The sequence below is a fragment of the Quercus lobata genome, chromosome 4 (assembly GCF_001633185.2).
Source record: "Quercus lobata isolate SW786 chromosome 4, ValleyOak3.0 Primary Assembly, whole genome shotgun sequence".
In the NCBI taxonomy this organism is placed as follows: Eukaryota; Viridiplantae; Streptophyta; class Magnoliopsida; order Fagales; family Fagaceae; genus Quercus; species Quercus lobata.
In genome coordinates, this window is record NC_044907.1 from 24225558 (window position 1) to 24294841 (window position 69284).

The following is a 69284-nucleotide window of genomic DNA, read 5'->3' on the forward strand; positions in this document are numbered from 1 at the left end:
AGCATCCCCCGATCTGCCTCCTTCATCATCTTCCTTGTTATCAACCCAAAAACCAAAAAAAAAAATAATAATAATCCTAAGGCAAACTATTACACAGAAAACCTCCATTTAAAAACATGAAAACTACTCACATATAAGACCACCCACCACAATAACTCCCTCACTATGGACTTAGAAAATCCCAAAATAAATAAATAAATCAAAAGAAACCCCACTCACACATAACTGGTTCTGTCAAGCTAACCATAACAGCAACGACAATAACATTGAGAGAGGTGGTATGCAAAAAAGTAGAAAGATCTAATAAAAAAGAACAGAGATAGAAAAGAAGCAACAAAGTGTAAGTAGGCAATATGAACAAGCAACACAAAGACTAATTCCATCTTCTTTGATCAAGCATGTAACACTAATGAATTCTTTTTCCTTCTCTACAAGTATTGCCATATTCGAATGATACGCTTGTGCACAACGCATCAACACACAGATACACACAAACATGGCACAATATCAACGTCATTTAATTCCATATTAAAACCAAGCCCATGAGTGGTCTAGTTCATCGCCAAAACCCATTTCAGTTTGAAAATTCCCTTTTAGCCCATACATATTAAAACCAAACCAATCTTTGAACCAAACCCACTTGCACCAAACACCTAAACAAAAGCCCATTAATAGTTTAAGACTTTAAGTTGTAAGCCCACTAACTAATGTTTGGACCAAGCCTTAAAGCCAACCCCTACACAAAAGCATATCAACCGTTTAAGTTAGGAGCCTAAGAGCATTCCAACAACTCCGGGCAGAAATTCATGCATATTATAAAAATCTACTTTTTGTTTATTTATTTTATATATTTTCTTTTTTTAAATACCTCACATCAGATTATTTATTTGACTATTTTACTTTACATTTTATTAAAATATTTTTTTTTAATTGGTTCTCTTTCTTCACATACAATCACTATCCACTCCCTTCTTTTATCCTTGGAATACATAAAGAAAAAATAAAACACTAAATACAAAAGTAATAGTGTCAGTATAAATTTACACAATTACTATAACAATCTTATATAACTTTGTATGGCCTAATGTGGATGAATCTTTGGTTTGGCTGGCTAAAATGTAGTATTTTTCTTGACATACAAGTACTTGCATTGATACAAATGCTCTAAAGCCAATCCAAATAAAAATACTCGTCAACCTCCAACTTTTTAAAATTATGCAAAGACCCGTGAAGTTTATTAAAATTATGTAATTTGTTACCTATTTATATTTATTATCAAAGTACCCTAAGCTTAAAAAAAAAAAAAAAAAAAAAAAAAATTAAAACCCCCTAATTCCGCCGAAATTAATGAAAACCCTCCGACTATATAGAACTTACAAAAATAAGCTTTAATTCCATTTATTAAAAAAAAAAAAAAAAAAAAACTACTATACCTACGGCTACGGATGACAAAAATTATGAAAATGCCCTTTAAAACTTCAAATCACAAAAGCATAAGATATACCTTGGATTATAAAACAAAATGGCTAAAATACCTTTGAGACCAAAGAAATACCAAACTAACCCCAAATTATACCAAAATGTCTAAAATATTCTTTAGATGAAAAAAATGACCAAATTAACTCCAAATTTTACCAAAACTTTTAAATACCCTACAACCTCCAGAATCACCAAATGCTAAAACTAGCTACAATCAATTTTTTTAATATATATATATATATATATATATATATATATATTACAAACTCATAAAAAAAAATGTGACTACTGTGACCTTACCAATATAATAGATAATTTTTTAAATAACTTTTTTTTTTAATTTTTTGTTTTGTGATTAAGAATTGAAATATTAATTTGCAAAACTTATATAATATATGGGTTGGATTCAAGTTACACCTGGTATAATTCTAAGCAATGTTACACCACTAAATATTTTTTAATTGGATGCAAATTTTAACAAATCTACCGTTAGATTAAATTATCTTCATATATTCTCCATACTTGCAAAATTTCAAGGTAATCAAAGATTAATAGCCATGTCATCAATTAATTTTTTAAATTCAAGTTTTTGTAATTTAAAATAATGCATAAATAATAAGTTTATAGATCAAATGGCAAATAACATCCAATTGACTTGAAAATTGGCATGATTGTTAGGAACATATAAAACATGTAATTCAACGATGAAATTTTCAAAATATGAATTCTATAACAAGTTATTAGGTGGTGTAATTGTTAGAATTATGTGCCCTCAAAAACAATACTATGCATTTTTTATTTGATGATAAAATTCTATTTTCACATTCATATCTTTTATAGGTATATTTCATCGTTTAAATGTGGCATGTGATGTCACCTCTGTAGGAAAAATCATGTTAATGGTTAAGGAACTAGAGACAGAGAGTAATGATTTTTCATATATTATTAAATTGTTATAGGCTGTGGATATTAATTGAATATTATCATTAAATCCTACACTTGTTGTGCTGCTATATGATAGGATGATTTACTCAATCATTGAAGTAGTGACTTTAAGTAAACAAGTGGCTGTAATGTAACAAGTACATACACTGAATTGGATTCGATCAAGGACACCTTATAGAGTGATCATTGTTAATTAAAAGGTTGTTCTATCACAATTTTTCTATTGTCCTCAAACATGAGGGGTTTTTGTATATTTATTTATTATGCATATAGCTTTGACAATGTCAACTGGTGATGCCAATTTTAAATGCTATATACAGACACGTTGGGTTACGTGTGTAATGAGTAAAATATATAAATGTTCAACAATGAATCCACCAATCTCCAAAGAAGATAGTATATTCAGTTGATTTTCATATTGAAGTTGGACTCAAAACAAAACGGGCCGGTGACATTTTTCAAAAATGTTTTTCATATATATAATATTGTGTATATATATATATATATATATATATATATAGATTTAAAGAGTTTTTTAAAGATATTTTGGAGTCCAATAGAAATTATGAAATCAAGAAATTAAAGGTCACATAAACTAGGGACATGACAATGATATTTATCCAGTCCTAGTGGCTTGTGGGAATATAGTATGGTGGAAGGACATAGATATAAAATTGTATGACATGGGACCTCATTTGTAATTCTCTAATCTTCAGGGGTCAATTGCAATGTGTTGATGGACATTATTGCAATATGTAGAAGTTCAGATATTTTCTTAATATGGTTGAGAAAATTAAGAAATATTTTTGGAAAGTGTTTCAAGATAAGTCAATAACGTTCAAAAAGGTTATTGATAAAATCCTACGGCTGAAGATTAGGATCCCTAAGGATCCCACGTCCAATCTCTCTCTAGGGTTTTAGAAGTCTACCATAAAATAAGATTTTATAATATCATATTTAGTGGTTGGCCATCAGAACTACTGGGTGATACTGCAGTCTTCTGAAAACTCAAAAGAAATAAAGAGAGAGTCGTGAATACCTTGGGAGGCAACATGCTTGGATTGCTAAGAGAGGTACGCAATTTTGTTCTATTTAGAATCCATGGTTGTGTGGTACAACGATCTTTAAATGAAAATATGATTTTTGTTTTATATTGCTTCCGCAAAAGTTATCAGTGGTATCAGAGCAAACCACAATTAATCATGGATTTTAAATTATTATTTAATATCAGTATGTTTGCCGAGATATGTTTCCTATATGCCGTGATTGATACATATGTGATATGTTAAATGTTTTTATTCGGAGAAGTGGAGAACAACAATTAAAATATCTTGCTTTTGTGCGCCGTAGTAGTGTTATAAGCCTACAAATGCTTTATAGATTAGGTTTCATGTGTAGGCTTCATAGATTCTCTTATGCCTTATAGATTGTATATTGCTTTTGTGCGCCATAGTGCTGTAAGCCTATACATGCTTTATAGATTGTCTTTTATGGTTTCATATGTAGGCTTCATAGATTGTCTTTTATGCCTTATAGATTGTCTTTGATAGATTGTCTATTATGAACCTATATACATGTATATGTGCTTATTTGTGTAACCTATATTGATATATATTGGTTCATTGACTCACCTTTTTATGTTGATAAAATCTTGAGTATTACCGAATTGAGGTATTGAATCTCAATTGGTGGGAGTTGTGTCAAATACATAAAGAATGATATTTAGTGCATTGACTCACTTTACGGTTGCATCCCAGTACTGATATATATTAAGTGCTAAATAGGATTATTTTATAGAATAATTCCTATGGCCCTCCATTGTCGGTGAATAAAAGTTCTATTAAATTAAAATTTTGTTAAAGCCAAAAGGATAGACTTGATTTTGGTTTAGTAGTTCCTCTTGTTTACTTTTTGGGAAGACAGGTGTGTATGACTGGTGGGAGTGTGGCTAAAATAGCAAGATAATCATACTAGTACATATATCACACTCAGATAATGGTTTGCACTTATCCAAATAAACATGACCACTAAAGTAGTGTAAAACATGTTTGATTTGGAGGCCAAAAGTAAATCGAGAGTCATAGATAAATTAAATAAAATTAGAAACATGAGATGAAATTATGATGAATAGTATCTATTTGCCTTTATATGGTGTGCACAGTATATTTCAAAAGAAATTATTGGAGCATGCAAGGTAAGGGTTCCTGATGCCCACTTCGAACTATTTATGAATATAATTGTTATATTCTGTTCTGGGAATCTATGATATTTTGTTCTTGTGGGAGGTACCATTAGTTATTCAAAAAACTGAATATGATGGATATATGTATGTGAAAATATTATTTTATATTATTTTGCAGATTCATTATGACCAATTTTAATCCCTTAGCTAAGATTTTGAATGAAAATCGATTGTCTGGACCAAACTATGTAGATTGGAAAAGGAACCTAATCATTGTTCTCACTGCTGATAAGATAACTCATGTCCTTAATACTGAGGCACCAGAACTTGCTTTAGCTGATGCCACTGAGGCACAAAGAGATGCATTTAATAAGTGGCATGAGGTTGATGAAATGGCTAAATGCTACATAATGGCCTCTATGACCAATGTGTTGCAAAAACAATGCCAAGGCCTAGTTACAGCACAAGATATGATGTTGCACCTCAAAGAGATGTTTGGAGAACAAAGCAGAAGTGCACGGCAAACTGCTATGAAAATCTCATGTCCACCAAAATGGTGGAAGGAACTTCAGTTCGGGAACATGTCCTGAAGATGATTTCTTTCATCAATGAAATGGATATGCTTGGTGCAGAAATTGATAGTGAGACCCAAGTTGATGTGATCCTAGCATCTTTACCTGATTTTTTTAATCAATTTATCATGAACTATAACATGAATAAGATGGTAGTGACATTGTCAGAGCTGCTCAATATGTTGAAAGCAGCTGAGGATCTCATCAAGAAAGAAAAGCCTACTGTAATGTTGGCTGAAAAATCTGATTCTTCTCTTAAGTTTAAGCCTAAGGGTAAGAACTTTAAGAGAAAAGGGTCTCTGTCATTCAATAAGGCTCAAGGTGACAAAGTGAATAAGGACACTGAGAAAAAGAAAGTAAAAGGAAATTGTTTCCATTGCGGTAAGCCTGGTCATTGGAAGAGAAACTGTCGCCATTATTTGGCTTCTCTGAAGAATGACAAACCTGCAGAAGGTATGCCTAATTTGCTCGTTATTGAAACAAATTTAATGGATGGTCCATTTGATTCTTGGTGTGTAGATTCTGGTACAATCTCACACATTTGCAATGTGTTGCAGGGGTTCAAGGAGACCCGAAGGCTAAATGAAGGGGAGGTGATCCTAAAAATGGGGACTGGTGCAATTGTTGCAGCCACTGCCATTGGAACATTTTATTTAGAATTATCTTCTAGTAGAACTCTTGTCTTAGAAGATTGCTTATATGTGCCAGAAGTGCGAAGAAATTTAGTTTCAGTTTCAAAACTTGGTTGTTTAGGATATTCATTTCTTTTTACTTCTAAACTTGTTGTTAAGTTTAATAATAAATTTGTAACTTTTGGCATTTTACAAGATGGTCTTTATTTTTTGAGTTCTATTGATAATTCTATTAATTGTGTTGAGAATGATGTTGCTACCAGTGTGTTATCTCTTAAAAGAAAAAGAGATGTTAATCCTACCTATTTGTGGCACTTAAGGCTTGGTCATATCAATATTGACCGAATCAATGAATTGGTAAGGGATGGGCCATTGAATCTTTTGAAGGTAGAGCCTTATCCAATTTGTGAGCCTTGCTTACAAGGGAAAATGACCAAAAGTCCCTTTACAGGAAAGGGAGCTAGAGCCACTAATGTATTATGATTAATACACACTGATGTTTGTGGTCCTATGGACATGGCAAGAGGTGGTTTCTATTACTTCATTACTTTTATTGATGATTATTCTAGGTATGGTTATTTGTACCTAATGAAACATAAATCAGAATCCTTTGAAAAGTTCAAAGAATTTCGTAATGAGGTTGAGAAACAAGCTGGAAAATGCATAAAAGTTCTTCGCTCTAATAGAGGAGGAGAATACCTCTTGGATCAATTTAAGGAATATCTAAAGGAAAATGGGATTATTTCTCAATTGACTCCCCTTGCCACACCTCAACATAATGGTGTAGCTGAAAGAAGAAATAAAACCTTATTAGATATGGTTCGTTCTATGATGAGCATGTCAGAGTTGCCAATTTCATTTTGGGGTTATGCTTTGGAGACTCCTAGCTTATCCATGTTAGAAAGTCTAATATGGATAAGCTAGGACTTAGGAGTGATAGATGTTTATTTGTTGGCTATCCCAAGATGTCTACTGGTTTCTATTTTTACAATCCTAGTGAGCAAAAAGTGTTTGTGAGCAGGAATGCTATTTTTCTTGAGGAAGATTATAGCTTAAATGAAGGTAGAGCAAAAGTTTCTCTTAATGAACAAATTGATAACCCAATGGCTGAGTTGAATGAGAATAATGAAGAGCAAGTAATAGTGCCTACTGAACCAAGCAAAATACAAGAGACTCGACGTAGTAAAAGGACTATCAGGCCTCCAGTTAGACTCACTTTGTTAAATGAGATTTATCTAATGGAGTCAGAGGAGCATGATAATGATCCTTTTACTTATCAAGAGACAATGATTGATAAGGACGTTGAGAATTGGAAAAGGGCCATGGAATCAAAGATGGACTTAATGTATACCAACCAGGTCTGGACCTTAGTAGACAAACCAGAAGGTATTAAGCCTATTGGTTGTAAATGGGTCTACAAAAGGAAGATAGGACCTAATGGTAAGGTGGAGACCTATAAAGCTAGGCTAGTGGCAAAAGGGTATAATCAAAAGGCTGGAATTGATTATGAGGAAACTTTTTCGCTAGTAGCCATGCTAAAGTCCATAAGGATTCTATTGTCAATTGCTACACATTATGATTATGAGATATGGCAAATGGATGTTAAAACATCTTTCTTGAATTGACACATTCGAGAAGAAATTTTTATGGACCAGCCAGAAGGTTTCATATCTCATGGTTAAGAATCAAAAGTGTGCAAGTTGATGAGATCTATATATGGCCTAAAGCAAGCATCACGCAGTTGGAACATTCGTTTTGATGAGGCAATCAAATCGTTTGGTTTCTCATAAAATATGGATGAACCCTGTGTTTACAAAAAGGTTAGTGGGAGCACTATTACATTTTTAGTTCTTTATGTAGATGACATACTACTCATTGGCAATGATGTAGGAGCAATGTCATCTATAAAGATATGGTTATCTAGTCACTTTGCAATGAAAGATCTTGGTGAAGCGTCCTATATACTCGGAATCAAATTGTTTAGAGACCGAAAGAAAAGGTTATTGGGACTTTCACAAGTCAATTATATTGACAAGATATTGGCTAGGTAGGTTTAGCATGCAAGATTCCAAGAAAGGGTTTTCACCTTTTAGACATGGAGTTCATCTCTCTAATCAAATGTGTCCTAAAACACAAGAAGAGAGAGAGAAAATGAGAAATTGTCCTTATGCTTCGGCTATAGGAAGTCTCATGTACACAATGCTTTGCACTAGGCCAGATATTTGTTATGCAGTGAGCATTGTGAGTAGATATCAATCCAATCCAGGTTCAGAGCATTGGACAGCAACGAAACATATCCTCAAATATTTAAATAGGACCAAACATTATTTCTTGGTGTTTGGTGGTGAGAATTTGACTGTCCAAGGGTATACAGATTCTGATTTTCAATCTGATATTGATGATAGAAAATCAATTTCTAGATTTGTGTTCACTCTTGGCAAGGGAGCAATAAGTTGAAGAAGTTGCAAGCAAGATACTACTGCAGACTCTACTACAAAAGCAGAGTATATAGCTGCAAGTGAAGCTGCAAAGGAAGCTGTGTGGATTCGCAAGTTCATTCAAGAACTTGAAGTTGTTCCTTCTATTGAGTCACCCATTACTATCTATTGTGACAATAATGGGGCTATTGCAAATGAAGTAGAACCAAGGGCTCATCAAAGGACAAAACATATTGCACGTAAATATCACTTGATAAGTGAAATTATACAAAGAGGTGATGTAGCAATAACAAAGATTGCCTCTACCAATAATGTTGATGATCCACTCGCAAAGGCATTGTCTCAAAAGGTGTTTGAGAAACATTTGGAAGCAATGGGTATTAAATACATGTATGATTGGTTTTGAGTGCAAGTGGGAGATTGTTAGAATTATGTGCCCTCAAAAACAATACTATGCATTTTTTATTTGATGATAAAATTCTATTTTCACATTCATAACTTTTATAGGTATATTTCATTGTTTAAATGTAGTATGTGATGTTACCTCTGTAGGAAAAATCATGTTAATGGTTAAGGAACCAAAGACAGGGAGTAATGATTTTTCATATATTATTAAATTGTTCTAGGCTGTGGATATTAATTGAATATTACCATTGAAGCCTACACTTGTTGTGCTCCTATATGATAGGATGATTTACTCTATCATTGAAGTAGTGACTTTAAGCAAACAAGTGGGTGCAATGTAACAAGTACATACACTGAATTGGATCCGATCAAGGACACCTTATGGAGTGATCATTGTTAATTAAAAGGTTGTTCTATCACAATTTTTCTATTGTCCTCAAACATGAGGGGTTTGTGTATATTTATTTATTATGCATATAACTTTGACAATGTCAACTAGTGATGCCAATTTTAAAGACTATATACAGACACGTTGGGTTATGTGTGTAATGAGTAAAATATATAAATGCTCAACAATGAATCCACCAGTCTTTAAAGAAGATAGTATATTCAGTTGATTTTCATATTGAAGTTGAACTCAAAACAAAACCTGCCGGTGACATTTTTCAAAAATGTTTTTCATATATATAATATTGTGTGTATATATATATATATATATATATATATATATATATATATTTAAAGAGTTTTTTAAAGATATTTTGGAGTTCAATAGAAATTATGAAATCAAGAAATTAAGGGTCACATAAGCTAGGGACATGACAATGATATTTATCCAGTCCTAGTGGCTTGTGGGAATATAGTATGGTGGAAGAACATAGATATAAAATTGTATGAAATGGGACCTCATTTGTAATTCTCTAATTTTCAGGGGTCAATTGCAATGTGTTGATGGACATTATTGCAATATGTAGAAGTTCAGATATTTTCTTAATATGGTTGAAAAAATTAAGAAATATTTTTGGTAAGTGTTTCAATATAAGTCAATAATGTTCAAAAAGGTTATTGATAAAATCCTACAGCTGAAGATTAGAATCCCTAAGGATCCCACGTCCAATCTCTCTCTAGGGTTTTAGAAGTCTACCATAAAATAAGATTTTATAATATCATATTTAGTGGTTGGCCATCAGAACTACTGGGTGATACTGCAGTCTGCTGAAAACTCAAAAGAAATAGAGAGAGAGACGTGAATACCTTAGGAGGCAACATGCTTTGGTTGTTAAGAGAGGTACGCAATTTTGTTCTATTTAAAATCCATGGTTGTGTGGTACAATGATCTTTAAATGAAAATATGGTTTTTGTTTTATATTGCTTCCGCAAAAGTTATCAGTAACATTGCTTAGAGTTATACCCAAGGTTGTCAAAATCGCGATCCGGATCGTAAAATCGCACGATTTTACGATCCCATCTCACCAAAAAGATTAAAATCGTAGCAGGATCGCAAAAATGTTAGGATCATTTGTAGGATCGTGTAGGATCGTATAGGATCGTAGGATCGTATGGGATCCTACCGATCCTACCATTTGGCTTCTTTTTTTTTTTTTTTTTTTTTTTTAAGTGGGATTCATTTGGGTCATTTGGGTAAGTCCAGTAAAATAATCCCTGGTCCACCTAAAGGTCCAAAACCCATAAGCCGAATGAATTGAAGTCCCAAATTTACCCCTCTCTCAAAATAAAATCTCAAAAAAACCTATACTACTTAAGTTAAGTTTTCAAAAACAAAACCTAAATATTTTAGAAACACTAAGCTCCAGCTCGCAGCAGCTCTGTCCGCGCCTCCACAGTCCCCTGTCAAAAACCCAGCACCTCTCAGCCCTCTCAATGGTGAGCCATCGCTGCGTTCAAGCTTTCTTAAGTATTTAGAAACATTCAGCGCCAGCACCTCAATTCCGTGCCTCCTTAATCCTCTCTCAAAAGCTCCAGCATGCAGCAGCTCTATCCCGCGCCTCCACAGTCCCCTGTCAAAAATCCAGCACCTCTCAGCCCTCTCTCAAAAACCCAGCACCTCTCAGCCCTCTCAATGGTGAGCCATCGCTGCTTTCAAGCTTTCTTAAGTATTTAGATGATTACGATGATTACGCCATGGATGTTGATACTAGGAAGGATATAGATGATGAAATGAGATATGACAATGATAGTGACTAGATTAGAAGAACTTTAGAATGGGAATTCTCTTTTAGATTTCATATTTGTAATTAGATTGAGAATTCTCTTTTTGAATTACATATTGTAAATTTGTAGTTAGCTAGTTTTTATGTGCTAACTAGCCTAACTTATTTTGGATTTGGAACTTAGAATTTGGAAAACATTTTCCATATGTGTAGATAATATTTTGGTACTTAGTTGCTAATTAAACATGTACTGAACTTTTTAGATACATTATGTCAAAAGTTAAATATATTTTGTTTTGTTAGAATAACATAAGAACAATGTAGTGCATGCAAATTACATTTTATGATACAATTTTTTTTTTTTAATGGATGAGTTCATATTTTAAGTGATTATATAACATACAAAGTCACTATCAATAGGATTTTTGCTTAAAATCTGAAAATAGGTAGGATCTTACGATCCACGATTCGATCCTACGATTCACGATCTTACCTACCTCCCACGATCCTATGCAGGATCTCGATTTTGACAACCTTGGTTATACCAGGTATAATTTAAACCCAACCCATAATATATTTTGTAAATAGGTATAATATCACTCCTAAAAGGGTAAAACTTTGCACGACAAAGCATATATCTTAATGTCGACAATGCGGACTATTTGGTGAAGCGGTTTTTAACAAATTTTTTTTTAAACACTTTTCAAAAAATGTATAAATAAGTTTTGCTGAACGGGGATGATAGCATATTATATATATAAATATATATATATATATATATATATATTTATATATTATGTATCTCCCATTTGCAATACACTGTCATATAAAGTTTTTAAAATCTTTTTTTAGCTTCTGAAGAAACAACCTTAATCTTTTCTAAATATTTTTTTGAGAAGAAATCTTTTCAAAATAGGTTTTTTGTCATTGCATCGAATATATTAATACATTAGAAGCAAATATTTCAAAGAGGGAATTTTATTCAAATCAATTGAAATGTATTATCATTGAAAGTATATATTGAGCATACCCATAGGAACTTCTTTCAACTAAACATTGTTGGTGGACATGTCTTGAAACCTAATTTACACAATGATTTTTATTAGTCATAATTGATAAATGATAGGCTATGTTCAATTACATCGCGTACTTACACTATCAGATTTCTATATATTGGCTAATAACTTTGTTGAACTTACTGCTAGCTTAGGTATTTTTTTTCCAATATCCATCTTGGTCATCAAATACCAAGATATAATTTAGCGATTAAAAAAATCATTCCATCTATGAATTATTAATAACTTGTTTTAAATAAGTTTAACCCATGCACTTTTAGATTGAAAAGTAAATGACATTTGAATGATATATAATAATAATATGAAAAATGTGAGAAAAAATGGTGGAATTGACAAAAGAATAATCTAGAATAAAGTTATGGAACTATGTGAGTGTTACTTCAAATCATACAAAGCAAAATACGTATTTGCAACTCCGCCTGAACCCATGCTAAAGGACCATAATTTGTTGCTCTAGTTCATCAAATTAAACCATATCAAGCATTTGGAAACACTAAATGGAGCTTCAAGAGCCATGATATAATATTTAATGTTATTGTATTAAAGTACACAAATGAAACATAATACCTCATGCCAAACTACAAATGACAAATATTAGAATCAAAGTTGCTTATTTTTAATACAAAGAGAAAAATTCATTAAAATTTCACAAAACTAATACTTGGGTGTGTTACAATATTCCTAACATTAAAGCTTGCCGCAATCATATCGTGTATGACCAAGTCGGTCACGGAAAAAGATAATCATTAGCACAATGCATATGATTTTCATCACTAGCGATGAAGACTCAAGCAATGATCCAATAGTATAAACTTTGGTAGACAAGTGCACCAATCTCAGCCTCCTCTCTCTTACATATTGATCCATGGCTGCTTCTATTCTATTCCTGTTTCTTTTTGGATCAGTCGTAGTCCTCACACACATCTCTTTTGCCAAGCACCGAGCAAGAACAACTGCATCTTCTAGTGCAGCAGAGCCACCTTGTCCAAGAAATGGACCCATGACATGCATGGCATCTCCAGCAACTGTTACTGTGCTTTTCCTAAAGCTTTCAAGTAATAAGTCCCATGGGGCACGATATCTTGTGCCTGTTAAAGTCAAGGAAGTAAGTTCACTATTCTTTACCATCTCCACCATTTCATTTGGGAAGTCAGTTATTGACTCCATAGATGAATTTCTCATTAGCTCCGGATCTTTTGAAACTATTGAATCTGTTCAAAAAATATTCCATACATACAAACGTTAGATGATAAATAACTAGGAAGTGAAAGTTTAAGATGGTTTTTGTGTGCATGAGTTTTACACTAAGAATTGACAATTATTGCTAACAGCAATCACCTTCTAGAACTTGTAATTAAGTTCATATTTTTTTTAAACCATATGATAGACCATCTTTGGTAATGTTATATATATACTTTGTAATAGTCATTTTAAAAAATATATAATTCAATAGTTATAATGGAGGAGGGAGGTTTTGTACCTAAACGTCTTAGTTGGAAATTAACATAAGAAGGTGGAGATGAATTACAAATTTCTTGGCTACTTTGTAATAGTCTTAAGGTTATCTTATATTGTTCTCTATTAGATACGAGTGCAGCTGAACTACCTACTGATAATCAAAGCAAATGTTAAGAAAAATATCTCTTATTTAAGAACTGAACAAGGACAATGCTATTAATTTGTATACCTTTTATTTTTCTTATAAAGATAAGAAGAGAATATATATATACAAGGTGTGAAAATAATTTATTCTTCAAAAGGAAAACCATGATAAAAGAGATTAATAATCTTTGGAATAATATTCATATTTTGCATATCTTCTGTGCACATATTCAATACCACCTTCATGTATTGTTTTCCTACAAAGCCTACAAAAAACAACTCAGAAAATAATAGTTAGGATTACCTTGTGGTGTCCTTGGACGAGCTATGAACCAGTAAACCAATTTGTCATTGAGTGGAATTCTTCCTAGAAAAACATGGTCCTTATTTATTGTGACAAATTCAGGACTAAACCCATGTCCACTAGGGTAGTTAGTAAAACCCCTCACATTAGAAGTGGGAGAAACTCTTGGAGGTTTTAACCCCAAAAAATCAGCAACCACTGAATTTACTCCATCACACCCAATCACAACCTGCAGAGTTATAACAAAATAAATAAATAAATAAATAAAATAAAAAACAATGGGGAAATGTGAACCACTAGCTAATTAGTTTGCCATGCATGATTTTCCAGCTATTACTTTTAATTAGTGTAATTAGAATTATACCTTGGCTTTAATAACCCTCCCATCTTGAAGTTGTAGGATAGGATACGAAGTTATTGCATCCAATTTAACAGTGAGTATTCTGCATCCGAAGCATACAGTCCCAATAGGTAGATCATTGGCTAAGGTTTCCATGAGAACACTTCTTTTTAAGCATCGAGCTTCTCCATATCTGTCCAAAACCAAGATGTTAACAAAATCAAAGGAGACGTTTTTGCAATTAAGAAAATGAACATAAATAAGCCATGCAGTCCAACATTGTAGGCCCAATAGGTTTTTGCAAAAACTCATGCAGACGTTTAAAACTTAGAAAATGCTAAAACTAGCTACTATTAGTATAATTTTTTTTTTAACCTACAAAAAATCATAAAATGTTATCAGTATCACATCAATAATATAATAAATAAATTTCTAATTTTTCTTTGTGTTGTATTTAAAAATTAAAATATTAATTTATAAAATTTATATAATAAATTTGTGAATAATTGCAATATCACTCTTAAAACTTTGCACAACTAGCATATAACATAATAAGTTAACAATGTGTATCATTTGGTAAAGTAGTTTCAAATTATACTGTACAACTTTTTAAAACTCTACTTTTTAACTCAAAAAAAAAAAAAAAAAATTGCTCCAAATCGGATGATTGCATTTATTATCCTCACTCTTGTTGAACTTGCAAATTACAATAACTATCATATAGTGGTTTCTTAACTTCTTTTCTACTTTTCAACCTTATTAATCTTCCAAAAGTTTTATTTTTAAGTAGGGAATAATAATCCTCCCAAACTAGGTTGTTTGCCATTCCATCACATATATAGTAAATTAATAGCAAATGATCACTCGGAGAGCTAATTTTATTCAAAACAATTGAAATGTGTTTTCATTGAAAGAAAATAGAGCATACCCGATAGGAACTTCTTTTAGTGAAACATTATTGGCAGACACGTCTAGAAACCTAATATACACAAAGATTCATAGTAGTCATAATTAATAAAAGATAAACTATGTTCAAGTTACGTAATGTATTATTCATAGAAATAAAAAATAAAAATTTACATTGTGTATTCTACTATTCAAGTCAAAAAGTTACATTGTGTAACTTCTAATATAAATATATATATATATATATATATATATTTTGTGTAGATGTTGTTAAACCTAATGGTTCTTGGAATTCATAAAATTGATCCATTCCTCTCTCTTGTAATCCCTATATTATTTAACTATAATAATTGAATTCTATCTTTTAATAAAAATAAAGTAAAACCTATTGCCAGACATAGACAATTGGGCAATGCTTACCCTATAAGAGGAATTGCAGTTTGTCTAAGCTTTGAGCCAACACCAAGTTGGTCAAGTGCACGCCAACCATTTGTCTGAATGCCTATTGCAGCTCCTGTGTCTCGCAAAGTGTCAGCTCTTTCAAGAACCAAGCTGCTGATGCCCTTCCTATACTCATTATCAAACCAATGAAAGCAATCAGCTTCAACAAATCGCATTTGTTGAACAATTCAAATAAGCCCAAAAGAAAATGCACTTTTGTCAAAGTAGCCCAATAAATACTGCTAACTTTATGTTTCAAAGTTTCTACCAGTCATCATCCAAAGGTGTCATACTGACATACTTCACTGTTGAAAATTGTGGAGCTTATTTTGGACCTTGGGATGTTGAAGTCTACACAAGGATAATGCTTATTTGTGGCTATAAAATTGCCTGAAGATTGAAATACTACTTTTTCTTCTTCTTTTTTTTATACCAGAAAAGAGTTTACTTGTAATAGTCATATGGCTAAACAACCTAACCTAAAACTCAAAGAACCATTTTCTTTTTCTTTTTTTTGAAGAAAAAAATTTATTAAAAAACCAAGAGAAACAGAGAGACGACTAAAAAAATCATAAACGAGGGCTAACATAAGCCAATTGAGAAGAATTAATCCATCTACATAACCAGCACAACTGATTGAGGGCCCATTTGGGTAGCTTGTGGACTCAACTCCCACTTAGGATTTTTGTTACACAAGTATTGCATTATTGTCCACTTCAACATCCATTATGCAATTATTGAGAGAAAGCTTTTTTTTTTTTTTTTTTTTTTTGATTCTTATTTTTTTCTTAAAGATGATAATTAATTTTGAATAAGTTGAAACTCAAGTCTTTCTACAATAATTTATAACCCCTTTGTCTCTTCTCACTAGCCTTTGAACCACAAAGTTATGAGTAATGAATTTGTCAGTAATTATTTAAAGAATTTTTTAATGATTAAATCGAAAAAATAAACTAATGAGAAATTAAGTATTTTGAAAATTAGAATACAAAGAAAAAGAACCGGGATTTTCTGTTAAATACAATACCAATCTATTTCCCAAAAAAAAAAAAAATACATTACCAATCTAAAAACACTACAAAAAAAATTGCTATTTGCGACGAAACTTTTTCGACGACTACAAAAAGCTGTTGGAAAAACTAGCTTTTTTGACGGCAAGTCTCTTTCATCTACAATTACTCGTCAAATATTAAAACATTTGTGACGGCAAAATAAGTCTGTAAAAAATGCCTATTATTTTTGTCGAAAATATGATTTTTTTTTTGGAGGGAATTGTTCCCACCTTATTTTATGCAACGGAATAAAAATATTTGTCGCTAATAAAGTATTATTTACAACGACTGAAGAAAAACCATCGGAACTATTAACACTTGTGACGGCTTTCATGCGTTGAAAATACCAAAAATATTTTTTCTATGGTGTTAGTATTTGTGACAAACATTCTTCCATCATAAATATAAAAGAGAATATTAGCGATAGACATAAAGCCATCGAAAGTGGTAAAATATTTTGGAGGGAAAATTCCCTCCTTAGTTTTCATATTTGTGATGACATTTATCCATCACAATTATTATTTTTTTATTTTTCTAATTGAGTTTGTATTTGCGATGAATATGTTGACCGTCGTAAATAGTTAATTTGTTTTAAAAGAAAGAATGTATTAGTAATGGACTTGGATCCCTCGCAATAAATAAGATTTGCAATGGACCTAAGCCGTTGACAATGGTAATTTTTTAACTTTTTTTTTTTTTCCATCACTATATATTGCATTTGTTATTTACAATGAACATGTTGGTTGTCGTTAATAGTTAAAATTTTCTTAAGAAAAGAAAATATTAGTGATGGTAAGGTAAATCCATCCCAGTAAAGGTGATTTCCAACATTCACGGCCATAAAAATTGGTTATTTTCTTTGAATGGTGAATTTTCCTCAATTTTGTCTTAAAGATCTAGATTTTTTTTTTTTTTTTTTTAAATTTTAAAAGCTGTACAAAAACATCTTTCAAGACCCTCTAAGTACTTAAGGGCTATTTTGGTCATTTTGGAGTTAAAAGGTATTTTGATCATCTTAAAGCTTTGAGGGGCACTTTGGTCATTTTGTAGGTTTTGGGTTGTGTTTTGGTTATTTTAGAAGTTTATAGGTATTTCGGTCATCTCCTAGCTTTGATGGCATATTTCAGCCATTTTGGATGGTCGGATTGTGTCAACAGGGTTAATCAAAGTTTCTCATTAGATGGGTACAACAATATGCGTCCATCATGCAACTAGATAGAGATCCAAAATCTGACCGTTCGATTGGAAGAATGTGGTGAAATATTTGATTTTGTAAATTATAGTGACAATCAGACAGTCAGATTGTGAGAACAGAATAATCAAATCTTGCAAAAATTCGTCAAAGTCTATTAAACTTGTTCAATCTTTGGTCAAACTTCAAAGTTGGTTTTAGGACCACTAGATTTGATCAAATTAGGTTGATCAGGGAGGTTTTACGTGGGTTTTGGGTATTAGTCAGTGTTTTAAGGTTTTCTTGTTTTTCATGTTTTTATCAATTTCAAGTTTTAAAATAGCAAAACAAGGTAGTCAAAAGTCACATACAAATCCATTATGGTCATTTTGTAGATTTTGGGTTGTGTTTTTTAGATCATTTTATCAATTCTTAGTAATGTTTATATAGTATATAACTCTCTTGAAAGAGTATTGAATATTTTTAGTGATTGAAGTTTCATGATAGGTGGATACAACAACATGCTTCCATCTTATGCCATAATCAGATTTAAAATTTGACCATTGGATTGAAAGAGTGTGATAAAATATTTGTTTTGATGAACTTTGAGCTTAATCAAACGGCTGGATTGTGAGAACGTGACCAATCAAAATTTCTTGATATGTTGGTACAATGACACATGTCCATATTCTAGACTTAAATCCAAAATCTAACCGTTGGATTTGATGAATGTGGTGATATATTGGTGTTTGTAAAGTATGACAAAAATCAAACGGTCGGATTGTGAAAAATGAGTAGTCAAAGTTTGCAAAATTTGGTCAAATATGGTCAATATTGAAGTTGGGTCTATGACCCATGGGAAAACTGAAAAATTGTGGGTACATAGTAAGTAATCCCCTTCACTACATCCAAATTTTCATTTCTTAAATCATCCACAAGTCACATTCACATTCAAGCTTTGGCCGATGCGAAGAATGTCTCTCATCTCTATTTCCTATTTTAAATTGAGATACTAAATAAATAAATCATCTATCTTCTTTTATCAAAAAAGAAAACTTGATGTGAAAAAAAAAAAAAATTGCAAGAAGTGAGATTTCATAGTGTTTCTATCTTTTATTAATAATAATTAATAAAAAGTGATATTTCAAAGTGATGACCAAAAAAAAAAAAAAAAAAAGTGGTGTGGTTGTCATAAATGAAATACATGGTTTTGTTGTAAAAATAAATAAACAAATAAGGTTACATTGATTTCAAACAAACCCAGCCATGCCTTATTATCATTATTATTTTTTTTATAAAAAAGAAAACCCCACAATATCATTATTATCTTTTAGTAAAAAAAAAGAGGAAAAGACAAAAACCATAGCTCCCAGCACTTTCCTTCTCCCTTTCACTAAAAAACAAACGACCCCACTTTTTAGTTAAAAAAAAAAAGAAGGGGAGGAAAAGACAAAACCCTAGCTCTCACCACTTTCCTTCTCCCTTTTACTAAAAAACAAGCGCCCCCACCCCTTTTTTTTTAATCCTCTTCCCTCCCTTGCCCCCTCACTATATTAACACTCCTATTTCACTACTAAAAAAAAAAAAAAAACCCTTATCTCCTTCTATCGTTCATTTTCTCTCTTTCTCCCAATCATAATCAAACCCAAAAGGTTGGTTTTCTTAGATCCTTATCTTTTGATTTTTTTTTCAATTCTTTTTTTTTTAATTTTGATAATGTATTGTGGTTTTGTAAATGTATTTGCTTGTTTATTTCATTTATCTAAATTTTGGGTTTGGTTTAGATATACCTCTTTCATAATATATCATCTAGTATTATAGGCAAAGTTCTTGATAGTTCAGTACTAGCCCATAGTGTAATGTTTGTGTGTATTGGTGGCCTCAACCAATCTGTTGATTCATGAGAAGCATTTTTCACTTGATAATAGTGGTTTGTTCAATTTGTGTTTTAGCCTTTTAGAGTTTGCCTTGTTTGAGTTTGCCTCTTCTTTGTTAGTAAAGTTCCAAGTAAAGACAAAAGTAGCTTATAGTTATATAATAGAATTGGTGATTATATTATTCTTTTATTATTTATATGCAATATATATTAATAGATCATATTAGACTAACGAATACATGTAGTTCAGACATAAATATATATATATATATATATATAAATATATAAGGCTTATTAACTTTAACAATCTCTAGAGTTATATTATTTTATTTATATTTATATTAAAAATGAAAAATACTAAAGTTCTAAACTTTTTTTCCCAAATTTTCTATAAACTTATGATATGATAAGTGGTTATTGGAGGGAACAATCAGTCAATTGAACGAGATGATAGCTTTTATTATAAAAAATGTTTTGAAATCGATGGGCTTTAATTATATGCAAGCAACTACTACACATATATATTTTCTCAGTATAATCAACATTAAATTTTTTTGCTATTTTATTTAGGTTGTTGAAATAAGTGATAAATTTGCTCATTATAATTTTCAATTAATTGCTATTGTTGGTACATATGTGATTTCATGTGACTTGTTGTGGTGATGGATATATTGTTAAGGGTGATGGAGATGTACTATTAATATGGTTATTGGTGGCAGATGTATTCTTTTAAGTTCTCATTAACTGGAGCACTATAATGTTCTTATATATTTATTCAGTTTAATTTAAAATATTGCAGACCAATGTGAAAGGAGGAGATCACAATGTAAATAATGACACAAGATGACTATGAGGAGGAAGATGACTTTTAGATGGAGGATGACACTAACTCAGATGATAATTGATCTTCCAATATTTATACTTTCAAGTTTAGTAAAGAATATGATATAGCCTTCGTGTTTTATTGAACAACATGCTATTTTGTAGACCTTTTAATATTTTCATTTTTAATGCACTTATTAGTTTTGAACAATTATGGATTTGTGTTTGTTATTTGAATGGAGAAACTTTTATGAACAATTATGGATTTGTGTTTGTAATTTATATATTAATTATTCCATATACAGAAATATTTGATATTATCAAATAAAATATAAATATCATAATTTTTTTTTCGACGGAGCTATTTTTTTTTTTTTTGCAAATAATGTATGAGTGACAAGATAAATGGTTTTTAATAACAACTAAAGTTCGTCAAAAAAAAAAAAGTAATTGGTTGCATTAATGTTATATTTTCGATGAAAAACTAGGTATTTACGATGGCTTTTAGTCGTCGAAAAAATACATTAACGACGGTCATTGTTCATCGCAAAAGGTATTTGGTCGACCAACTTCCTCGTTTGAAGTTCTATTTTTGACGACAAGACAAGTATTTGTGATGACTTTTAGTCGTCGAAAAAAATACATTAATGACAGTCTTTGTTCGTCGCAAACTCTATTTGGTCGTCCAACTTCCTTGCATGAAGTTGAATTTGCGATGGCAATTATTAAGTACTTACGATGGAGTTTTGCTGTCGAAAATAAGTGTTAGCGATGGCCTTGTCGGTAATATAGTATTACCAACAAGGCTTTTGCCGACGGACGTCAACGGCTTTTTGTCGTCAGTAATACGAATTTGCGATGGCTTTTTGGGCTTTTGTGACAAACTTTGACCAACGCAAATAAGCTTATTTTTTGTAGTGAAATATGCGATATTTTCATTTTATGAATAAATAATAGATTATTGATACCTTTAGGCCGGTTTTTAATTAAAGCTTAGGCAAGACTTAGGACCGAGTTTATTTACAATTTATCTATTTTAAATTGAAGCCCAACCTAAACTATCATATCTATTTTTCTTTGAGAGAGAGAGAGAGAATAGGACTAGGTTATAGTCAGATTCAAATCCTATCAATGAGCTTTTCAAAATCATTTGCAAACATGATTACTCATAGCCAACAACCAATGAAAAAAAAAAGAAAAAAGAAATGCATATTTATTATTTATGCACCAACCAAAAAAAGAAAAAAAGAAAACCATGCATAAAGCATATTTTAAAAGTAAGAATATATTAAAAAGAAATATATAACCTGTGAAGGGCAAGTGCAGTGGCTAAGCCACATATCCCACCACCAACAATTACTATCTCCTTATGTTCTGCAACTTCTCTCTCTCTCTCTCTCTCTCTCTCTCTCTCTCTCTCTCTCTCTCTCTCTCTCTCTCTCTCTCTCTTGTAGTACTTGTAGTCTTGTTTGCTTAAGCCACGCACCAGATGGGTTGTCTTTATTTATATATAGAGCAAACGTACTTACATAGTTTAGTTAGAGATGTGCAGCCAATAAATGAAACGCGTAGAAGAAAATTCAGAAGAGAAGAAGATGGGGCCTCTCCTCTTCTACGTCATAGTCACGCGTCAGAATTGGATACTTCATGCATGCTTCTTCTTTATTGCTTCCTATACATCTCGGGTCTTATACGGTTGACAAGTGCTTGGGCAATTCCATCACCGCTGAGATCATCACACAGCTTACTCGTTTTCCCATTCTCCTTTTCTTGCCTTGTGGAGGAAAGCTTCTTTTTTTTGTGTGTGGCTATTATTAAGATGAAAGCTATGTTAAGATTAATGATTATGACCATTTCGAAATGGACGTGGCCTGGCCTTATTCTCCTAGCTAAGTAAATAATGCATTCTTTTAGCTTTGATTGGTGAATGTGTGGCCATTAATTATACATGTTAGTTATGTAATAGTCAAAGAGGTTCAAATATATTGTAGGTGAAGTTATATATATATATATATATATATATATATAGCGGGCCAGTCCAAGGCCCCACAAGAACAAGACGAACAACAACACCAACAAAAAATTCCCCACTAAAAAAAGCCCTATTTCCTTCGTTAAAGGGACAAAATTTTATAAAAATATAATATTTTTTTAATAATTAGTAATTTCTTTTAAGCAATGCTAAAGATATCACAAATTTTATTATAAGTTTAAGTGACATGTTATCAATCATATAAAAAAATAATTCAAACACAAATAAATTAAGTTGTTGAAATTCATCAACTACAGTTATTATCACATTATATTGTGAACATTTTGTAATATCTTTAGTATTTTTTTTTTTTTTTTCATTTCTAACAAGACTTCCAAAATAGTAAACCAATAGATATTTATAGTTTAAAACAATTGAAACCCTAAAATATTTCAAAAATAAAAATGTTGCAAATATGATAGATCATCATTAATGACTAATCTCCTCTAATAGTTTGAGGCTTTAATTTTTGTAAACTAATCTCTTACAAAGTCACACACCAAATAACTAATATCTATCTATCTCTTTCTTCTAAAAAGAATATATAAAATTTAAATTTAAATTACAACTATACTTAACTATGCATAGTCATATATCCAAGTTAAAGTAAGTTTTTTTAAAAAAAATAATTTTTCTTTTTAGTTCTTTTTGTTTAAATTTATGGTTCAACTATGATATTCGATCCTCTATATAAAATTAACCTTAGTTTAGTTAGTATTATTTATCAATTTCTGCATTTATATCAAATTAGTCTTAATTTAATTAGTATTATATAATTTTATTTAATTAATGTTTACATATAAAAGGCCCCATATAAAATTTTCATCTAAGGCCCCAAATTTTGTTGGGCTAGCTCTGTGTGTGTCTATATATATATATATATATATATATATCCTATTTAGAGTTTATTGTATACACAATTCAACAAAATAAAGATGCAGCCATTTAGAGTTTATCCTATAAACATAAGTTGTTAGAATGAACTACATTAACCTTTAATTTGTATTTTCTCTATATGATATTTATTTTTTCTTTCTTTTAGATTTTAAAAATACATACTGAACTTCAAATAAAAAAAGGTTTATTGGTATGTTTAAAAAAAAAAAAAAAGTTGATTGATGTTTTCGGTGGGCTGAGCTCATGTTATGACTCAACTCACATAAGAGAATACTTGTGTTAGGATATTTAGTGTTGGCTAAATTCTGTGTCAAAAAAATTCAGTTGTAATTGCACTTATTTCCTCGTATTTGAAATTTATTCATTTGTAATTATATTGTGTCAAAGATAATCAAATCAAAAGAAAGTGTACACGTAATAGAACAAGATTTTCTCTCAAGTGAAAATTCCATGTCAAGCGAGTTCAATAGAGTTCAAAAAGCCTTGACGATCCGATTTGAACTCATAGAAAAATACCCAACCTGACCTAGGAATTTTTTACTCACTGTAAAAAAAGGGTTGACCTATACCCAACATACTTAACTTCAAGTCAAGTCAGCTTAGCCTGTGACCCGACTCAATCCAACCCATTTTTAATGCTATTTTTTTTCTTCCACGTATCATATTTAGATAGGACAATACATCATATTCATTCTTAACAATTTTACATGAATATTTAGTATATATGGTGATGATATACCATACCTAAAAAAAAAAATTGGTCTATGACATTTAGTGTTTTATTTATTTATATTGGTGATGGTGAACTATAGGGTGTGTAAACTTAAGAATTTATGTATTATTTACTTTTATTTTGGACTAATTAACTTTTATTTTTTTCTGTATTATACTTTTTTTTGCTATGATTTTGCTTTACCCTTGTTGAATTGTAATTGGTTAATTATTCGCTTGAACCTAATTTGATCAGTTTGTTAAAATTGGTATAAAACAGATACTAAGGGTCTAAACTATGAATTTTTCAAACTATTATAAGGTCAAGAACATCAAGTGTTTGATTAAATGTTAGACACATATGTGGGCTAAATGAAAGAGCTCACTCTCATTATCTTGCAATCTAGATAAACTTGATCTTGTTTTCTAGTTATCTTGATCTTGGATTGCTTTATTTGAAGTCTATATATCATTATCCTCGATCTATATATTCCAATACACCCCCACAAATGAGTGAACCTGGAGTTTGTTGGGGAGAAACTGAATACGATGAGAAATCAATGGTTTGGTGAAGAAACCCATACCAAACCTCAAAATCTCACTTTCCAATATCAAACACCTTGCAAAGGTTATCTAATGGAAGTTAACTTTTACGCGCGTTTACTTAGCAACATAAAAGGGAATGAAAAACAAGAACTAGCTAGAGGAGGGAATTAATTCCTTCCTACCATATACTACTTTCCTTCACTAATGAGGAGCTCCTATACTCACTCCCTCTATTTGAGTAAGTCCATAAAAATTTAGATACTCCCAGTTTAGCAGCACCAACCGATCTATTTGAGTAAGTCCATAAAAATTTGGAAATATAGTAATTCGCGAATTACTATATTTCCAAATTTTCAATCCCCTTGTTTGCTCATACCAATGGCGGAGCCAACAAATTAATTTACTTTAGGGGAGCTATTATAATTTCAATCTTTTTGTTTTTTTAGAATCTTTAATTTCAGTCTCATACATAAAAAAAAAAAAAAAAAAAAAAAAAAAAAAAAAAAAAAAAAAAAACCACACACACATATATATATTATGAATTGAATTGAATTATTTTATATTCGAAATATTAAATATAAGAAAAATAACCCACACAGTAATTATTTTCAAAATAAAGTTCATTTAAAAAGAAATCACATTGAACTATGACATATTGCTTCAGTGTAAGATGTTTATAATGAATATTCAAAATTATACAAAACCAATTACAACATTTTTTTTATAGGTAAGTTATACATGCATCTAGTGGATCTTAAATCCACAACCTCACACTCTATGTAAAACTTACAAAGAAAGGAGGTACTAGTTGAGCTTGAGCTCACTAACACCATCATTATCTTTATATTTAAAATAATTTAAAGCATTCATTTTATATTTGATATTCTGAATTTTTTATCCTTTCATAAGCAAAAGAAAATTTTATATATATCACTCAATTGATATATATACTTTAAGAGGATTATGGCTTAATTTGTTTGGGTGTGCTTATATATACATATGGTTATTCTAACGAGGATACTAAAATTTTAATTATTTTAGAGGGTGAAATGCTAGTTTTCTTTATAATTACATTTAAATATAACTATATTTACATATGTAATAAAAAAATTAGATTCAAAAACTTGGGTGGCCTTGGCCACCTTGGTCTCTATGTGACTCCACCACTTGCTCATAAGAAAAATATTATCTACTTAATGTTCATTCTCACCTCTTCTTTACTGTACCTTCACTCATCTACCTCACGTCATCTTCTATGCCTCATTTGATATCTTTCAAGAAACATTAATTTTTGCATTTATAAATTTCTTTATCTTTTTCCATTTTTATGCTTTACTAACATATTACTAAATCTTATAACTTAACTAATATTTCTTAGTGTTTCCAACGAAGATATTCATGATTCAAATCTTTCATCTCTCATTTTATTTCACTTTATTTATTTATTGGTGGATATTTTTTGTTTATATATTGTTACTAAATATATTGATTGACTCTAATCTAGAGTTGAAAACACTTATTTGAACATTGTGAAATATATTTTACCTTATTACTAAATATATTTGTTTGGCCTTGCTAACAAAAAGCTCACATTTTTCATCACCTCTTTACTTTGAAGCCTAATTATTTGAGAAAAGAATACTATTTTCTTATTATTTTTTTTAACTTTCATCACCCATTGAATTATTTTATTGTCTAAACTCTAAAGGAAACACCACGATAACAGTTAAGAGTAACCCATACAACGTGTGATTCAGTAACAAAAGGACCCTAACAGGTATTAAATTAGAGTATGCTTAGTAGTGTAAATGTGTAATCCCATAAGCTTATTTTGGTGATTAATAATTATCATTAGAAGAAAATATGAAGATAATGAAACTGAAATAAAATATTCAAGATAATATTATGGCATTACAAACTTCAGAAACATTTAACAATAAGACAATTAATAAGGGGGAAAAAAAGAACTACATGATTCATTTCTGAAGGAAACAGCAAGAATGGCATACACATTGATGGGTGTATCCATTCATCTGTGGATTTGATGCAGATTAACTTCACAATTGCACAGCCTTACGGCCTTGTTCTTTTATTTAAATCCAAAACGAAGATGAGACAGACCAAGATGGACAAGAAAGCACCATATATACCTAAGGGAAAGGAAAATTCGACCAAAAATTATTGGTGTGAAGTGAGTAGGGTAGCATGTCATCGTTCCTTCCAAAACCCATGTTGTCATTTGATTTCAGCAAATCCATCAGCCACTGTTGATTCTGTGATGAATCCGTAGCCAAATCTGTATTGGTGCTCCTTGCGGCAGCCTCATCATTGAACATGTCCTGCTTGGTAGTCCTACTAGCATGGCTTGTCATGGTTACAACTTGTGGAGCTGGAGCAGCAGCAGCAGCAGGAGGAGGAGGAAGAACCGCTTGTTGTTCAAGCAATGACTTAATTTTCTCATCAATCTCCTTTATGCTTTTGTCGATTACCCAACCCAAGTCGTTCAAATCAACAATATTCAGATTCTGTAGCCCTTCACCAACCAAGCTCCTATACATGACTTGGGTCATTTCCTTCTCTCGGTTATCTCTTTGTTGTTTCTTCAATTGTTCCTCGGATTTGGCAATCCTTTGCCTCAGGAAACTCTCTTGGTTCACCATTTTTTTACTTTGATCCATCTCGGGCATCATCTTAAACTTTGCAATTATGTTTTGGACTTCCATGGGGGATGGCCAGACCTCAGGTTGTGTGTCATAGGGGCTGTAGATTATGGCACAAGTCTTAATATCACAGAGGGTACTAAGCTCACTTACCTTTTTCAAAAGCCCCTTCTTCCTTTTCTTGAAGGTGGCCTTCCTAGAACTATCATTTGTGATGTAAGCAAGCTTAACTTTCTTTCTAGTCATGGCTAGCTAGAGATGATTTCACAAGGAAAATATGGGATAGATGAAGGTTAGGCAGGTTCTTGTGGAAATGTTTCCTCAAAAAGCAGGTATATATAGAGTTCAAAAAGATGCCATAGTTAATGTAGAAAATCACGTGGTTGAATTACCAGAGATATGACTGGTTGGATAATTAATGACCTTTTAAGATTCTAATAATAAGGAACATTCATTTAGGTTTCTGAATTTATTGTAGACATTATGTCTAAACCTGGCTATTAATGAGATTTTATTTATAGTACTCTAATGAGATCTTCTCCATTTAATTTGAATTTGAAATTTTTATTTCATGGTTAAAGTTTAATTTCTAGTACATCCAAATGTCATTAAAAAGAAAAAATTACCTGAAAACCAGCTTGAATGAAAATTAATGATAACTTATCAATGTATATTTTTAGTCAAATTACCTATTTAATGAGTCAAGGGATTTGTTTAAAATATAAATATATATATATATATATATATATATAAATAGTGAATGATTGCATGAATCATCGGCACAATGAATCGGAGGAGATTCTTCTAAACAGGTTTAAAGGAAAACTTCATCCCATTAAATGATAATTGATCATTTTAAATGCCGTACGTACGAACCGAAGTTTACCCATTTGTCTTGACCTAATATACATCGTGATGACTATTGAGCATACAATACAGGTTCAAATCTTATCCTTTGACATAATGAAAAAAAAAATTAACAATATATTAAAAAAGGTACTTGATTTAATTTTTGGGTTAAATTCAAGTTGGCATGAATTCAAGTAGGCATGGAGGTTTTTCTAGGTTAAAATATTTAAATAAGTCATATTTGGTATACTGGAATAGCACTGATCTTTCTCATTTACGTCTCTAACAAGTACATTGTATATGAGATTATCTGTAAAGATCACAAAAGGATTTTGTGCAACTCAATAGAAGAGCTCGATCCACTCTGTGATGAGTCATATAAATTTCTCTTGCGCTTTCAAATAGGTTCAAGGAGCAAAGCTTCTAGAGCAGATAGCACCATATCTGAGAAATTAGAAATTGGCTTTAATTGCCTAATTAGTATTAAAGATCAGAATCTTGAGTGGAGATACTGGCTGAGGCTGTGGTGCCTTTGAGACAATCAATTATTTTAAAATTATTGAAGAATATTTCTAGCAAAAAGAATTGGATTGAAATTAGGTGCAATATCTAAGTGAGAAACAATTTTTTAAGTGAGAATAATAAAAACAATTTGTAAGAGAGATATGGGGTAACTGCACCCGGTGTACGTAATACCCAATATTGTACGGGATCTAAATCCAAAAGAAATTATCGAAAAATATATGTTGTTTATGTAGGACAACTCATCGTGATTAACTGATGGATTCTAAGAATCACAAGTCATAACAGTAGGTGCTGTACTGACTAAGTTTGTAGCTCAATCATAATAAGTTTCATTCTTATTTCCTTTTCTTGGTCACCATAAAATATAAAAGATATTGATATATACAAATTAATTGTTTGGAAGGAGAGTCTTTCCCCAGAAACCTACTATCCCATGCCAACTCAAAGCTTGATAAGAAGATCTCACCGGCGTATTAACATGGTAAACCATATGTACAACTCAATTTGATCCAGTTCCATTTTAACTCAAAGCTGGGAAAAATATTAAAACTCAACTTTTTCTTTTAAATTGTCAATAAGAATATTTGACCCAGAATTGAACCCCATAGAACCGGGCAAATGCCACCGGAAGGTTACTTTTTTTACTTCCCTTCACAAGTGTAATTTTGCTTCTTATTTCACAACATTCTAAAATATTAATTAAAGAACGGATATCATAAGTTTAAATTCTACTCATTAAATTAAAACAGAGATAAAATGATATCAGTAAAATCGTTATAGTAAGAAAAAGAAAATATATAATCTCTTTTTGGAAGAAATTTTGGAAGTAAAATTAATGACTAAATTTTGGATAGTTATGTCCTTCATTATAGAGATAGAAAGGGTGTACATGTATATGCCTCACTGAACTTTAAGTCTCATGAAAAAAGTATCTTTTGAGGATCATTGTTATGTTCTTGTAATGGAAACATAATTACATGATTGTTTTTGTAAGATGAGTTGGAAATTTGGTAATTAAAAGCATAATCACATAATTAATAATCATATTTGGATTTCATTTAATAGTTAATTAAGGTCCATAATCAAGTTCTAGCCACATAAATGTGAATGCTATATATTCATTAAAAAAAATGTGAATGCTCTGTCACAGATTGACTAGTTAACTAAATTTTTACTGGTGAGAATTAATCGTAAGACATCTACTAGAAAACTTTGTTCTATTTTCAATATATATATAACTTTTTTTTAGAGATTTGCATTCTAATAAACTTTTTAATCACATTTGAAAGAAGAAAACTGGTCACAAATGGTAATACATTCCTCCATCTCCTCCCCCCTCCCCCCAGAGAAAAATAAATAAATATGGTTGTGTGTGTAATTCATCAATGTGCTTTATATTTTGTTCCCTCCTTTGTAATTAAAGAAAGAAGGAATCATTTAAAAAAATGAGTAATGTTATTCTCATTATTAATATATCATTCTCGATCATTCTCTAATTTATCTTCATCGTTAATTTTTTTTTTTTTTTTTAAAAAAAAACAAACAAACAAAATAAGAAATTTAGCATAAACTAATAATAGTGAAATTATGAAAAGTGTATAAACAAAATATTTTGTTCCCTTGTTCATTGCTGAATCTTTTTGACTAATATATTTGTCACTTACACATTGAATCAAAATGATTGTCAAGATCAAGATCTTACATAGGATCGTTGAGAGAGTTTTGAAGATTAGATCAAGAATCGTAGAGCTCAACTAAATGTAAAAAATGAAAGAATAAATTTAAGAATTATTAAAGAGAAAAAGGAAAAGAATAGCAACTAAATGTAAAAATGATTGCCAATAAATTGATAAACCAAAACAAGATTGACAGCCTCATTTTACGTATGCTCTACTTCTAAGCTATATTTTATCAAGCTGTCATCTATACTTGGGGCAAAGACAAACACTAATAAAAAAAAAAATAGCTTGGAAAACAACTAGAATGAGTTTTTTTTTTTTTTTTTATTAATATATATGTAATCTCCATACTCGTTAATAATATATGTTCGAAAACATTATTCCTTGAATAGTTAACATAAAAGGTTAAATAGTCATCAAACAAAGTTGATTTTTTTTTTTTTTTTTTTGAAAAACAAACACACACACACATAAGGGAGAAAGAAATGAGTTTTAACACAAAGGCATATCATAACTTCACTTAAAAATCATGATAACTTTTAAGGGATAAACAAAGTTGATTTGATCTATATTTTAACCATCAATAAAAAAAATTAAAATTAAAAGCTCCTAGTAACAACAATAATTCTCGACTTGGCATGCATTTCAAATAAGGAATTTTAGGGCTCCAGTTCATGGCTTTAGCAAAAATAGCAATTGGGAACCGAAGGAAATTATGTTTTCCTTTAAAGTTTTACATCTTTTTTTCTTCAATTTATGGACTTTAGGCTGATTGGAGATTGAATTTTCTCATATTAAATGACCAATAACAAGAAAATGCCATTGAAAATATGTGGTAGAATTGTGTGGAATTAGAGTAGGATCATGATTTTGTTTGATCCTACGATCCACCTCTCAATCATGCTTTGATTCTTCTTTACAAACAATCCTAGTATGATTTGAATTGATCCTATGACGAAAGATCGTATAATTTTATGATCGTACAATCTTAGATTGTAATCTTTATTACCATAGCTATTCCGATTAGAAAGATACATAGAAAATTACGTCCAAATGCATCGTTTTGTCATGCCCTATGATTTTAATTAAAATAAAGCACAAATGCGGATAACAAAATAGAAATGCATGAATTTCATAGCATCATACAAGGAAAACACCATGTTTTAAAGACAAAAATATAGTCATTTCTATTTCAAATAAATCCATTTAATAGTTCAAACTAAGTATTACATATATAGAAGTGTATATAGTGCCATAACATTGAAAATGTTGAATTATGTAGCACAATATACACTATTAAATATAAAAAAAAATAACATTTTAACTGTGAAATTGTTTCTCTCCATTTCACTTTAAATCGACATGAAATTCAATTTAGTATTTGAATGGTTACAATTTAGAAAAGCTTTTTAACTGGGGGAGCTTGGGCATTGTTAGGAGGAGGAGTAATTCCAGCTGTGTTGATAGTAGGTGGAGCCTGATCAGCTGGGCCATGATCGAGGCTCCTATTTCCCGTTGCCATAGTACAATGGTCAGCTGGGTCACGATTGGTGCCACTTGCATTTGGCTTGATAGTTGCATTTTTTGCTGCTTCCCTCTCTACCTTTTGCCCAGCCTTGGCCACATGCAGTTCCATCTCGGCTTCAGCCTCTTTTGCCAGCCTAACCTCATGAGCAACATCCATTCTGGCTTTTGCTATACTCTTTTCAGCCTACATATATCGAGTCCATAATTAGTGAGAAAAGTGATTCACATAATCACATTACATCATACACTAGATACGAACAGCATAAGAGAGAGAGAGAGGAGAGAAAGCTTTTGTCATCAATCGTGTACTCAAGGTGTATTTAATATTGAATTACAAACAAATATTTGGAAAGGGTAAGGTTTGGATTTAGTGCTTGTATACTAGATCCGTTCAGATATTGACACAATAACAATTGTTTGACACGTGTTTATATCTCAATGGTCTCATACACAATTAAGAGTACTGGACTCAAACAAGTTTCAATAAGAAAAAAATCATGTGCAACCCTATTAACAAAAGCTTTTACCCATAAAAACATGTATTACATCTTATAATTATATATTTAAATTAATATTACTTAATATATGTCCTTTAAAATACAAAAGTGAGAAAAGATGGAGGAGAAGAAATTGCTTGAAAGACCCTCAAATGTTATTAATAATTGTTTGTTCCTACCTTCTCTTCAGCCTTTGCCTGGGATTTGACCTTGCGCATCTCACTCATATCATGTAGCTTGTCCTTCACAGCCTGCATTTTTTCCCACTGTTCTAGTCTCCTTCACAATCTCTAAACAATTCACTTATTATCACCTTCTGAAAGCAAAGTAGCAAACACAAATCACAATGCCAAAAAGAACACCATATATGACACATAAATATAGAAATGGATAATGATACTGGTTGACAAATTCTTCTCACACTATCTTTGTTTCTCTCTATGTTATGGCCCTAAAGTTGAAACGTGTAATACATGTAATGCTGCAGACATTCAATACTAAATTGTGGGTGAAATTTTGAGGAGACTCCGTACTCATTCGTCTAAACCGCAAAAAACAATTCAATAATAGAAAAATTATTGAAAAAATGTGGACATCCACGTAGTCCTTCCAACCAATAAAAAGTAGCTATTTTTTTAATCAAAATTGAATTTTATGTGGTCCTCCCAACCAGTAAAAAGTATCTATTTTTTTATCAATATTTAATTTCAAGGAGTTTGCATTTTACATTAGTTTACATATATTGGTTAATAAGATAATGCATATGGATCATTTACACCAGCTCATATAAAAATTCTATTTTAGCATAATTAAGAACTTAATTTTTTTCTATTTTACACTCATTTTTTAAAACAATCCACATCAAATTATCTATTTTACACATGGTTTTAAAAAGCGGACTAGGGGCAAAATCGGATTTGCCTCCAGTTCTCAATTTTGGGCATTTTTACTAAACCGAACTAGTACCCGATTCCCGGTTGAACCAGTCAAACCAGAAAGTCTGATCCGGTTTTTAAAATCATGATTTTACATTACAATTTCATTAACATATCCATTTTTCTTTTTCTTTTTAATTACTTATCTTTCTTTACACATGACAACCACTATCTACTCTTTTTTTTTTATCCTTGAGATACACTAATAAAGAATAAAAAACTAAGTGCAAAATGAATAATGCAAGTGTAAATTTACACAGTTATTGTAGTACTATGGCTTGATGTTGGTGAATTTTGAGCTTGACGGACTAAAATGTGATATTTTTTTCTATTATACGAGTACTGATACACATGCTTCTAAGGAGATGAGTGAATTAATTTTCTCTATAACGAGATCCAAATATTAAGATAAACTAATCAAATATAAAATATGTATCCCTGATCTTCTAACAACCTTATTTGCAAGCAACCATCACAACTCACATTTTTGCCGTTCAAAACTACTATTTTCCTACTTTCAATTATAGTTCACCATGTACTATAACTGGACTGAAGAGAGTAGAGACCTTTTTTTTTTCTTTTTTTTTCTCTGATGAGAGAATAGAGGCCTAATTGGTTGTTCAATGATGAAAAATATCGATTCATCTTTCATTTAGGAGTATATAATCAATAATATATCGGAAGAAATATATACGGTACACAATATGTGCGTGCTTCAGTTCAAGGATCTAAAAAATGTTTTAAAAATTCAGCATAAATATGAGAGTAAAAAGAAAGACTATATTTTAATTTAATAATAATATACTTACGTCAAAATAATTTCATAATATATTATTAAAACCAACTTATTAAGTATATCATATATTTGTTTTAATTTTTAAACAAACTTTAATATATATAAATATATGTATGTATGTATGTATATATATATATATATATGCGCATTTTACTAACTATGTTTAGCAATATGTATATACAAGCAAAACACCTTTAATCGTGAATAGACCAAATCATGAAGCCCGTATTTGTTTTGCTGTGTTGTTCGTGGAATCTTCAAGTGTGCTTATAAACATATAATTTAACTTCATACACATTCAATTCTTAGAGAAAAATCATTAATGCCATCCACCTTAATAGATGACCTTGTGTCATTAGTACGCCATCAAAGAAAAAGAAATAACCGTTCAAGTACATTCAACACATTAAATAACGACTATTACTCATCGGCCTTAAACTCCCATCAGGACATTCTGTTTCATTTGCTAGGGGATGTGTAAAAATATCACAAAATACTAACTACGTCGTCAAAAATGCTTGTCCCATTGAACTTACTTTGCCCTCCTCCATCCCTCCAATTGCTCCAGCTGCGGGTTTTTCTTGTCCCTAAAGACGGGGTGGGGTGGAGATGGATTTTACTCACCCCACTTTGTCTTGGCTCTCCCGTACGTCTCTCTCTCTCTCTCTCTCTCTCTCTCTCTCTCTCTCTCTCTCTCTCTCTCTCTCTACTTTTCCCCTCTTTCTCTTACCTATATCTTGTCAATTGCAACCACTTCATTAGAGGTGGCAAAATACTTCAAACCTTATCCATCCTTGAACTGTCCCGCTACTTCCCCATACAATTTTTTTCCAGCCCCAAAAAGAAAATAGAGTTGGGATGGGACACCCATGATCCGATCCCGCTCTACCCTATTACCATTTGATGACAATATATTGGTGGTGTAAAGGTTGTTTTTACCTCAAGAATTCTATGCAGAATCTCAAGCACATAGAGATGCTAGGCATTGTACTTACTTATTAGCTATAAAATATATACATGGAGTAAAAAAAAATGTTCCACTGTCTTGCACGGTAATATGGGATTTTTCTTTTCGTTGAATCAATCTGTTCACACTTCATACCAAGTCCCATAGCAAATTGGTCCACTCCCCAGGCAAGGTAACTAGCAGGGATTTTTTGTTTTTCAATTGTTCTTTCTCTTAGAGGATCTGTCAGCAAGTTACTTGGATGTGCCTGAGGCAGCATATAGTATGTGAGTGGGATGAAGTTGTCAAATGGGGGAGTGGACTGCTAACTATCAAAAGTTTAGCTGCAAAAGTGGGAAGGATTTTGCTTTTGGCTGCAACTATTTATTATCACAGTTGGAGGCAGAGAAATAACAATAAGCAATCTGGTCTGCAGGTGACAGGGGCAGTTGATCAAACTTGACTGAAGTTAGATGGAGAGCAGGTGCCCATGTTCTTCCAACTAAGCTCTCTGCTAGTAACAAGGATCTATGTGAGTTGGTGTATAGGTAAATAGCTGGTTGGCTTGGTTCCTGATTAGAACTTAGGCAGGGGAGTCTATGTTTCTGGTTTAGCCTGCATATTCCGTATGCTGGGCTTGTTTGCAGCTCTGCTGCTGGCTGTGGTGTATCGATCCTGAATGCTTATTCTTTTGGTCTCAAAAATCATCCAAAAAATAAAAATTCAATCCCTCCACATTGCTTATTCGATAATAATTTGCAAATCATTTAACATCAGAACATTTCAAACTAGGAATTATTTACAGTCGTGGAGTATTCAACCTGAATTTTTAGTCATTTTTTAATATGTAAGCGAACAACAAGGACAATGTGCCATTATACCAGTATTTCATACAAATTTAAAATCTTTGATAGTTGTGGAATATTCGATCTGAATTTTCAGTGATTTTATAATTTAAAGTGAATCGGGGTAAATGAAAACTTGGAAGTGATTTCATTCTTTCACCACATGAAGCAATGTTGTTGTTGTTTTTTTTATTATTTTAAAACAAATAGTATATAATTTAAAACTATGACATCTATTCTATGATGATTTTTCAAATCATGAAGCCATGTAAATTAGCACGACGTAAGTCATGAACATATACATAATACAATGAAAGGTGAGCACAAACCGATCCTATCATTGAAGAAAAACCAGGTACTGAAGCACCTAAGGTTTCTATATAGTATTGCTTTAGAGTGGCATGGATAAACAAAACATCGCATGCTACGGAAGGAATATCTTTTTTGGGTAAGTCTGCTTAGGTAAGATCAGTTTAACCGAAGGAAACAACTGTATCAACCAAAATGGAAAAAGGTATCAATATGGAAAAACACAGACGATTACACTACACCAAAGCAAGTTTAGAAAGGTGAAAGAACCGATCTGCAGTTTGGATAAAGGTCAGATTATCACTAAATGCACTAAACCACGTTGGACCCTCAAATCCTCCCAGACGGAGGAAACTAGCACTGTTCTATATCATCAATTTATATGTCTCACTTGTATATATTCTGCATATTCTCCAGTGACATAGGATACCACAGTACAGCAACAATAATTGATATGTTTTACATGTACATTGGAGACAAGCACCAACATTACAGTAGCAAAGATAGCATATTCAATATCATTATCAAACTCTTTAGAACTTGTTTCATATTCGAACAATGAGTTTTCAAATATTTACTATGTTATTCATTCTAGGAAATTTGTAGCAGGAATACAGCGTATTCATTTGTCAACTGATATACAACAGAGTTCTAGCTTCCACGGTAAGTAGAGAAGGAGAATGGTGAAAGCAGCAGAGGAACGTGAAAATGTTCCCTCTTTTGTGACTCTCTAATTTCAAACACAATAGAAGCATAGGGAAAGAACCCAGATGGGCAGTACTTGCCCGTGTTGAAACTTATCCTGTATATCCCTGGGTCCACTGCATCAACTATGCTTAACAATTGACCACTTCGTCCATCATTATCTGTAGTTGAAGAACCTAGAATTTTCCAACCACTTGTGTATGTCACACCAAATGAGGGACGGGGTTGAGTGCCCTCCCACTTTTCCAAACATACCTCGATACCAGCCGCTGGAGATCCTCGGGAAACATCCAAGACATGGGTTGTAATGGGCGGACGGGTTCGAGTTCGAACTTCAGATGTTCTCCCAGCTGTGTTCTCAGAATTGGCAGTCAAATGGCCTCCAATAATGCTCACACGATCTTCTAGAGGAAAAAAAATAGGAAGACATTGACTAGAACAGTAGTAAGGCATGCGAAGAAAGATAACTGATTTAGGGACTGAGAACTGTAAAAGTTGGGAAGAGGTTGGAAGCAGGGGAAAGGGAAACATATCAGAGACTTCTGAAAGCCAGTAATAGGCAAGAAAAAATAAACAGTGGGATTTTAACCCACAAGCTCACTCCCCACTAATACTTATAGGAGGAAATTGCATTTGAACCCAAATTCATTGGCATAGTGACTAAAAATAAGTTTAGAATGAATTTCAGGAGGGAGAGAACAATTTGGAAAATTTTATCAACAGGTGAAAAAACTATTATTAATTTGGTGATATACTACAGGTTACATAGATCTAGGAAGCAGCCCTGTCCAATTTTGTACCACAAATTGTGCGAATTTTATGTAGTTGATATACAGATCACCAAACTTTACTCTTTTAAAAAAAATATATGCTAAACTTTACTTATTTTATTCCTGTATATCTATTTCCAACTATGGACTTTTCCTCATGCTAGTTGGAGTGGTAGCAAATTCACTACCAAGGTCACTAGTAGCTTCAAGACCAGTTTTGACCTCCCTGAAGCCAAATTTTGAACTCACTTACAAGGTCAGCAAGATATTCTATCAAACATCATAACCAGCGTATGATGAGGAAAAGCAACAATAAACCTAAGAATTAATAATGTGAGCCAACTAAATGTTTGTTTGTGATACTGAGAAAGTTATTTTAGAAGAAAAAAAAAAACAACAGGTACCTTCTACTTTCTTTGCAAAAACTGCGGGATATTGGTCACTTGTTGAAGACACTTTAGCTTTGCCTGTAAAAAGCTTTTTAAGACGTAGTTCTGTTACTTTCATTTGCTCCTGAGCTGCAATCTCAAACTCAACTATAGGCCTATTTGAGTACCGATTCTGCAAAGGAGAAAAAAAAAAAAATACATCAAATGATACCAACAAATTCCAAGGCCTGTCTAATGAAAGTTTCACATGATAGAGAAATAACTCAAGGCGCCATTTAACATCAAGTCAAAGATATGAGAAACAATTCTGCAAAGCTGGTATAATATTGACCTTAAACCAGCAGAATTCTTTTTCTCATTTTATGGATATCTTATGAAAATATAAGAACAAAGACAGATGAATATCTCCCAGTAATATTAAATCTATTCAACAGAGGAAAAGATCAACACATGTACAACCATCCACACCATCTTGGCCTAAAAGATGCTCTTCATCGATTGGTGATACCAGTTAAGGAAATTATTATAGTAGGCTAATCTGGAGTCTGTTGACTGCACTTACATTTGAAGAGGAACTGTTATATGTAAAATCATTTAATTATTTCATGAAACTGAATTAAAAAAAAAGTTCACCCTGAAGATGAATAAAGATTCTAGCACTAAAATGTTGAAAAATGAATTCTAACATGAAATTGTCTTCTTAAAATTATTTATTACCAAAAATTTACTATCATGTCAACGTCAGCTTGAAAAGCAAACTCTAATTGAAATTTTACCTTCAATTCAGCAAGTATTCCATCAGTACTTCTCCCAGATGCACATATAATAAATATGAATCCAAACTTTTGCCTATACCTAGCATTCCATTCAGAGAGTTCCTGCACAGGCCAAGCGGACCATATTGACATTTAAAAATAAATAAATAAATAAAATTTGTGACGAAATATCAAAAACAAAGGTTTGTTTCCACAAACTAATTCAAGAGGATTTCCAGGCTACAAGAAGGTGTAATGTCAAGTTGTAAATAAATTCTTTTGTACAAACTACTCTTCCAGTACTTCTTTCATTTCTCCTCCTCCCCCCACCCAACCCCAAAGAACATGCCAGCAGAGGTAGGCAATTGATATCTTTGATTTTAATTGTTAACAGTTTATAATTGTTGCTGCAGCATACGAACCTGTAAGCTAGAACTAGTAGCAGTTGCTAAAGCGGTTGACTGCTCCCCCTTACTCCACCTACAAAAATATTTCTTCACAAATTACTTAAATTGGCAAGGCACATAAGAAAATAACCAATGCTATGCCACAAAGAGAAGGGAAAAGGGACTGATAATGACATTGATGAACTAGAAAACAAGGATGCTCAATTGCTGCTTGTTCTTCTCCACTTGTACAGGGATGGTAGCAGTTCAACCGTTCAAGGGGCCAGGCTGGTAATTGATGAATTTTGATGGCTCACCCTAAACCGTTCCTAGGAATTAATTGTACAGAAAAAAAAACTCAAATATAACTTGGCTAAACTACTTGAGAGAAAAAAACCTGAGTGATCCATTTGCTTGAAACAATCAAATGAATGCTAAACAAAGAAGAAATATTTGGATGCTACCAGTACATGATGATAACATAAAAGCATAAACCAAGTAGTATTTTTTCTTTATTTTCTTTCTTTCTCTCTCTTTTTATTTTTATTTATATTGGTAAGTTAGATGTGCATCCAATGGATTTTGAACCCAAAACCTTACCCTCCAAACATTCTTATGGGAAGAAGAAGTGCCATGTGGGACAAAGCTCATTGGCAAAAAGAAGCTATCATTTAATAATATTACCAAAAAAATGAGAACTTAATGAAAATTGAAACACAAATCCAGATTCAAGATGAAGGTCAGATAAATGAGTAAAGAAAGTCAGTTTGTGCTAGTTAATAAACAGATATACCCTATATAAATGAAATATAACACTTAATAAAATACATAATACCCCACCCCCCCCCCCCCACCCCCCCAAAAAAAAAAGGAATCTTGAAACAGAATTTGATGAAACAAATGTCCTATTCAAAATTAACAACAAAACATCAAACACTTACTATGTCCTGTTATTTCTTATAACTTGAACTGATTATAAAATATACACCAGATAACATATATCCTATTCGGACACACATGCACACATGAGCACATAGGCAAATGCACACACACGCATGCACACCCAAGTCTCACACCCACACATCCACGCACACCCACACATGTGCGCACACACACAAGCCCATCACTTTTTGTTTTTTTCAATTATTGGCAAGTTACACATTCACATAGTGGGTTTTGAACCCACAACCTCACCCTCCACCCAACACTTGTAAGGGGAGGAGCTGCCAGTTGAGCTAGAATACATTGGTGCAAAAGCCCATCTATAAGACACAGAAATCCTCAATTAGACTATGAATTACATATGGTTCTAAGCAATCGGTTCAAAAGCCCATCTATCAGACACAGCACTCCTTAATTAGAATATGATTACATACAGTTCTAAGCAATAAAAGAAAAGTTGAAAGAATAATCCCAACGCAATTCCTTAGTAGACAACAAAACAAGGCTACTGGATATAAACCCTTCTTAGTCACCTCAGTCTCTGGAAGTTATTTATATACAAAAATGGTATATAAACCTCTCTATTCACACACGCACATTGACATTCTTCTAGTCACTACAATGTACAGTCACCAGTGATTACTGGTTTCTCAGCAAACCATTCAGCATATCACAACCAGGGAAAACCTTCACAAGCATATCACTCGAAGGTATTTTAAATTATTCGTCTTCTGAGTATTCAAAAATCCAAACCACACCCATTTACAAATAGATCACATAATTGATCTTTGTCTCCTCTAGACATGCCTGATGTCCCATCTGAGTACACATAAGCGTTTTGGGTCCTTGTTACTTACACTTATCACAAAATACAAGGATACCACCTATTAGTTCACTACCTATCCACTTGATTATAAGCTACCTGTGAGTTATTACATCATTTGCTATAACATCACTTTCTGGGTGTTCAAATGATACATTGTAATCAAAACTAAGAGGAAAAATTTACCATCTTTACTATACTAAAACTTCATTCACTTTAAACAAAAACTAAAAATTTGATAATGAAATCAACTGGGCACTGGTCAAATTCCAATCTTTAATATAAAAAAACTTCATTCACTCAAAAGTAAAGTGCAATAAGGAAACAAAGACTAAAAAATTGAGAAAAAAACTCAACTGGGCACTGGTTGTTTGATGATGGGATTGAGAAGAAGGGGCAGAATCTCCAATCTGGGGATGAGCAGAAAAGGCCTGAAGCCAAGCACTGACATCAACCTTGTTGAACCAAATGTCTGTGGCCGCGGCAACAGCTTGTTCTAGTGAGGCAAATGGGGCTGCCAAAGCCATTTCTTGGGCGAATTTTGTGCTTCCACAGCATGCTAGAAAGTCCTTCTCATCAAACCCAGATTCCATTTTGCTTTGCTTCTCTCTCTCTCTCTCTCTCTCTGTGTTTGGGGTTTGATCTGATTGCACAGAGAGCTTTGCTGTGTTGGATTGAGTTGGAGATTCTGGCAGAGAGAGAGAGAATTGTGAATAAAGAAAATGTACGAGGGTAAATTGGAAAATAGAAAAATAATAGAGGACAAAATTGGAAAAAAGAAGGTAGGAAAAGAGAAGCATACCCGGTGGGACTCGAACCCACAATCGCCTGATTAGAAGTCAGACGCCTTATCCGTTAGGCCACGGGTACGTTCTTGTATGGTCTGCTACTAATCAAAGTATACATGTACGGAAGTAGATTAATTTCTAGGCAAAAATACATTTTTGATGGTATATTTTTTTAGCAATCAATTTGATCATTGTTTATTTTAAACTTGTAGTCAATTTGGTCCTCTTGTAATCACACCTAGTATGTTCTGTTGGTCAATGTTGTTAATTCCGTACCGTACCGGTCGGTACGGCTGGAATATACCGTACCGGCCAGTAATCCGGTACGCTCGACCCCCCTATTTCGTACCGAAAAAAATACCGGCCGTACCGGCCAATTTCAGGCAATACCGGGCGTACCGGCCGATACAGAAATTTTTTTTTTTTTTTTTTAAGTTTTGTAATTTTTGAATTTTTGTTAGGAAAGAATGGTAACTTATTTGCATTAACTTATTAGTATTATTTGTTTTCTTAGTATGCAATGGTAACTTTTAAGCTTTTTATTTTATTTTTTTATTTTTTTCCCTTTTAATTGATACTAAAGTTTAAAACCTTGAATAATTAGTTTTGAATTGATGAAATGTTTTATAGTAAACTTTTATATTTATTATAATATATATAAATATAAAAAATAGCGGTAAATCCGAAACGGTACACCGGTATTGACCGGTATCCGAAATATATCGTACTGATGGCCAAACCGGTACGGCCTCCGGTACGATATTGACATCCTTGCCGTTGGTAACTTGATTGTAGGGAGCAAATTGATTTCAAGTTGAAAATAATACAAACCAAATTGACTATTAACAAAATATAAAAGTTGAATTTACATTGACCCCAAAATGTTATTTTCGCCTAATTTCTAATTGTTATTTTATATATATATATAAAAAAAAAATAAAAAAAAAATGACTGCTTGCTTATCACTTATGTAAGATATAGTTATACTCATTTAGAAATAGAGAAGGATAGGATGATGAGAAGAATGCTCTATGGTCTTACCAAGATGACAATTTAAACATGATTTCACTCATTTATGTGGGCTTAGTCTAAATAAGCCTAAACCAAGGTTGCAATCTCTTTCAGAGTTTGAGCTTCAAAAATTAAGTAAACAAGGTGAACCCACACAAAAAAAACGATTAGTCCTTTTCAAGAAACTGACTTGGAATCATAAAAACAAGATGATCTTGTTGAAAGGTGTTTTACTTACATTTTTCCAATGCAAACTCTTTATAATAGACTCCTTGAGTTGAGTTTTCTTTATTATGGGAGTACTTAGAGCATTCACATCAGAGAATGTAAAAAAATGCATATTTTACATTCTCAAATACTATTTTATCTATTTTATTAACTCATTTAACAATACACCCAACATCTCAATTTTTATTTTTACATATAACCTAATAAAAATAATATAAACTACCCAATAAAATAAATATAAAACTACCCAATTCTTATTTTTATATCAGATTGCTCTGATTTTATATGTTGGTTGGTTGGGAATCTATAGGCATGGTTTTGGTGCCTATTTTAATATCCTCCCAGGATCTGAATGGTCAGCAATAATGTTAACATATGGTTTCCCTCTCACAATTATTGCAATGGCTCTCAAGGTAAATATTTTTGTGTGTGTGTAATGGGGATTTTCATGATTGGCATTTGTCATTGCTTACTCTAATGTTTCAAATAATGTTGTAAGACTTAATATGGCACATTAGTTGCATTCTTTTCTTTATTTCATTTTTTTTTTCTTTTTTGTTGATAAAACACATTAGTTTCTGTAGAGAGGGAAAATTCCCGACCTATCACAAGCTGACACGTCACATTATCAAGTTCACAAAATACCGCCGATTATAGAACACCATGTATTGCTGTCAGGTTTTGCTATCACTATTCAAAAGCCAATGGAAATTCGCCAAGTGTCATGCAAAAACCAATCACACATCAGCGCACGTGTAAGCGATGACACAAGCAGCTTCGCACGTGTAAGCAATGATACAAGCAACCTCACACGTGTAAGCGATGACTTAAGTGGACCAATCAGGCTGTGACATGTGTCAAGCTCTGCCACGTGTCGCTCACCCACCCCCAAACTCCTATAAATAGAAGCCTTCTTAAGTCATTCGGGAGGACCATAATTCAGAAGTGAAAAAGCTCTATGAAGATCAAGCCTCAAAGCCTTCAAGAACTTCAACCCCAAAATCGGAGAACATTCGAAGCAGAATCATCCAGATCATCTGCCTAGATCCTAAAGTTCGCGGGAATCAAGCCAAAAGTGTCCGAAAACATCAACAAATCACAAATCAGTGAAGCTCAACGGATTTAAGCCTTTAAAGCTCCGAAGAACTTCCACCACAAACCTTCGAAGACGAAAAGCGCACGAAGAACACGAAGAACGCGAAGAACAAAGAATTTCTAAACAAGCTCATAGCCAGAGATTCATTGTAGTTCCATTTCAGTAATCTTCGATCCATCCTTTAACCAAATTGAAGGATATTTTGTGTTCAAGTCAAAACCACATTACCACAAATCTAATCAATAAGTTTTGTAAGGAGATCGAATCAGAGGATCACTCTTTTGTAATTCTAGAGAATTGTAACACACAATCATAAATACAAATTTGCATTTGTGAAATATTTTACTTGTTTGATTTATTTCAAACTAGAAATTTAGTCGCTTACAAATTCTGGCACGCCCAGTGGGACATCTCTGCCTCTCATCTCTTTCTCCTTCAAAAGAAAAGAAATTCGACATCATTTTGCTACTAGCTTCAATGGCCTCTAGCAAGAATGTCCGAAAATCAGTGGTTGATGATTCCAGTGTAATGTGTATGTCAGCCCAATCACTCGCAGTCGATCCAAAGCTCTTGATCGACTCCAACCTCAACCAACCCAACAAAACCAATCTCCTACTGTCATCTCTCTGGACTTTCTTGCAAATAGGAAAGCTACCACTAAAGATTCATCTACCTCGAAAGATTTGGAGATCAATAATGAATCGTCCCCAACAAAGACCTTTTCTATCAACTCTTCACCCATGATGAGAAACTTAAGGAGTGAAGTACCTCTAACTCATCCTGTTTCATCATTTTCTCCATCATCTATAGAGGTCATGCCAGTAATGATGACTAACACCTCTACCATGGAAGAAAAGATGGCTGAAACGGAACAAAGAGTCATCCTTCTCACAAAGGCACTTGAAGAAAATGACGTCAAAATTGCAACTCTAACGAACAAGCTGGAGGTATAAGATTCGGGTGAATCAAGTCTTGGCCCTGAGCACCCACCTGGCTTTACCTTCAAAAGAGAAAACGCCAGGGGTGATAAAGGAAAAGGAGGTGAAGGCACTTCTCAACACGGAAATTCCACCTCAATGGCCTCAATATCTGTCCAAAAACTGCAGGATATGATTACAAATACCATTCGGGCACAATATGGAGGTTCTTCCACAAGTTCTCTCATATATTCCAAACCCTATACAAAGCGTATTGATAACATGAGAATGCCAAATGGGTATCAACCTCCCAAGTTCTTGCAATTTGATGGCAAAGGAAACCCTAAGCAACACATTGCTCACTTTGTAGAAACTTGCGAGAATGCAGGGACTCAAGGAGGCCTCTTTGTAAAGTAGTTTGTCCGTTCACTAAAGGGGAATGCCTTTGATTGGTATACAGACTTAGAGCCCGAGTTAATCGATAGCTAGGAACAACTTGAAAGGGAGTTTCTCAATCGATTCTACAGCACACGGCGCACGGTAAGCATAATGGAGCTTACCAATACTAAACAGTGGAAGGATGAGCCCGTCGTTGATTATATCAATCGGTGGCATTCTTTGAGTCTAGATTGCAAGGATAGACTTACTGAAATATCTGCTATAGAGATGTGCATCCAAGGCATGCATTGGGGACTTCTTTACATCCTTCAAGGAGTAAAGCCCCGAACATTTGAAGAATTGGCAACTCGTGCGCATGACATGGAATTAAGTATTTTCAGCCATGGAAATACGAAACCTCCCGTACCTGAGGAAAGGAAAGAAAGATGGGAAATAAAGAAAAATGACAGGAATACAAAAAGTAACATCAAAGATTCAATGAATGTCAATCCTACCCCAGTCAAAATTTCAACAAAAAATGTGAAGGCCAATGAAAAGAGGCCCGAAGGAGGTCAACAGCGTGAGACACATCACTCATCACTTAAGGAATGGGAACAAATGGTCTATCCTTTCCTAGATGCCAAATGTTACAACAACTGCTCAAGTTGAAATTAATTGAATTGCCAGAATGCAAACGACCGGAAGAGATGAGAAAAGTTGATGACCCGAACTATTATAAGTATCATCGCATCATAAGTCATCCAATCCAAAAATGCTTTGTTCTTAAAGAACTCATCATGAAGCTAGCCAAGGAAAGGAAAATCGACTTGGATTTTGATGATGTTGCTTGGTCAAACCTTGTCACATTTTCTTGTGGGTTACCTAGTTCCCTGTCTCCAACTACTAAGCAAGGAGCAAATACCACGCTCATCCAATTTGGTTCTCTGGAACCAATTCAAGTTGAACCCTCACAAAAAGCACCTCATTATAATTCAAATGATGATAAAAGGTCAACGATGGATGAGGAAGAAAGCTGGACGATGGTTGTTCACAAGAGATGGAAGAAAAAACGAGCATTCCCTCTTCATTTGATAACCCAAGAGTCCAAAAGAGCACAAAACCAGATTCAGCCTTGGGCAAAAAGAATGAGTGATAAAAGGTAGAGGAGACTGGGAACAAAAGTGTATAAAGATTCAGCACAAACCCAAAAATCTCGAAAACTCGTCACATTGGAAGAATTCTTCCCAAGAAAATTCTTTCAAAATGACTTAACCGAGGCCGTTCACACAGTCTCTTGTTGCGAAATTCAGGATGAAAAAGAGGACATTGACCATGGTGATCCAAAAGAGACCTTGTCATCTTTGGAGGAACTCCAATCTCAAGTCGATGAAGTTAAACCCTTGCAATCCTCCACATCACCAAAAGAAGTGCTCACCCAAGCTCTTGAAAAAACAGAGATATATGCCCCTCATACCAATACGCTTCAACAAACACAGGGATGTTACGCATACTCTCCAGACTTAACCTTCACCGATGAGGATCTATTGTTAGGCTCTAAGCCCCACAGTCGCCCACTCTATGTCTCTGGTTATACCCGTGAACAAAGGATCGAGCGTATCCTTATTGATGGAGGTTCAGCCGTTAACATACTTCCAAAAATGACCATGAAACAACTGGGTTTTACTATGGAAGAATTATCACACAGTCGTTTAGTCATCCAAGGTTTTAACCAAGGAGGACAACGTGCAATTGGCCTGATCCACCTAGAATTGATAATTGGAGAATTGACAAGAAACGTCTTGTTCCACGTCATTGATGCTAAGACGACCTATAACATGCTATTAGGACATCCCTGGATCCACGAAAATGGAATAGTGCTGTCAACCTTGCATCAATGCTTCAAATTCTTTCAAAATGGAATAAAAAAGGTCGATGCCGATTTGAAGCCTTTTGCAGAGACCAAAGCTCATTTTGCTAATGCAAAATTTTATGCAAAAGAAGACATTTCTAGTGAGGTTCTTCCAGTTGAGGTCCCATCTATGAAAAGTAAACAGGGTGAAAAGGAGCATGTTAAATTCATCGATAAAAAGGACATTTCTTCCCCAAAGAAAGGTCAAGAATATGAGAATGATCATTCTACTAAATCTACCAATAATTCAGTGAGAGTGGAAATCTCAACGCCTTCCAATAGCCCTCCATTTCTCCGGTATATTCCATTATCACACCACAAGAATAGACAATCACCATTCACGAAATGCCTTCAACCTACAGAAGACGTGGGGAGGCCTCCTGCAAAGTTCACGATGGAGGATGTGGCCATATTGAAAGAAAATCATGTCATGCCTTTAACTTCATCCACAAATCCTTTACCCTCAAAGCCGTTAAAAGGATTCGTGAGATCTTCGCAGAGTCCGATAAAACATGGTATTCTACCAAGTGAACGGACGAAAGAATGGTTCGACCCAAAGGCATATAGGCTGTTAGCCAAAGCAGGTTACGATTTCTCGAAACAAGAGGACTTAGGGAAGCTAATTCCAGAAGCCACTGGAGAAAAAATGCATGGCTTTAGCAAAACACAAAGGAAAATGCGGCTTGAAGGGCATGAAATTCCTATCCCGAAGACCAGATTAGGTTATACTCCTGAACAACCAGCTCAGATATGGATCAAGAAAAGAAGCGATCCTTCGAGTTCCCAATACATAACAGTGGAGGTCGGCGAAAATTCGAATAAAAGAAAAGACCATTCTTCACCCCGTGTCTCAGTGTTTGATCGCATCGAGGCCTCGTCATCACGAATCACAGTGTTTGACAGGTTAAATACAACTTGTTTAACACCAAATCGGGACACTCTTGCTTGTAAATCGGTCTTTGATCGACTGGGGGCAACGAAAAGGTCTATTGCTAGTCATTCTCAAAGTTCAATAAACTTTGACGTTCAAGAGAAGAAGAAAGCTAATGATGAGATCCGTAGTAGCATTCCTTCACGCATGAAACGTAACTTTGCCTTGGAGATCAACACTGAAGGATCGCTCAAAGTCAGAAGACGAACAATTGTACATATAAGTCAGTCACATATCCATGATGAGGAAATTGAAGAGGTATCATCCTCGTTTCATATTACAATAGAAGAGGGTACACTGTCAGATGCTGAAGCAACCAATGAAGAGGTCGATGAAGCTCCTCCAGCCTTGGAAGATAGAGGACAAGCTACAGTTGATGAACTTAAAGAGATCAATTTAGGGACTGCTGAAGAACCCCGGCCAACTTTCATCAGTGCACTTCTCACCCCTGAAGAAGAAGAAGGATACCTCAAGCTCCTAGTAGAGTACAAAGATGTGTTCGCTTGAACTTACAAGGAAATGCCTGGGCTCAATCCGAGTATTGCTCTACACCATTTGGCAGTAAAGAAGGGTGTGCGCCCAGTCAAACAAACTCAAAGACGCTTTCGGCCAGAGCTTATCCCTTAAATAGAAACCGATGTCAATAAGCTCATTGAAGCAGGCTTCATTCGTGAAGTAAAGTACCCAGAATGGATCGCTAATATCGTCCCTGTCAAGAAGAAGAATGGACAAATCTGAGTGTGCGTTGACTTCCGTGATTTGAACAATGCATGTCCCAAGGATGATTTTCCATTACCCATCATTGAGGTCATGGTTGATGCCACTACTGGTCATGAAGCTTTATCTTTCATGGATGGATCATCGGGTTACAACCAAATTCGAATGAATCCTAAGGATGAGCAGCTTACAGCTTTTCGTACCCCTAAGGGAATTTATTGTTACAAAGTGATGCCTTTTGGACTAAAGAATGTTGGTGCTACTTATCAACGGGCCATGCAGAAGATCTTTGATAATATACTTCATAAATACGTGGAGTGTTATGTCGATGATTTGGTGGTTAAAACAAAAAGGAGGGAAGACCATCTAACAGATCTACGATCCGTGTTCACCCTCCTGAGAAAGTATCAGCTTAAGATAAACCCCCACAAATGCACTTTTGGCGTAACATCTGAAAAATTTCTTGGTTTCATTGTGAGGCACCGCGGTATTGAAATTGACCAGTCCAAAATTGAAGCTATCCAGAAAATGCTAGAGCCCAAGAATCTGCGAGAACTTAGAGGCTTGCAGGGAAAACTAGCCTACATACGACGATTTATCTCGAATTTGGCTAGTTGATGTCAACCTTTCAATAGATTAATGAAAAAGGATGTGCACTTTGAATGGGATGAGGCTTGCAGCAATGCTTTTGCGCGCATCAAAAGATACTTACTTAATCCTCCAGTTTTAGGTATTCCTATCCCAGGAAAGCCTTTGATGCTGTATATCGCAGCCCAAGAAAAGTCTTTAGGTGCTCTTATGGTGCAAGAAAATAAAGAGGGGAAAGAAAGAGCCCTTTATTATCTAAGTCGAACTCTCAATGGGGCTGAATTAAATTATCTCCTATTGAAAAGATGTGCCTTGCTCTTTTCTTTGCCATAGATAAATTGGAGCACTACATGCAAGCATATATGGTTCGTTTGATAGCAAATGCAGACCCGATCAAATATGTCCTCTCCAGGCCAGTGGTTTCGGGTCGTATAGCTCGATGGGCAGTCTTGCTTCAACAATATGACCTTACATGCGTTCCACAAAAAGCTGTCAAAGGACAAGTATTGACAGATTTCTTAGCTAATCACCCAGTTCCGTCTGATTGGGAGTTTTCTGATGATTTCCCGGATGAAAATGTGTTTTACATTGAAGTAATGCCACCATGGGTGATGTTTTTCAATGGGGCTGGACGTCAAGAAGGAGCGGGGGCAGGTGTAGTGTTTGTTTCTCCACAATGGCAAATACTTCTTTACTTGTTCTCATTAAGCGAACTCTACTCTAACAACGTAGCCAAATATCAAGCATTGATCATTGGTCTACAGATGGCTATCGAGATGGCCATATCACAACTTGAGATCTTGGGAGACTCCAAATTAGTTATCAACCAAATCTTGGAGCAATATGACATCAAGAAAGAAGACCTCATCCCCTATTGCAAATATGCGAAGAAGTTGCTAGCAAATTTTGAAGCCATCACATTGGAGCATATACCGAGGAAGGAGAATAGACAGGCTGATGCTTTAGCTAATTTGGCTACTGCCTTAGCATTATCCCAAGAAGAGACAACCAAAGTCGTTATTTCCCTAAGGTGGGTGGTACCTCTTATGGTTGAAGAAGAAGAACAAGAGCAAACCAACATCATTTCTGTATGCCTTGTCGAAAAAGAAGATTGGCGACAAGTGATCATTGAATACCTTCAACATGGAAGACTCCCGGATGATAAACGCCACAAGACCAAAATTCGGAGGAGGGTTGCTCGATTCATTTATTATAAAGACATTCTCTTCCGCCGTTCATTTGATGGATTGTTTATCTGTTGCTTAGGAGAGGAGGAGGCTAAACAAGCCTTAGAGGAGGCTCATTCTGGAATATGCAGCGCACATCAGTCAGGTCCTAAGTTACACTATAGGATCAAACGAATGGGTTACTATTGGCCTATGATGGTACAAGATTCTATGGAATGCGCTAAGAAGTGTGAAGCTTGTCAATATCACGCGAACTTCATCCATCAGCCGCCAGAACCTCTATACCCAACTATGGCTTCTTGGCCTTTTGATACATGGGCGCTTGATGCAATAGGGCCATTACCAAAGTCATCCGGTGGCCACTTGTACATCTTGGCCGCAACTTACTACTTCTCAAAATGGGCGGAAGTTGTACCCCTTAGGGAAGTGAAGAAAGAAACAGTGGTCAATTTCATTCAAACTCACTTGATCTATCGGTATGGTGTCCCTCGGTATATCATAACTGATAATGGCAAACCATTCTACAATAGGCTGATGATAGAGCTATGTGAAAAGTTTGAATTTAAACAATACAACTCCTCCATGTACAATGCCCCGGCAAATGGACTAGCTGAAGCGTTTAACAAAACACTTGGCAGTTTGTTGAAAAAAGTGGTATCCAAGACAAAGCGAGACTTGCATGAAAGAATCGGAGAAGCATTATGGGCATATCGAACAACATTTCGAACGCCTACTCAAGCAACGCCATATTCTCTTGTCTACAGAGTGGAAGCCGTCCTTCCTTTAGAATGCCAAATCCCATCATTACGGATTGCCATTCAAGAAGGTTTGACTGGAGAAGAAAATGCCAAGCTCAGGTTCCAAGAATTAGAGGCACTTGATGAAAAAAGGCTCGAGGCCCAACAACGCCTTGAATGCTATCAAACTCGTCTTTCAAGCACATTCAATAAAAGAGTCAAACCACGATCATTCCAAGTTGGTGACTTAGTCCTCGTTGTTCGAAGACCTATCATCATAACTCATCGTACAGGCAATAAGTTCACTTCAAAATGGGATGGACCTTATGTTGTGCAAAAAGTCTATACCAATGGAACTTACAAGTTGATTGATAATGAAGGTGTAAGGATCGGCCCGATCAATGGGAAGTTCCTCAAACGCTTCTATGCTTGAAAATCAAAAATTGCTCCTCAGTAAGAGCTTAAACTACCCACTGTAACGCTGCAAGGGTACATGATATCTTCCCATTACCTTTGAAGGCGTACAAATAAAGAAAAATTAATCCCCCTTTACGGCACCATTTGTGAGTGTAGCGTAGTGGTTGGACGCCTGTGTCGCCCTTGAGGCCAAGGTCTCGGGTTCGATTAGTGGTGATATCCACTATTGCACAATTGGTACCCATAAAATACTGTGGGGCGTGGGGCGAGGATTACACACATGAGCCCTCCTTTTTTGCCAAAGAAAACAAGATTGATCTAGACTTCAATGAAGTTGTCAGGTCAAACCATATGACCATTGCTTATGATGTACTTCCAACTTTCAAGCAAGGGGCAAACACTAACCAAGCTCACAAGTTGATCAACAATGATGATGCAAGGATCGGCCCCATCAATGGAAAGTTCCTCAAACGCTTCTATGCTTGAAAGTGTACCAATAAGGAGAAATTAATCCCACTCTATGTCAATAATTGCGAGTGTGGCGTAGCGGTTGGACGCTCGTTTCTCCCTTGAGGCCAAGGTCTCAGGTTCGATCAGTGGTGATACCCACTATTACACACTGCGCCCCCCTTTTTTACAGAAAAACACATAAAAAAAAAAACAAAAAAAATAATAATTATAATAAAAAAAAAAATCAGTTGAACTACATGATGACTTGATCGCTGATCCCTCTCAAGGGTATGTAGGCAACTTAGTATCCTTTGCTGAGTTCAGTCACGCACTAAAAAAAATTTAAAAACAAAAAAACAAAAAAAAACCAAAAAAAAAAAAACAATAATCTTTTGAACTACATGATGACTTGATCCCTCTTAAGGGTACGTAGGCAACTTAGTATCTTTTGCTAAGTTCAGTCTCAAAAAAAAAAAAAAAAAAAATGAAGGAACAGAAAATAAAGTCTTCTTTATTGATTGATGAAAGGAAAATAGTACAAGAGGAAAGCATGTTGACATATATGAAGGGAATTAAAACAAAAGAAATTACGACTTCCATTTCAAATCTTTCAAGCTAGAACGATTATCTTCCAAAAGGGCTCGTATCTTCTCTAAAGCCTCCATATCCTGATCTTCAAAAACGAGGGTTGATTTGACTTCTTCAAGTTGTTCTTCTAAGTCTTGCACAACATTGTCTTGCTCAACTTGATGAGTCTTAATTTGAGACAGTAATTGCTCTAGTTGGACGAGCTCGGTTTTCAAGTCAACCATCCTCAATCTGACAGCATCAAGTTTAGTCTTCAAAGATGTTTTCTTCCGCGATGCTTTAGAAAGGAGGAATTCAACTTCAGCTTGGCGTTGAGATAAGATAACAGGACTTGGTCATTGGTTCAGAAATTCCTTCATCTTCAAATAGTCTGCGATACCCTCACAATATTTGTTAACATTCTCGCGCAAGTGTTGAGGGTCCACTCCAAGACTTTCAACCCCACTATAAATTTCTTGTACTTCAGCTTGTGGGAGGATGGTGTCTACGGAAAGATTCGAAAGCCTGTTTAAAAGAACATCTCCTAACATAGAAGCCCCTTTCCTACGCACGGAAGAAATATGCGCCTTGGCTTGAAACATAGAGACTTCCGGAGGTTTAGTCGGTTGCAGGGATGGCAGAGGTGCCCTTTCTGTCTCAATCGGAAATTTGGATGACATACCAACATCAGCAAACTTACACCTCTTTAGATCCGAACTCTTTGCAGATGACTTTGAAATAGAAGACTCACTATTAGTCAGAAGCTGCGCATGATTAATAGAATTCTCTACATCAACACCCTCTATTGGACTCTTCGATTGTTTCCAACTATAGCCTAGGTCATTACACACCTCCTCTTCAGAAATTTTACTGGCATCTCTAACTGGTACAACAAATGGACCTTCGGTGCCTTGACTGCGAGTGACTCCGATATGTCGAGATGAGTCTTTTGAATGGCTATCATCTTCAAGATGACGTCGTGTAAACTTTGACAAAGGCTGTGGAATGTATGGGTCTTATAGTTCCCTCTTTCCCTTCTGAGGTTTGTTGGATGTTAGTGGCTTAACAGGGAAGGAGGCGATGTCAGCTAGGAGATCTGTTCCTTTGGTAAAATCATTTCCGCAAACCCTTTCCCACCATTGTTTGTAGCTATGTTTGACTCGACTTCCAAAGTCTGTGGCAAAAGCTGAAATGAATATCTTAGAATCTATGTTGCAACAAGTGAAGGATTGGTAGAATTGGCATAGGTCTTTTAAAGAACCAGTATGAATTTCTTCCTTCAAATCACCTGGAATGTCTTGATGAAATCCAAAGCGCCGACTGAATTTGTGAGGACTATATGCTTCTACAATGTGTTGGTCTTCACATCGAAGTGACAAGTACCCTGAACGAAGGCTTATAAAGTAATCGAACTTCTGAACGGATAAATGATCATTGTCAATAAAAGTCTGGTCATAGTTTTTCTTGAAAGCAGTTCGGTGCCAAAGAAAGTTGGTGGCGTTTCGTATATGCTTGCGTGTAGAGAATTCATTGAACGGAGAGACATAGCCCACACTAGAATATTTAGTCATCAAAGCATCAGATGGTTTATCATGGGTGAGGCGATTGCTTTGGAAGAAATGACCTACTCAGGCATAAACATAATGGATGGCAAAGCTAGCTCCAGACTTGCTCGGGGTAGGAGAGGAAGAAATGGTGTTAAGCCCACGATAAATGCTAGCCAATACTGGGGAAGCAAGATCGAATGAACGACCATTAGCTATGGAACTGGCAATCTTGAAAGTGCCTGGACGGATGCTGTTCTGATCCTTGATAGGAAAAACAAATATGCACAGCCAACAGGAAAGAAGCGCCGATAAATAAGTCTCCTCCTTTAAATCACCTTCAACTTGAAGATCCATAAAGACCCCGTGTTCTTTATCAAGCCATGGTCCATGCTCCTTTATCTCACCCGAGGGATTCTGACTGTACTTGGGAATGGTTATCCGTCTCGGTGGTTTTCTAGGAGCCGAATACTTGCTATTTCCTCTATACCAAAAAGTAATCCAGTCGCGAACACTTACTTTCCCTTGTCTCTTCAGCCGGTTTTGAAGATGATGATACGCTAGGAAGAGGTAGCGACAGCTGTACGACAGATAGGGTCGTCCTTGGTCATTGATTCCATCTAGCTCTTGCGCATTGGGTACTACTTCATCATAAAATGCACCGGTGCAAGGAAGTCCACCGAGAATGGAAAGATCCCATGGTGTGATGGAAATTTCCCCAACTGAGGTATGGAGGGTATTGGTCAATGGACTCCAACACTCACAAAATGCTTTCATGAGGTTCTCATCATAATCATATGTGAACAAGGAAGCAAAGACCGCATTGTAGAAGTGGGTCACATCAAGAAGGTGTTTACACCGACTGAGCACATCTTCTAGCCAATCCCAATAAATGGAGAAGTAGGAAAACCCTCCATTCACGTTAAAGGAAAAATCCCAATCCGCACTTTTGGCAATTATCTCTCGTCCCAAAGTGTTGTACGGCTTTGATTTAGCAACATTTTTGTGATGCGAAGCAAGAAGGATAGTTGTTTCCAAGTTAGAGCCGCCATCAGAAGGAACAACTTGTGACCATTTCGGCAAATTGAGAGGATAAGAGTTACGACCCCATTTCTCTGAAAATCTTCCAATTGTGGGCGGACGAACAATCAAAGTCGTAGGCTTTGCATCCTTGCCATCTTTCTTCTTATAAATAAACAAGGTTGGTTCTTCACCAATTTTCGAATCCTTAAAAAAGAGCATCATGATAGCTGTCAAAAAAAAATATTATTATTATTATTACCAAATAATAGGAAATAAATAAATAATAAAAAATATAAAATAAAATAATAATTAAAAAAAAAAAAAGGAAGGAGGCATGGTTTCTTCATACAGAGTGTTATATTACTACACAGAGTATTCTGTTACTAAAGATTATGCTTGTACAAGTTAATGCATGCTTTGAGTGGCTTTATATAGGGATCCTCTGAAGCTAGCAGACAAAAGGAAAAACACATGTAAAAAGTTAAAAGTGCCATATTTTCAAAGGGTGACGTACCCATTTGAAAAATCAGAAATGTAAAAGCTCATAAATGTATCATGCTGTCAGAAAGAAAAAAATTACACTAGACCTCAGAAACAACCTATTGGCCTGCAAAGAGGAAAAAACTATAGCACTAGACTGTGAATGAGGTTCTAGGCCAGCAAAGGGAAGTTTCTTATTCTACTGTGTCACCAACCCCTTGAGAAACAATAGACACACTCAGTGGTTACCTTGAAACCACTCCTGCCTGGATTGTCAAATATTGTCAGGATGGCCACCGCCAAAGAAGACCAAGGTGGCAACACGTCCAACAATGGCTGCGGTCTCCCATTCCAGATTTCTACAATTTCTGACAAGATTTCACAAAAAATCAACCCACAGAAATCTTCTAAGGACTTTGATGAACAAAACCTAGGAAAATCATCCTCAAAAAGCCCAGCCAGAACACACAGTGACCGACAGAATAGTTTTTCAAAATCTACGCAAAACCGGCCTTCATTTCACAAAACTGATACCACAAGGCTATTAAATGGACTTCGATCTACAAAACCCAGAAATTTCAGGTAGCGACGATCCGCGGCCTAATCCTTCAAATCTGTGCAAATCTGCCCATGATTTTGAAAAACTGACTATACCATGGTGTTCTATGGCCTCCGATTTGTAAAACCTGAAAATTTCAGGCCCAAACGTCAAGCCACACGCCTTCGACAACATCGGCGTTCACAGCCTCAGTTTCACGCGCCTACACGTGCCGGCAACTCTGCACGCGCGTTGCACACACCGGAAGCTTAGCGTGACGTCACCAATGACGTCATCCTCCATTGGTCTGACCCGTTTGTCCAGATCTGACTCGGACCGACCCGGAAATTTGACCTGGATCCGAACCCCTTGAAAAAAAAAAAAAAAATTCAATTCAATTAAATTAAAAAAAAAAAAATGCTTTGACCAAACGGACCTTTGACCATGACCAAAAAGTTAAAAATTTCAAAACGGACCTGTCCCACTCAATTTTTCGAGTACATTCCGATTTTGGGACCCATTTCTTCATTCGAGGCTCGAAAATTGTGCAAATGTCCAATTTCCAAAAAAGTTGACTTTTGTGAAAATGTTGACCAAACGTCAAAATTTTTAATATGGACCTATCTTGTTCAATTTTTCGTGTACATTCTGATTTTGGAGTTCGTTCCATCATTTGAGACTCAAAAATTGCACAAATAGCTCAAATTCCAAGACAGTTGACTTTTATGTTGAGATCAACCTAAAGTCAAAATTTTCAAGCCACACTTGTCTTGCTCAATTTTTCGTGTACATTTCGAATTTGAGGTCTATTTCTTCATTTGAGAATCCAAAATTGCTCAAATAGTGTGATTCTACAACTGTTGGCTTTAAAGTGAACTTTGACCAAGAATCGAGACGTTCGAGCAAAGCTTGTCCTGTTCGGACTTTCACAAAGATTCTGATTTTGAAATCCACTTATTTGTTTTAGACTTGGTAATCACCAATCAAACCCACATCTTTGAAGTACTGACGCTGTCCAAAATTTAAGCTCCTGAGGTCAAAATTTGAGATTCATCCATTTAATTGGGATCCCCTCAGGGTTATTCTCCAGACTTCATCAAGACTGCTCTTTCAAAGTACAAATGAACTCTCACAAGTGTGTTGGAACTTGAAATTACACTGGGTCATTAGTTCAACCTGCTGTTCCCGTTCAGTGCCTACTAGTCTCCAGCTTACCATTCCTGTTCGGTGCCTACCATTCCCACCTATCGTTCCCATCTAACGTTCTCACCAAAAATTCTCAACTACCATTCTTAACTACCTATCTACCATTCTTCATCTCTCTACTATAAATAGAAGGGCCGGGTTCATCAAAAACTCATCCAAAAAAAAAAAAAAACACTGAATCATGAAATGAAGATTTGCCTCTTTCAGATTTTCAAATCCTCATTTTCACAACCATTTCTCACTATGACCTCATCATTCTCAACACCTAGCAACCGATTTTGCTTCATAATCGATTTGATATCAACCCTCCCATGGTTCGGTCGAAACCCTATTAACAACATCATTGCAGTTTTGAGATCCAAGCAAATTTTGTGCCCCCCTTAGTGACCGCATTTGTCCATAAAATTACTCATAACAAGGCCTGTATCGACCTCCCATGCTTCCGTGGACTTGGTTGGCCAGGAAATCCAAGTCCGGCGGACACACCTGTTCCTAATCTCAGGGCTCCTATAGTCTCTTTCCAATTGCTTGGTCTTCCAGCAGAAGCAGTAGTTCAGAACAAACAGCAACTTGGCTAGTTTCTAAGACCAAAATCACAAGTTAGCTCCATCTTTCATTTTTCTGTGCTTTTTCAACAAGTGGCAGTAGGTAAAGATGGTAAAAAGTGTTGGGGTATCCTACAAATTGTTTTCCATCCAACACTTAAAACAACTTCCAAGGCGTCAGTTCATCAGAATTCAGCCTTTAGTGCCAGTAAATGGTCACCAAAGCCTTATTCCATGTCCTCACTACTATGGGACCCAAAGGTCATCGTTGTTGGTACCTCAAAACTCACTTTTTGGAATTACTCCAACTTAAAATCAGCTTGAAGAATTTCAGAAGATACTCTTCTGAAATTACTTCAACTTAACGTCCGTCAGTATGGTCCCATCATGCACGCGCATTCTACTACTTGCCGTCGGACCTCATTCAACATACAGTCAGTCCCATATTCAAAGGTGTACTTCCCATAAACATCTACACCAGAAGGGTCCTAGCATACAGGGCCAACACCATGGTGGTGTATGTTTTGCCCATTTGCTTTGCTTCATCTCCGTCTTCTTCATTGCCACCACCAGCATACCCAGAATACATAAGCTTCTGAAATTACCTCGACTTAACTTGAGTGATACAATTACGCATGCGCATTCAACCACTTTCCCACTTGTCCTTGTCGTAATCCAAAGCATGATCTTCTGAAATAACTTCTCCAGAAGTTCTTAAGAACACGAGGCTAGCTCCATGACCCTGCATGCTGTATCCAGCCACCATTCTCTCATCTTCCCCATCTTCAACATCTTGTGATCGCCGCTAACAATCCAAAATACTCTTTTAAAACTACTTCAACTTAACCTCTGCTAAGAAGGCTCCATCACGCAAGTACGTTCAAATACTTGCAGACCCTTTTTCAGTCTCATCAAAGCCTTTCATATGGGTGGATCTACTCTTCGGAAATTATCTCATTCTTCTGAAAGCTTCACCACCTTTAACAACTCCACTAAAAGAGTCAAGTACCAAAAATTCATTTTTTCGAAACTCATTCCCACACCACACTCCGAGACTGTGTGCGTGAACGAGTCTCGAGGAGGCATTTGTAGAGAGGGAAAATTCCCGACCTATCACAAGCTGACACGTCACATTATCAAGTCCACAAAATACTGCCGATTATAGAGCACTATGTATTGCTGCCAGGTTTTGCTATCACTATTCAAAAGCCAATGGAAATTCGCCAAGTGTCATGCAAAAACCAATCACACATCAGCGCACGTGTAAACGATGACACAAGCAGTTTCGCACGTGTAAGCGATGACACAAGCAACCTCGCACATGTAAGCGATGACTTAAGCGGACCAATCAGGCTGTGACATGTGTCACCAATCAGGCTCCGCCACGTGTCGCTCACCCACCCCCAAACTACTATAAATAGAAGCCTTCCTGAGACATTCGGGAGGACTAGAATTCAGAAGTGAAAAAACTCTGCAAAGATCAAGCCTCAAAGCCTTCAAGAACTTCAACCCCAAAATCGGAGAACATTCGAAGCAGAATCATCCAAATCATCTGCCTAGATCCTAAAGTTTGCGGGAATCAAGCCAAAAGTGTCCGAAAATATCAACAAATCACAAATCAGTGAAGCTCAACGGATTTAAGCCTCTAAAGCTCCGAAGAACTTCCACCACAAACCTTCGAAGATGAAGAACGCACGAAGAACATGAAGAACGCGAAGAACAAAGAATTTCTAAACAAGCTCATAGCCAGAGATTCATTGTAATTCCTTTTCAGTAATCTTCAATCCATCCCTCAACCAAATTGAAGGATATTTTGTGTTCAAGTCAAAACCACATTACCACAAATCTAATCAATAAGTTTTGCAAGGAGATCGAATCAGAGGATCACTCTTTTGTAATTCCAGAGAATTGTACCACACAATCATAAATACAAATTCGCATTTGTGAAATATTTTACTTGTTTGATTTATTTCAAACTAGAAATTTAGTCGCTTACAGTTGCATTCTTTTATTTCGATTTGTATTAGCATTGAACTGTCGACCTACCACTAAGGCTTAGTTATTGTTTTATTAACATTGAACTGAAGTGACAATTTGGTCATGTATTTCAATGTCTTTTTTTTTTTTTTTTTTTTTTTTTTTTTTTTTTTTTTTGAGGAAGAATGTATTTCCATGTCTTGGTGATATTGTCTTGTGTTCTCTATCATTATTATTATTAGTATGGACAATTTTACAAACATCATAAAGTTGAGTTACACATTACGCGTTATATATCTTTTGAATTATAAACCAGTTACTACTATCATGTTTACGGACTATATATTCTATTGCACATGAAGTTTTGCAGGCCATGTATTAGGTAGGAATTCACCTAGTTGAAAAAGATCACTCACCACACGAGAAGTTACATTGGAAAAAGGCCACCGAATATAGAGAAATTATGCAAAAAAAAAAAAAAAGTGTCACTCGCTATGCTAGAAGTTACATCAAGAAAGGGACACTCACTACATAAAAATTTACCAATAAAGGCCACACAAATAAATTTTCGCCACAATCACTTATCATCAATGCATGAGATTTAACCAAAATAGATCGCCCAAATGAACTTACGTCATGAAAAGGGTATGAAGGAATTTACACTTAAAAAAAATACTATGATTAAAAAAATTCTCTCAAAGTTATTTCTAATATTAGTAAAAACATTCACATTAGTCTAAATATAATAGAAAAATGTGTAAAATTTACACAATTTTGTCTAAATGTGACTCACATTAATTCGTGTATGATTGTTTAAATTCATAAATTTGATATAGTAACTGTGTCAATTTACAGTAACACTATTTATTTTGCATTTAATTATTTATTCTTTATTTATGTATTTCGAGAAAGAAAGAAAAAAGAGTGGATAGTAGTTGTTGTATGTGAAGAAAAATAAATAATTAAAAAAATTGATATTTTATTTTTAATGAAATGAGCGTTATAATACCCGTAAAAATAAATAAATAAATAAAAGGAGAGGTATTTAAGTAAATCTGCTTATGGGGTCAATTTTATAATTAATATTACTAAGAGAGTTTTTAGAAAATAAGGTTGAAACCCTAACTTTATATAATCTAATTTAAGTTAAAGTATAACGACAGATATTTTGAAAGAGGAGACTACTCAAAATACCCAAATAAAAAAGGTTTGACTGCACACTTAAAAGTAAGAGTCTAAGAATCTCTATCTTATCAAATCTAAACTTTATTTGAAATTAGAGTTTTTTTTTATATGGTTATTTAGGCCAAAAATGAAATTATTTAAATATCTAATGAATTTTACGATGTGGACGAAGAAGGGATTAAATTATATTCTTGGTACTCCATGATAGTTACTCATTTCCTATGCCAATATTGCGTTAAGTGTAGTCTGTGTAGATGGATTTGCAGAAGGTTAGGCACGACCATAGTGGGTCTGGTTCTACACAGTTTTTCTTTAAGGAATTGTACTCGAAATTGATGGAGTTGAAAATACAAAAGTCTAGTAGTATAGGTTTAGGTTTTGAGGTTTGACAAATAATTTATAAATAAAAAATAAAAAAGAAAAAAAAGAAAAAAAGAAAAAGGTGTACGTAACAACGTATTTGTTGAAGATGGGTCGGCTACCCAAAAAAAAGAAAAAGAAAGCTGTAACGTAAGTGTGGGTTTGAATAGCAGCACACCCAGTGTTTTGTGCGTTTATCCTTTTTTAGTTAGATTTTGTGCATTGATTATGAGACTTGCAAGTACGAATTTTACCAAATATTAAGTTAAAATTGGGTCCTACGATATTATTCATACATTTAAAATTTATTTTATTATAATATTTTTAATAATATGTTTTCAATTTTCAACAATAAACTGTATCCAAATATACCCCAAGTGTAGTACTTGAAGGATGACCCAAGTCCTTGTCTTTCCTAGTGTGACATAATACCAGGAGCTATAGTCTTATCTTTTAAGGCATTAATGGTGGCCAAAATATATATATATATATATATATATAGAAAAAATTATAATTAGTTGGAATTTTGGGGTGAGATAAGAGGTCCTTTATTGGACAATTTTTTAATAGTATTGCTTTTGGTCGGGTACTTTTATAAGTCTTTCTTGAATTATTTGATTATTGAGTAAATGGTGCTTGTAAATTGTTTAGGTAATATCTAAGGATTTTAGAGAGTATTAGGGAGAAGTTTTTTTGTTGTGAGCTAGCTGAGGTAAGTAATCTTATCCTAATTAGTTTTATTTTACTTATACTACTGTACTTTAACTATTGAAATTTGTTTATAATTGTTACAATTTTATTTCAAATGTATTACTAATTTAAGGTAAAAAATAAAAAATTATCACAAATATATTTGATTACTGAATATATTTTTTTATGTATGTATTTGAATGAGATATATTTTTGTTTGAACTATGATTTTACATATCTGATTTTGGACAATCTGACTATATTTTGACTCTAATACTCAGCTAATAGGAGTTATTTATTGGTATTCTAGTATCTAGCTAACGAGAGTTATTCATTGGTATATGTCACACTAGGAAAGATAAGGACGTGGGGCCATCCTTCAAGTACTACACTTGAAATATATATATATATATATATATATATTTGCCATGATTAATGCCTTAAAAGATAAGGTTATAGCTCCTAGTACTATGTCACGTTATAACCCACCATTAGTTCTTGAAGGATAGCCCACGTCCTTGTCTTTCCAAGTGTGACATAGTACTAATGAATAACCTCTATTGGTTGGGTCAAAACATAATCAAATTGTTCAAAAACATATATATATATATATATATATATACATATATAAAATCATAGTTTAAACAAAAAAATATTTCATTCAAATACATACATAAAATTTTATATTCAGTAATCAAATATATTTATGATAATTTTTTATTCTTTACTTTAAATCAATAATACACTTGAAATAAAATTGTAACAATTATAAACAAATTTTAGTAGTTAAAATACAGTAGTATAAGCAAAATAAAATCAATTAGGATAAGGTTACTTACCTCATCTAGCTTACTACAAAAGAATTTCTCCCTAACATTTTCTTTAAAATCCTTAGATATCACTTTAACAATTTATAAGCACTATGTACTCAATAATCAAATAATTTAAGAAAAATTTAAAACAGTACCCAACCAAAGAGAAAAAAACTACTAAAAAATACCCAATAGCTGTGCACTTATTTCACACCAAAATTCCTTCTAATCATAATACTTTTACATATATATATATATATATATATTTATATGGGGATTTACTAACGTATGTCTTTAGGGTATATATTAATAATCTATTTTATGAATTTAAAAAAGAAAAACAAAAAAGTAATTTACTGTTTTAACAATTTTTTCAATTTTCTATAAAAATTTTCTTAAAATAGATGGTTAATATGTACCGGACCCATATATATATATATATATATATTTTTTTTTTTTTCTGCCACCATTAATCCCTTAAAAGATAAGGCTAAAGGACAAGGACAAAGACGTGAGCCATCCTTCAAGTATGTTACAGCTTTTTGTATTTTTGGTAGCTGACCCATTTTCAACAAATACACTATTATGTACACCTTTTTTTTTATTTTTTATTTTTTATTTTTATAACTTGTCAGACCTCAAACTTGAGCCTATACTAATAAACTTTTGTATTTCACAACTCCATCAATTTCGAGTACAATTCCTTAAAGCAAAACTATGCAGAACCAGACCCACTAAGAGCATTTGTAGCAACTACATTGCCATATTGCTATATTTTAGCTACAATGCTGGTAAAATGATACTCCAACAGTGAAGCTAAATTTAAAAATTTTAGCTCCACTACTACAGTACACATCTAAAAATAGATGTGTACTGTTCATGAAAGCAAAAAAAAAATATATATATATATATATATTTTAATCAACCGGTTGATTAAAATAATGCCTCTCTCTCTCTCTCTCTCTCTCTCATCTCTAAAAATCTCTCTCAAGCTCACTCTCTCACTCTGGTCTCTCACTCTCTCACTCCGGCCTCTCACTTTCTCAACTCTGATTACCCAAGCCGCCACTCTCTCACTCCGATATCTCATTCTCTCAACTCTGATCACCCAAGTCGTTGATCCACCCCTTTTGCCGACCCAGCTCGCCGACGTGATCAATGCTTGCTTGTAGTGGGTTTTTTTTTTTTTTTTTTTTTTTTTTTTGGCTATGGACTACTGGTGGTGTTGGGGTGGTTGTGCTGTGGTTGTGGTTGAGAAAAAAGATTGGAGATTTGGGGTTTTTTTTTTTTTTTTTTTTTTTTTTTTTTTTTTTTTGTTGCTGCTGTGGATTGCTGGTGTGGTGGCGGTTGTGGTCGTGGTTGAGGAAAAAGACTGGAGATTTCGTTTTTTTTTTTTTTTTTTTTTTCCTAACTGTGAAGTGGTGGTGGTGGTGGTGGTGGTGGTTGTGGCTATGGTTGTGGTGTGTTGTGGTTGTGACTGTGACTGAGGAAAAGATTGGAGATTTGAGTTTTTTTTTTTTTTTTTCCCTGCTGTGGACTACCGGTGGTGGTGGTGGGGTGGTGGTGGTGTTGGTGGTGGTTGTGGCTGTGGAAAAAGATTGGAGATTTGGTTTTTTTATTTTTTTATTTTTTTATTCCTGCTGTGGACTGGTGGTGGTGGTGTTAGTGGTGGTAGTGGCTGTGGCTGATGGTAGAGGTGTTTATGGTTGTTTTTTTAGGTAGTGGGATATATTATTTTATTGTAGTAGTTATATTATTTTATTGTGATATTTATATTATTTTATTATTTTGAAAGCTAAAATAGATCCACTGCTGTAGCATGTGTGTAAATAAAATAGATAAAGTAAGTTTTGGTGGTACTAAATAGCTAAAATTATAGATCCACTGTTGTGGATGCTCTAAGGCCGTGCCTAACTTTCTGCAAATCCATCTACACTTAATGCAATAATGGCATAGGAAATGAATAACTATCATGGAGACACTATAGGTATCAAGAATATAATTTAATCCCTTCTTAAAATTCACTAGATATTTAAATACGTTCAATTTTGGCCAAAATACCCACATAAAAAAAATAGTTTCAAATAAAGTTTAGATTTGACAAGAAATATATTCTTCAGGGATACTTACACTTTACCCACCTATGGTTTGCCTCTAATTTGACTTGTCTACCCGTGGTTTCAATTTTGACACTTTACCCACCTGTGATTCTCTCCGTTACTAATCCGTAACCTACCTTTGTTAAAATTAAGGGTAAATATGTATTTTTGCTCAAGTTTTATGTCTCTCTCCTCCCAAGACAAAAAATAGCACAAAAATGCAAGAGAAAGAAAATCAAAAAGTGGTATTTGTCTCTCTCTCCATTCACACAAATCTTGAATATGAAGAACATACCCAAAAAAAAAAAAAATCCCAGATCAACCTACACAAGATCACTGACTTAATGACTCAGATTGTCTAGTTTCTGAGCAAGAATAATGCACCTTCCATCTAAATTCTATTAATTTTATCATCTAGTTCTTCAATTGAAAACTTATCTTGATTTTAAAGATGTATGTGAATCCTTCCTTTTCCAAACAAAGGGGTGCATGAAAAATTTCAAGCTTTCCACTTTTAAAATTCGGTGTCCATTTCCAAGTTGCCATTTTTCTCACTCTCATCCGTGGTTACTTTATTTCCACTTTAAGCTTTCGAGCAGCTTTGTCTGTAGTTTTATTGGTCCTTTCAACTCTGTCCCCTGTTGAAGTTGAAAAAGAAGTGTCCTTGTTTGATTTTACTCTAAAGGTTGTAACCACCATTTCATGTTTTGCTGTTAAAGAATTTCATTCAATTTTGTTTGGTATATATCGTAGCTAATCGATCACTCACTTTTATTATTCAACTTCAAATAGATAGAATTTTTCTAGATGATCGATCTCCTCTGGTTACCTCAAACAGTTTGTTACAATCCAATCAACACCATCCTCCAAACTGGTCCAATCTTCCCGCTGATATGATTTGCGAAATCGGAGTCGATTACCTAATTTCAAAGATATTAGAGCGATTTCACTTGTTTGCAACCCTTGTGTAGGTTGATATGGGTTTTTTTTTTTTGGGTATGTTCTTCGTATTCAAGATTTTTGTGAATGGAGAGAGAGAGATAAATACCACTTTTTGATTTTCTTTCTCTTGCATTTTTATGCTATTTTTTGTTTTGGGAGGAGAGAGACATAAAACTTGAGCAAAAATACTATTTACCCTTAATTTTAACAGAGGTGGATTACAGATTAGTAATGGAGGGAATCACAGGTGGGTAAAGTGTCAAAATTGAAACCACGGGTAGGCAAGTAAAATTAAAGACAAACCACAGATGGGTAAAGTGTAATTATCCCTATTCTTAAACTTTTACCTCAAGTGTGCAATCAAATTTTCTCTACTTGAGTATTTTGGGTAGTCTCTTCTCTCAAAATATCTGCCATTATACGTTGATTTAATTTTTTTTTTGAGAAACAAACACACACACACACACAAGGGAGAGGGAAAAAGATTCTAACGTTGACTTAAATTAGATTACATATAACTAGGGTTTCAACCTTATTTTTAAAAAAAGATTAAATTCAATAAGGACACAAGAAAGGGACACTCACTACATAGAAATTTACCAATAAAGGCCACACAAATAAATTTTTGCCACAATCACTTAAAAAAAAAAAATACCATGATTAAAAAAATTCTCTCAAAGTTATTTCTAATATTTATTTATAGCTGCTACCATAGAAAGTATTTCTTTAGGAAAAACATTCACATTAGTCTGAATATAATAGAAAAATGTGTAGAATTTACACAATTTTGTCTAAATGTGACTCACATTAATTCATGTATAATTGTTTAAATTTACAAATTTGATATGGTAACCGTATCAATTTACAGTAACACTATTTATTTTGTATTTAATTGTTTATTATTTATTTACGTATTTCGAGAAAAAAAAGTGGATAATAGTTGTATGTAAAGAAAAATAAACAATTAAAAAATTTGATATTTTAATGAAATGAGCATTGTAATACCCGTAAAAATAAATAAATAAATAAAAAGAGGGGTATTTAAGTAAATCTGTTTATGAGGTTAATTTTATAATTAATATTACTAAGAGAGCTTTTAGAAAATAAGATTGAAACCCTAACTTTATATAATCTAATTTAAGTTAGTGCATAACTATAGATATTTTGAAAAAGGAGACTACTCAAAATATCCAATTAGAAAAGGTTTGATTGCATACTTAAGATAAGAGTCTAAGAATCTCTTTCTTGTCAAATCTAAACTTTATTTGAAATTAGAGTTTTTTTTTTTTAATGTGGTTATTTAGGCCAAAAGTGAAATTATATAAATATCTAATGAATTTTACAATGTGGATGAAGAATAGATTGAATTATATTCTTGGTACCTGTACTGTCTCCATGATAGTTAGTGTGGGTTTGGATCTGCTTCCAAACCCATATTTGCGTTTTCTACCAATTTTTATTTTTTTGATGTGTGAACAATAACATCATATGTGAGTACCATACATGGAACAAAAGGTATTATTTACGTACGGTTTACACACTGTTCACAGGTCCCATCATACCATTTATACATTTAAAAATTATTTTGGTATAGAATTTTCAATTTTCAATTTCAGCAAAAATAAATTATATCTAAATAGATCCTATTCATTTCCTATGCTAATATTGCATTAAGTGTAGTCTGTGTAGATTGATTTGCGAAAGGTTGGGCACGACCATATTGGGTCTGGTTCTGCACAGTTTTTCTTTAAGGAATTGTACCCAAAATTGATGGAGTTGGAAATACAAAAGCCTAGTAGTATAGGTTTAGGTTTGAGGTCTGACAAATAATTAAAAAAAAAAAAAAAGGAGTAGGTAACAATGTATTTGTTGAAGATGGGTCGGCTACCCAAAAAAGAAGAAGAAGAAAGCTGTAACGTAAGTGTGGGTTTGAAGAGCGGCACATCCAAGGTACGTTTGGTACACTGAATGTGGATTATAATAGGAATGGTAATCTTTATTATCGGGAATAAAATGTGTTATAATGGAATAATTAAACCTATTCATTAGCTTGGTTGTAAGTTGTAACATTAGAATAAAACTTATGATCTATTTTAGGAAATATCTTATTCATATAATTATATTTCCTAGAAAATAATATATTTTAAATTTTAGAGAGATGAGTTATTTTTTGATAATTTTTTATTTCCATAATTGTTAGGTGGATATAGAAAGTTTATTTATTTGGAAATATATTAATGTTAGAAATTATTACATCTATTAAGAAATAGCTATTACACCCTTTTTAGAGAGGAATAGTTATTCCTTATTTTAAAGAATAGTTATTCATAAGGAATGATTATTCCCTGTAATAAAAACATAACCAAACTATTGAATAATTAAACCATAGGAATAGTTATTACATTACAATGTCTATTACAGTCTACCAAACGTGCCACCAGTGTTTTGCACGTTTATATTTTTTTAAATTGATTTTGTGCATTGGTTAGGAGACTTACAAGTACAAATTTTACCAAATATTAAGTTAAAATTGGGTCCTACGATATTATTCATATATTTAAAATTTATTTTATTACAATATTTTTAACAATAAATTTTTAATTTTTAACAATAAACTGTATCTAAATAGACCCAAATATAGTACTTGAAGGATGGCCCACGTCCTTGTCTTTCCTATAATACTAGCAGCTATAGTCTTATCTTTTAAGGCATTAATGGTGGCCAAATATATATATATATATATATATATAGAAAAATATTATGATTATATGGAATTTTGGTGTGAGATAAGTGGTCGGTTATTGGATATTTTTTAATAGTATTTCTTTTGGTCGGGTATTGTTGTAAGTTTTTCTTGAATTATTTGATTACTAAGTAAGTGGTGCTTGTAAATTGTTTAGGTAATATCTAAGGATTTTAGAGAGTGTTAGGAGGAAGTTTTTTTGTTGTGAGCTAGCTGAGGTAAGTAACCTTATCCTAATTAGTTTTATTTTACTTATACTACTTTATTTTAACTATTGAAAT

General features: G+C 33.7%; 5 protein-coding genes and 1 non-coding gene across 7 annotated transcripts; 1 reads left to right on the forward strand and 5 right to left on the reverse strand.

Annotated features, from left to right (window-relative positions):
* Nucleotides 1-12470: 12470 nt before the first annotated feature.
* Nucleotides 12471-21825, reverse strand: LOC115984883 (monooxygenase 1-like; the record flags this gene model as incomplete). Its single annotated transcript, XM_031107877.1, has 6 exons — nt 12471-13111; nt 13807-14035; nt 14171-14339; nt 15075-15125; nt 15473-15619; nt 21722-21825. Coding segments are annotated over 6 exons (1224 nt in total), but the record flags the coding sequence as incomplete, so codon positions are not given.
* Nucleotides 21826-26692: 4867 nt separating this feature from the next.
* On the reverse strand, nt 26693-27506 carry LOC115984054 (agamous-like MADS-box protein AGL80). The gene has a single exon (XM_031106935.1). It carries the CDS (start codon nt 27504-27506, stop codon nt 26751-26753), a length of 756 nt encoding a protein of 251 aa, XP_030962795.1. The 3' UTR covers nt 26693-26750.
* A 4001-nt stretch (nt 27507-31507) lies between these two features.
* Nucleotides 31508-32703, reverse strand: LOC115983363 (late embryogenesis abundant protein 6). The gene is made up of 2 exons (XM_031106003.1): nt 32517-32703; nt 31508-32024 (listed from the first exon to the last, which is right to left on the reverse strand). Exons 1-2 carry the CDS (start codon nt 32592-32594, stop codon nt 31710-31712), a joined length of 393 nt encoding a protein of 130 aa, XP_030961863.1. The 5' UTR covers nt 32595-32703; the 3' UTR covers nt 31508-31709.
* Nucleotides 32704-36566: 3863 nt separating this feature from the next.
* LOC115987549 (uric acid degradation bifunctional protein TTL) lies at nt 36567-41658 on the reverse strand. 2 transcript variants are annotated; one of them, XM_031111125.1, is made up of 5 exons: nt 41296-41658; nt 39210-39267; nt 38809-38910; nt 38048-38204; nt 36567-37274 (listed from the first exon to the last, which is right to left on the reverse strand). In XM_031111125.1, the coding sequence occupies exons 1-5, from the start codon at nt 41529-41531 to the stop codon at nt 36820-36822; spliced, it is 1008 nt and encodes a 335-aa protein (XP_030966985.1). In that variant the 5' UTR covers nt 41532-41658; the 3' UTR covers nt 36567-36819. The 2 variants fall into 2 exon arrangements, with proteins under 2 accessions (XP_030966985.1, XP_030966984.1); XM_031111124.1 differs by having other exon boundaries at nt 36567-37277.
* Nucleotides 41659-41735: 77 nt separating this feature from the next.
* Nucleotides 41736-41808, reverse strand: TRNAR-UCU. The gene has a single exon. It is a non-coding gene; the product is annotated as a tRNA-Arg (tRNA).
* Nucleotides 41809-49806: 7998 nt separating this feature from the next.
* LOC115984884 lies at nt 49807-52328 on the forward strand. The gene is made up of 2 exons (XM_031107878.1): nt 49807-51807; nt 51999-52328. Exons 1-2 carry the CDS (start codon nt 49807-49809, stop codon nt 52326-52328), a joined length of 2331 nt encoding a protein of 776 aa, XP_030963738.1.
* The last annotated feature ends 16956 nt before the right edge of the window (nt 52329-69284 follow it).

Coding starts and splice junctions, on each gene's coding strand:
- LOC115983363 (XM_031106003.1), bottom strand. CDS start 32,594: ATGCAGGCTGTGAAGGACAAGCTACATGATATGAGTGAGATGCGCAAG. Junction 32,025..32,516: donor AGGCAAAGGCTGAAGAGAAG/GTAGGAACAAAC, acceptor CGATATATGTAG/GCTGAAAAGAGTATAGCAAA.
- LOC115984884 (XM_031107878.1), top strand. CDS start 49,807: ATGTGCCTTGCTCTTTTCTTTGCCATAGATAAATTGGAGCACTACATG. Junction 51,808..51,998: donor AGTTGATTGATAATGAAGGT/GTAAGGATCGGC, acceptor TTGTGAGTGTAG/CGTAGTGGTTGGACGCCTGT.
- LOC115984054 (XM_031106935.1), bottom strand. CDS start 27,506: ATGACTAGAAAGAAAGTTAAGCTTGCTTACATCACAAATGATAGTTCT.
- LOC115987549 (XM_031111124.1), bottom strand. CDS start 41,531: ATGGAATCTGGGTTTGATGAGAAGGACTTTCTAGCATGCTGTGGAAGC. Junction 39,268..41,295: donor CATCAAACAACCAGTGCCCA/GTTGAGTTTTTT, acceptor ATATTTTTGTAG/GTGGAGTAAGGGGGAGCAGT. Junction 37,278..38,047: donor TTTTGCAAAGAAAGTAGAAG/GTACCTGTTGTT, acceptor TTTTTCCTCTAG/AAGATCGTGTGAGCATTATT.